Source organism: Symsagittifera roscoffensis, chromosome 7, assembly GCF_963678635.1.
Source record: "Symsagittifera roscoffensis chromosome 7, txSymRosc1.1, whole genome shotgun sequence".
Classification (NCBI taxonomy): domain Eukaryota; kingdom Metazoa; phylum Xenacoelomorpha; order Acoela; family Convolutidae; genus Symsagittifera; species Symsagittifera roscoffensis.
Window position 1 is genome coordinate 51408262 of NC_087068.1, and position 72089 is coordinate 51480350.

The following is a 72089-nucleotide window of genomic DNA, read 5'->3' on the forward strand; positions in this document are numbered from 1 at the left end:
GGATGAAAAAGCGGTAAAAGCGGCTTTTATAATTTTCGACCAATAAATTTTTCTGTCAGAGGGTAATTCCCTGTGCGACTATAGCTATCGAACGGTATATTTTGATTGTGAGGGGTAATGATGCCAAGACACTACTCTCATCGCGACGAAGGAGAATTCTATACGGTTTAACAGTGACTGCTAGTTTCATTGTTCCGTCAATTTTTGTTGTCGACTATCTCTTCGTAGCTTCTGCCCCAGAAAACGAGAATAGCTTTTTATTGCAAATCTCGGTGATAACTGCTCATGCTAATTGTTTTGTTTAAAAAAAAATTCATCTAAGCCTTCTCGAATGGAGATATGAAGATATGATGCTGCGTCTGCGGCTTAGATCTAGGTCTTATTAGAAATCATTTTCTTTCTTGAGTAATAAAAATTTTTTGCAGGTAAATGAGTAGATCTTCTCAGAATTTCATATAAAACCAGTTAAGATAATAAATTTTGATAAAAAATTGGACAAAATGTACAATCTTCCCCCTAAGCTAACTTAGGGATGAGATCACTCTCTTGGTTAAGAGTTACGTTTTTCAGCCAACCAGATTTGAGCACAGTACACGCAGGCATAACTGCTTGATTTTTTCAATTAATTTTAGGCAGAGGTGGAGATTTTTCACTTGATCTATTGAGGGAGGAGATTGTTCCCAAAGGCCGTGAAATTTCCTTAAAAAAGTTGTGACATTTTACTGTTTGGTATTTGAGTAATTTATAGTTTCTGCTAGTCTGTAGAAGAAACTTCGGAAATTTAAAAAATCCATTAGTTCAGAGAGGCAACGCAGATTTTATAAATTTGCAAGAACATTCAAAACTTTTTTTCGTTTAATCATTTTGAACACGTTTTTAAAATAAACGGATAGTGTGTAGTTCAAAATAATTGAGTAAGTAGTCAGAAAAGTTTTCGGTGAATGATAAGGAGATGGGTCTGATCCAGACAATGAACTTAATAGGCAAGTTTGACAGACAGTGAAGCAAACAAAAAAGAAGCAAGGCACCCAAATGAAAGAAAACCATCAGCCAAAAAATCACTAATTTCGAACTTCTGTTCATTATCAAAGCATAGATTTATGAATTTTGAGTATAGGATGAAATATTTAAAAAGATACACAACCTTTCATAAAAAACGATTCCTCTAAAAATATCATTTACACCACACATCGGGAAATTTTTGAATTAGTTATTCATTCAATGAACTGATGAAAAATTAAGATTTTTTAAAGAACTTTTCGTTGTTCATTTTTTTTCTCCCCCCCCCCCCCCAGACGCTATAAATGAAGTGATACAATGTGCTTCTAGTATCTAGTAGGGGTATTAATATAAACAAAACATTTTGCTTTTTTTGTGAGACTGTTTATTTGGTTGCTTATGCGTTATTAGAGCGCATAAATTTCGCGTTTCTGAAGATCAAAATTATCAATTTTCAAACAAAATGCTTCCTTTTAAAATAATTACAAATGATTTTTAACTTGGTTAATTTCAGAAAGAAACCGATTTCTTTAGTTTATTTTTAGTTTAGATCAAATTTTTTGCTTCTACTAACAGCGCGACTTCACCGAACAAATGACAATTTTGGATTTGTTGCCCCGATCCGTTAAACAGCCTGCAAAACAAAAAAGCAACAAAAACCATATCAAAGAGGTTAAAATTTGCGAAGTTTTCTCAGGTAAAAAAATTTTAGACTGCCAATATGAGTATTCTGCCAATTCTGCTTTATGAAAACTTGGGAAAGCAAAGAAATTTCAATTATCCGATATAATCACACATTAAATGGATTTTTAAAAAATGAAAACTATGAATTATTTTAAAAAAACTGGAAAAATTGTTAGACAGTGTAGAATTTTTGAAAAAATGTTTTAGTTTGTGTAATATTTTTTTTGATTAAAACACACCTGAGACAAAGACAGGCCAAAATTTAGGCAAATTTTGCAGTTACATTACCCATTTTTTTACCCATTTATTTGTCAGCTACCCTTACAACCGACCAAACCACTCAAAAAATTTCTCACAAAATTAAAAATATTCAGAACACCCTTTGCCCATTAGAAAAAAAATGATACTACGTTCTCAAGCTACATTTAACAACCTAAACACAACAAAAAAGCACAGTAAAAGTTTGGGGAAGTCATATAAAAAATCTACAGATATTATGATTATTATTTTAATTTGTTTTTCATAAAGTTCGTTAATGAATAAAGTGCAATAAAACTAATGCTATTGGAGAAATAATTTGTCTCCAGGGGTGTTTTCCGCATGAAATCAGCTACCAAAATAATCGATCGAAGGGGGCGAAGGTCAGTGTCATATTGAATATTCTTGTGTTGTGATTAAATGACAGAAAAATATTTCTAAAGTGTTTTCTCACTTTAGAGAAAAACCGGTTGGAATTTTTTTTGTCTCTTAATTCACTTTTGAAGTAAGTCGAAAAATAACTCGAATTTCCAATTAGTCAAAAAATGGCGAGCATCAGTTATCATCTTCTCCAATGAAGGATTACAACTATGAAAACCTTCAGGTACGTTGTAGCGCTCTTTTAAGTGTAATTACACATTTTTTTTTCAAATTAAAATGGTGTTAAAAAAACTTGCACTTTGCGTTCTTGAGCGCTGAACAATTTTCAGCCAAATTAATTGTTTTAAATCAGAATAACCAGGCTGAAAATCTTTCAGCCCTCAAGAACGCAAAAGTTGATTTAAAAATTGCCTATTAGTGCAAGCCTTTTGAACACCACTTTAACTTAAAAACAAGTTTATCAAACGGAGATCGGATGGAAGTACCTTTTATCTTAATTTTTATCCATTGCATCTCCTTTTTCAACCTAATCCACCACCAGCTTAAGTCTTCCTAGTTTTTCGGAAAAAAACAATGCACCCAAACAGCATTCATTAAAGAAAACTTTAAACAATTTTCATACATCGTTATTGTTGTGTAATTTTTCAAATCACAACCTGTAAGAAACAACCAATAAAAAACAACCAACAAAAAACAACCAAAGCACAAAAAATTCTGATAATTTTGAAAAACTTGAAAATTTTTCAGTTTTTACATTCTTAAATTTAAAAAACCAACATCGTGCAGATTGACAAAAAAATCAAATTTCATGAAAATCAGTTATTTGCTTACTTAGTTTGTGAAAAGTGATAAGGTTTAACAGTTCCTTTTGAAGATAAAAAAAACAACGAGACATCGTTTTTCAATAATAAATTTTGTAGCCTGTTATCACTGTTTTTTGTAGCCTGTGAAAAAAAGCCCATGGAAAAAATGCTTATCATACAATTTCATACTAAAGGTAAAATACTTGTCATAAAACTCTATAGCTTGGAAAAAATTCTTATGATGCTATTTTCAGACAATTTTGTCGATAAAAAGATAGATGAAAAAGATCAATTTTTAATTCCAGTGTTTGGAAAAAATGCTTGTTATTGAGTTTCATAGAAAGGAAAAAATGTTTATTTTGGTATTTTCATACACACTTACTTTTGCACAATGAAATTGTATGAAAGAGTATGGCAAGCGTGTTTTCATCAAAGAAAATTGTATGATAAGCATTTTTTGTCAACCCGGGATCGTGGTGAGTTTTTCTTTTTTGAGCCAATGACATTTCTCCTAACGGCTTCATAGGTGATTTATTATCATAAATTGGCAATTTCATAACCCCCAAAAATTCAAAAAAATTGGTCATTTATCAGTAGTTCTTAGATAATTCAAGAAAATACCCAAAACGGCTAGCTCAAAGGGGCGAAGTTCTATTGGAGAAACAAAACTACCCGGATCACAAAATTTCTGTCATTTTCTGCGAAAGTCGAAACAAGAAAATTTCTTATATCAAGGCAAACCTATGAGCGTTCCGACTACCCACTAAGGTATAAGATGTAGTTTTTGATAATAAAATGGTAGAAAATCTCGCTTTTTCCAAAACTCCTTCTCATGCTGTAGAAAATTTAAAAAATCGCGGCTATCAATGCAAAACTTCTCGAATTTGATCAATCCTTAATCCAATTTTGATCAATTTGCACGGTGAACTGATATTCTTCTTAGATTTAACAGTATTCAACCTTTGGGATTGAAACAACAATATCACATGATATAAATAATCTCGTCAAAAAAAATAGTGAGTTGAAGGTCAATTCCTGACTAATGAGATGACCACAACGAGCAAAAAAATACCTTGTTTTTTTTTTCAAAAAACGGCAAAGTAACAGTGATTGCGTTTTCATTTCAAAATACAGAATATAATAAAATTATCTTTTTTGATGATTGTTTTACCAATAGACTTTCGGCGTGAAAATTTGAGTCGATTAGAAAAAACTATATAACCCACCAAAACTATAAGACCCAAAAGGTATTGCTACAAACAATCGGAACTTTGTTCAGGGCAGATTTGCAGTCCCAACCAAAACCCTTACTCTCAGGATTTAAAATTAATTGCCTAACAAAGTGTGCTTCGGAAATTCAATTCACGACGCTCTTTTTTGTTTGGGACTTTTTCTAACCGTTTCGACAATTGTCGATTAATCTACACAAATTCATGCGATGATTACTGACAAGTTTTTGTTGCAGTGCAAATTTTGTTTTCTCCCTGCATACGTCCAAACTATGGTTCTCCCCGCAATTTTCCATATACCTTCAATGGCAGTTTCGGGATTTCTGTACTGGAAATTATGGATAGCTTGGGTTGTGATGGTAATGCCATATGTAGTGAAACAGGCCATTGCGGGTTCACCAAGAGACGGCCCTTCAGTGTTTTCCACAAATTGGGAATTTGGCCAAACAGCCTCAATGCAACAAATGATTGACAAAGTTTTTGTTGATAACATCAGATTTGAAGAAGATTACAAAGTGGAAGTAACCTGGGTAAAATCAACTGCGTATCTAGCTTCTGTCTTTGCATTCGACTAATCATATTTGCATAGGATGACTAATTTGACCTTAATAAATGATTTCATCCACAACCTACAGCTGAACAAAAAACACAAAAAGTAATATTGATATTTTCTGACTTCTTTCATTGTTGAAAAACATTCCTACTCATAATTTTGCTCACCCTGTCAATAGTTAAAGTGCTCAATAAAAAGATTTCTCTTACTTTTTTTTCTCAAATTGCCGAAGTTCCTCTGTCAGATCAACTAGTATGTCGGGTAAAATACAATCTGAAAATTGCTTTTTGATACAGAGGTACTTGTCTCTTTAAACTAAAAAAAAAATTTCGCAGCCTAAAAAACACATCTCAGTCTTAATAATAATGAGCGTTTTACTTGTGGTCAACTCGAAAAAAAGTAAACCGCAAATAAAAATTTGATTTAAATACATTTTATCATTGACATTATAGTACTGAAAACACTACACTAAAATGAAAAGCTAATGTCCTAATTGCGTATTTAATTTTAATTCAACCTGGGTTGACCTCCATTGCCCGAAAATGCTAATCATACAATTTCATAAACTAAGTCTATGAAAAAATACTAATTCAAACATTTTGCTAAAGCGGAGTCATCAAAGTTTCAAAGAATTTTCTTCTTGTTTTGGCAGATAATTCGGTATATCCTAGTAAAAAAAAGAAGAAACTTTTGTCAAAAAATCACTAGTCATACAATTTCCACATTTGGAAACTCTATGACTACCTTTTTTTACGGCAAAAGTAGTTACAAATTACCTCAACATTTTTTTTATTATTATTAATCGCAAAACGAAATTTGTAATCAAACATGCATTTTGTAAAAAAAAAAATTGCCTGCAATTTGCGTGTCAAAATTGAAAAGAATTTTTAAAAAATAATTTACGGTCCAAAAAACGTTCCGGGCAAAAGAAACGCTTCTTGGATGGACCTGCTCTGATCGTAACAAGACCGAATCAACTCAGTTCCATTTACTCTAGTTCATTCGCAAAAACAATTAGATATTTTTTTTAACCAAAAGGTACTCAATTGGATGCAATTAGAAAACACTGCGATTGATTGCGTCTTCGAAACGCTCTCATTCGCAATCAGACAAACGTGCCAACAAAATTTTTGAAAAGTCCTATATATTGGCGAACGATTCAAATCCTGAATATCCAGTTCTCCTTGCTGGTGATACTTCAATCACTTGATTGCTATAACGGTTTATACATTTTCATAACTCTCACTGCGGAAAAAAGCCAATCTGTGGCCATAGCAAAACGAACAAATTTTGATTATGCGATGACGCTTGTTGCTCAAAAGTATCATCAACAGCTGTGTACCGTGCAGAAAATTGCAACAACAATTTGATTATCTTGAAAAGCCAGATCTTCCAATTGAAAGGCTGCAATCTACAAATCACTATTCCTTCGCACCTACTGGATTAGATTACATTGGACCCTTACTGGTTGTTCTACAAGGTAAACAGCACCCCGCGTACGATCTTCTCTCCACCTGTCATCAGAGCTGTTCACCTGAAAATTTCTTCAAGCCTCTCAGCTGACAGCTCTTTACACTGCATCAGATGCTTTTTTGCCCGCCATGGTTTCCGAGAATTTCTATCGCAGTAATAAATAAACGAAAATAAAAAAAAACTATTTCCTTTAAAAATGCTGTTCAAAAAAGTATGGTTTCTTCTAAATTGAGGAAAATCGCACCCAATAAAACATCAGAACAAAAAATAAGACCATTTTGAAATATTATTACTGACTTTAAGCTTTAAGGATGACTTGAAACAAAAATTCGTCGTGGAATCGAATTCTTTACTCTCTGCTAAATCAGATTTTTTTTTCGTTAACCTTGATTCTGAATAGCACAAAATTCAGTTTTTTTTGAGACCGCGGAAATTTTTTTGAAGTCTTCTTTTTCAATTAAAATCATGACCGCAAGGGTTTTGAATTGGTAGCACGCTTGACTCTCCAACAAATTTTCTTAGAAGTACCTAAAATTGCGCAAAAAACTATTCAACATGACGCTATAGTTCAGTCCCAATTCGTGACGTGAGAAGAGGCACATTTTTGAATGTGACATATTTGGACCACTTCAAGAGAGATCAAAGTTGAAAAGATACAAATTTGAATTGCAAAAAATTTTTAACTATAAGTTCTCATATCGAGTGTAAGAGATTGTGTTGTGACGTGGACGTCGGCATTTGTGCTCGTCGATGTTCGTGAATTGTTCTCAAAACAGTTGAGGATGTTGAGTTTCTTTGCAGCTGGTATCCTGTCGACCTAAACAAGTGTGACTCATCAAGAAACTTCCATCATTAAAAATGAAAAGTTTCCGTTAAACTCAAAAAGACATATATTCAGCTGAAAAATTCAAAAAATTTGAAGCATTTACCACTCTTAGTTTTTACAGCAACAAAATGAATGAAAAATAAGAAAAAAATGCGTCACTTTGATATTTGTTCCGAATATTATTACCCTTTCATCCAGCGGCGGATCTAGGATTTTCTCGAAGAGGGGGGGGGCAGAATTTCAAAAAAATTTCGAAAATTTTGACCACTTTTTAGGTTGACCAAATTGATTTTCCGAGTTCTCCCAAAATGCAGTAAAAAGACGCTGCTTTAGACAATTTTTCTGCGCCGCAAGCAAATTTTTGAAAAAACAGGTGAAAAAAGCCGAAAAAACAGGTGAAAAAAGCCAGTTAGTGTAGACTGGCGCCAAAGGCGCTTTTAGAAAAATTCTAGGTTCGGTCTTCCAAAAATGAATTTCTTAAAAAGTACCAAAGTGCTCTTTTGTGTTGGCAGGCAGGGGCGGATTTAGGGGGGGGGGGGGCGGGGGTTTGACGCTTCTTCTCAGGGATTCGACCCCCTGCCGACCCAAAGTGTCCCCCCTTTGGTACTTTTTAAGAAATCCATTTTGTTGACGGACCCTAAAATTTTTCGAAAAGCGCCTTCGACGCCAATATATACTAGCTTTGAGGGGGAGCGCGCGCCTAAAAAAACGCGTTTTCTTCTGAAAGTTTTCCAAAAAAGTCCAAAAACTTTTAGTGCTTTACGAGAGCTCGGAAAATCAATTTGGTCGACCTAAAAAAAGGTCGCCAAAAGTTTCGAAAATTTTTTCAAAATCCGCCCCTCCCCCCTTCTCGAGAAAATCCTAGATCCGCCCCAGGTTGGCAGGGGGTCGAATCCCTGACCTGAGAGAGGGGCCTCAAACCCCCCGCCCCCCTAAATCTAGCCCTGCTTTCATCTCTCAGATTTTTCGAAGGAATTTTTGTAGGACTTTACATAAGAGAAATTGATGCGGAGTGATGACTTTGCAATAAAAACTCTCTCTTAACTTTCCCTCCATATTAACCAATGAATCCACTTATTTTTATCAGTATCTTTTCTGTCAACAATTTAGTTGTTTAGTAAAAAAAATTCGTAAAAAAATTAGAGTACCACAGTTCAAATAACGGTAACGTCAATAGCACAGTTTTTCAGTGTCGAGGAAAACCAGTGTGAAATTAGATTTGATATTCAGTCTAATTTACAGCGAGCATCCCGCATCAGCAGACCGAAAAAGCTTTTTGCTGAACCAATAAAACACATTCTTTAACGTTTAGCTATGAAAAAGAGCTTTTACAGTTCAGGTTAGCTCTTTCCTAAAAGGTTTGTAAGGTCAAACTGAAAAAAGAATCAAAATTATTTTTATTATTTTCTCGTTTTTTCATCAAAGGTTTATTATCAAGGTTTTTGCACACCGAGCATTCATGGACCATAATCGATTATATTGTCCTAATATGGTCAGTATCTATAAAAATACAAAATAATCTGTTATAATGCATCAAAGTTGGATTATGAATCTCATTTTTTATGCCAATATAATCCATTATCATCAATTATAATCAAATATAATGGATTTTTTGAGAGGCTATTCACGAAATTTTAGTTTTTGTTTCAAAGTAATATCCTATCCTGTTCAGTGCAGTTCCTACGTAGTACGTTTCATAAAACGTTACATTTCACATTAAAACTTATATTTTTCAGCTTTTTTCAGTTCATCGCAGTTTATAGCTTCATTTTACAGTGTTTTTTTAACCAAAACCGCTTAACCGCCAAAACCCAGAGCAAGGGTGGGGGTTGATTGATTCAAAACTAGTAAGAGTCATGGCATACATTTTGCAAATTTCTAATGGATTATAATGGATTTTTTATTTCAAAAATAATTGATTATAATGGCAATATAATCAATTTCCTGGTCTGAACTTTAAAACTTCAATAGATTTTAATGGATTATAATGGATTATCTTTGTCACGGAATTCCATTATAATCGATTAGAATCCATCGGCACTTGATGCGGGTTTGAAACGAAAAACAGTTTTTGGCTGTTTTTTGAAGTTAAACTTTTAAGCATCCCTCTCCTGGCAAAAAAATGATTATATAAATGTTTGTTAAGAAACGAGGTTTTCTAAATGTTTATTCTTCGAAAAAATTTTATGGACATTTGTGCTCTAATGACACAGTAATCACTTCACATGGTAGATAGTTAGTTTTACTCAATCAGGGCCAAAATTCTCCAAATGTTTAGAAATCAATTAATTTTAAGAATAAAGTTCTTTTCAAAGTTTCCACATAATGAAATTGTTTTAGCATAATCTACTCATGGACTCTTTTTTCTGTATTTTGTGGAAAAATACAGTAATAGCACGAAACAAAAACAATGACGTAATTCTTCAACAACTTCAGTGGTCAGAACAATAAATCGGTTCATCAAAAGACCTATAGTGGCAAAGATTATGGAAAGAATGGGCAAAAACTGTATGGATCGATTGACCGCACAGAAATTTAATTATCTTTGATAAGGATAAATTCAAAGGCATCATGCCTGTTTGAATTTATTGATCATCATATGAAGATGAAATTTCAGTGCGGGCATGCAAGCTATCCGTCTTTTATCAATTACTCCCATAATCATGGCCGTTATGGCGCTTTTTATTTGTTCATATTTTTGTGGGACTTTTTGTAGGACTTTACATAAGAGAAACTGATGCGGAGTGATGACTTTGCAATAAGAACTCTCTCTTAAATTTCCCTCCATATTAACCAATGAATCCACTTATTTTTATCAGTATCTTTTCTGTCAACTATTTAGTTGTTTAGTTGATGACAATTCGTAAAAAAAATTAGAGTACCACAGTTCAATTAACGGTAACGTCAATAGCACAGTTTTTCAGTGTCGAGGAAAACCAGTGTGAAATTAGATTTGATATTCAGTCTAATTTACAGCGAGCATCCCGCATCAGCAGACCGAAAAAGCTTTTTGCTGTGCCAATAAAACACATTCTTTAACGTTTAGCTATGAAAAAGAGCTTTTACAGTTCAGGTTAGCTCTTTCCTAAAAGGTTTGTAAGGTCAAACTGAAAAAAGAATCAAAATTATTTTTATTATTTTCTCGTTTTTTCATCAAAGGTTTATTATCAAGGTTTTTGCACACCGAGCATTCATGGACCATAATCGATTATATTGTCCTAATATGGTCAGTATCTATAAAAATACAAAATAATCTGTTATAATGCATCAAAGTTGGATTATGAATCTCATTTTTTATGCCAATATAATCCATTATCATCAATTATAATCAAATATAATGGATTTTTTGAGAGGCTATTCACGAAATTTTTATTTTTGTTTCAAAGTAATATCCTATCCTGTTCAGTGCAGTTACTACGTAGTACGTTTCATAAAACGTTACATTTCACATTAAAACTTATATTTTTCATCTTTTTTTTTCAATTCATCGCAGTTTATAGCTTCATTTTACAGTTTTTTTTGACCAAAACCGCTTTTCGCAGAGCAAGGGTGGGGGTTGATTGATTCAAAGTTAGTAAGAGTCATGGCATACATTTTGCAAATTTCTAATGGATTATAATGGATTTTTTATTTCAAAAATAATTGATTATAATGGCAATATAATCAATTTCCTGGTCTGAACTTTAAAACTTCAATAGATTTCAATGGATTATAATGGATTATCTTTGTCACGGAATTCCATTATAATCGATTAGAATCCATCGGCACTTGATGCGGGTTTGAAACGAAAAACAGTTTTTGGCTGTTTTTTGAAGTTAAACTTTTAAGCATCCCTCTCCTGGCAAAAAAATGATTATATAAAAGTTTGTTAAGAAACGAGGTTTTCTAAATGTTTATTCTTCGAAAAAATTTTATGGACATTTGTGCTCTAATGACACAGTAATCGCTTCACATGGTAGATAGTTAGTTTTACTCAATCAGGGCCAAAATTCTCCAAATGTTTAGAAATCAATTAATTTTAAGAATAAAGTTCTTTTCAAAGTTTCCACATAATGAAATTGTTTTAGTATAATCTACTCAAGGACTCTTTTCTCTTTTTTCTGTGTTTTGTGAAAAAATACAGTGATGGCACGAAACAAAAACAATGACGTAATTCTTCAACAACTTCAGTGGTCAGACAGAACAATAAATCGGTTCATCAAAAGACCTATAGTGGCAAAGATTATGGAAAGAATAGGCAAAAGCTGTATAGATCGATTGACCGCACAGAAATTTAATTATCTTTGATAAGGATAAATTCAAAGGCACCATGCCTGTTTGAATTTATTGATCATCATATGAAGATGAAATTTCAGTGCGGGCATGCAAGCTATCCGTCTTTTATCAATTACTTCCATAATCATGGCCGTTATGGCGCTTTTTATTTGTTCATTTTTTAATCCGATCCCTGCTGTGAGCCAAAATGTGCCAATCAGCCTACCTTAGTTTGAAGCCACTTCTCATCAAGTTATAGAAGAGGAAGACTCCGAGTACAATCACACACGCTATGCTCACTGCCACTCCACACACAGCGAAGGCCGCCTCTGAAAAATAAAACTCACTTCAGAAAAAAACAAGTTGAAATCTTTTTCCTAAAGCATTCTAGGGGAGAGGAAGTTTATTTAAATTCCAACTCATTTTTAACCAATCAGAATAGAATAGCGCTCAAAATAGAAGTTGAGGGCTTTGTGGAAGACAGCAAATACTAACAAGCTGCACAAACTTACAAGCTGCATACCAATTTATTTTATGTAGCCTAACTGATTAGACATAATTTGCTTGATTATATTACGCTTTCCTGTAAAAAATTATTTTATGTTTCATCCAAAAAAAGGAAAAATTAGAGCATCACTTTTCAGCAAGAAGCACAAGTTGTAGCATGTTCCCAAACCCACCCCCTTGACCGACCAGTATATTTCCGTTCAGGCTCAGAAATATTCCAATGTTATTGAAAAATGTTTCAGATAAACTCAAAAATGTTCTGTATGCTTATTTTAAGGTAGTCTGACCATGCATATGTCCTACAAGCTCGGGTCAAAGTGCTCGATTCATATTTTGACTCTATCGACCACATTTCAGTATTTTTCGACTTTCTCGACTAAAATTCGGTATGTTTTGACATTCTCGAACAAATTTTGGTAGATTTTGACTTTCTCGACCCAACAAAAATATGCTCGGTTTTGCTCGACGCAGTTCAGATATGTTTCAAATTTCTTGACCGAAACTCGATATATTTCGGTTTTCTTAACCGACAATTAAATTAAATTAATTATTCGATCCTGAAAAAAACGTTCCTAGTATTCTACCAAAAATGGGTATGGTTCGACTGTCTCGATTTTCTCCACAAAAAATCCAAAATTTATTTGAACCATCTCAATTTTGTTTCAGGCGCTGTCACTACGAGTCAAGATTTGCGATTTATGTTTCGACCGAATCGACCAAAAACTCGTACGTTTCAACCGTTTTGACCACAATCGGGTATGCTTCGACTGTTTCCGACCTGTGTTTTGACTTTCTTGACCGAAGTCGGGCATGTTTCGACTGCACTCGTCTTTCGACTTTCTCGACCATCAAATATCATGGGTAAATTGACAAAAAGTTATAGTGTATGCTCTTTACTTGATTTCTTGGGATGATGCTTGAGCTGAAGATAACTTATTTAAATTTTTTTAATTTCTATTCATTTTGTTTTTCTTTTCTTAACAAAACTGGACTGAAACTGTTGATCTGAAAATTGATAATTGAAGGAAGTTTAGTATAATTTACTTTTTGTTGCCGCAGGAACCCTGAGATCTGGAAGAATTAAAGGATTCCCTTTGAAACTTTTAGTTTTGCGGCAAGCAAATCTCCTCAACTGATTGTTGCTGATTGCAACTTTCTCACGGAGGCCTTTTCCGAGCATATATAAGCTCTGTTTCAAAGTTAAGAATTCAAAAACATTTTCAAAAAAAAAATTGAAAAAAAAAAATCAGGTTGTGCTCGAACTAAGTTTTGACTTTGCTCGACCTATGTCTCGTCTCCCTCCACCACAACTGAGTATCATTCGAATTTGAACTCGACTTTGCTTCTTGACTGTTGAATTCCATTAAAAAACTGCAGCTGCTCGACTTTCAAAATCGAAACATTTGTCGAGCACCTCGACCCGGGTGTCGTAAAAAAAAAATTTTTTTTCTTCTTTCGTACGAGCCTCTTTTTTGAACTTACCCTTAATGGTAAATTGCAGTCCAAATGATGTATGGTAGAGATGACCGCCTGGATTTATTAAATCGGCATCAAAATCAAACTTGAAAACTTGGTGACCAGTTTGAAGGATAAGTTTACTGTCACGACTCGAGTAGGAGTAGCACTCTGAAAGGGTCTCTAAGTTGTCTTCACTGGAACCCAGAAGATCAAAGGAAGCTATTGCAGTCTGTGCCGAACATCGTAAGCTGAAGTCTAAACAAGGTTAACCGGTTACTGAGCTAAAGCATATGATGTTCCAAACAAACTGATTTATTAAGAGAAAAGCAGAAAAAAGAAACGTTTCTAGACAAGGCAAACGATTTAGGAGAAAATTGCAAAAAAGTTATTTTCACATAGCCAATTGTTAGTTGGAAAAAAGTAATGAACGCAAGGAAACAAAAAAAGCTGAAGTGGTTTTTGAAGAAACTTTCACTTTTCCAAGTTTAAAAAGACATGTATATACCCTTAAAAGTGCTCCATTTTTAAATGCCATTAAGGAACAATTTATTGTTAGTCCTTTTTTTGATGTGCAAGTTTTTGGTAGATTTTTACTAGACACCCTTCCAGTTTTTACTGAGGTACCAAAAATATAAGTTTTTTGACAAAGAGTAACTCTTAAAATAACGATTATATTGTTTGCAATGTTTTTCTCCCAACTTCCAAATATCACTTCAAAGCTCTATAATTTTACCAAAAATTTTTCATATCAAACGTCACAATATAAGGGATTCAGTTCTGATCACTTATAGAAAAAAATCTAACATCGAGCAAAAATCTTAAAGTCGATGAAACAAAAAATCGATTTTATTCTCATTTTCAACCGAATTTCTTATTTTTTTAATGGGTGCTTTTATAATGGGTGCTTTTATAAATCGGAAAAGAAGCTAGAGTTGTTGACACAATAACTTTAAAAACGTTATAAGTGTAAATAGAACTTATTTTTGTGAATTTCAGCCACTATTCAACTTGTCCTTTTTAGTCTAAAAATTGAAAAATTCAGACTTTTTTCTCAACACTGACAAAAATGGTTGAATTTAATTTGCAATCCAAATAACGAACAACAGGGCTTCAAAGCGACACTAATAACAGAATATAAAACTTTCTTTGAGGTAGTCAAAAACCCATAGTTCCTCCCATCCATTTTATGGGGAAGTGGCTTCTGGTTAGAAGATTTAAGAGTATGAACAATTTTCCACTTTTTCTCCAGAAAAGTTAAAAAGAAAAACGAATCATCTAAAAAAGCAAATATTCATTTCGTGCAAGAGTAATTTAATTTTTGAGAAGACGTTATTAACTATAAACCTCAGCTCAGTAAAAAGACTCAAAAAGAAAACAAATAAATTTCACCGTAGAACTCATACATGTACTAACAAAAAATGGATACCCATCGATTCTATACAGATAATGTGGCAGGAAACGTTAAAAAATGACTTGAGTTGAATCAAAATCAATTTAGTTAAATACAAAAATGTAGCTTAAAAATAAGCTAAAATCTTTTTTGTAAATGTTTTTTGTTTCAATTTTTTATGAAATTGATTCGATTTAAATAAACTTGAATAATTCTTAACGAAATTTTCTTTAACTCTTTTTATACAGATTCTATACAGAATTTATTCAAATTTTTTAGAACATCAAACAATAAAGAAAAAGTGAAATAAATTTTTTACAAACGCTTTTTAATCAACTTCTCGTTTTGATGTTTGGTTGGAAAATACGCTATTAGGCTAACTAATATCTAATATTTCTGCACCAAAAACTTCTTTTTTTGATATTTTTCCTTTAATGATATTGGTCTTAAAAAATTGAGCCTCAAAGTTTGATAGTATAAAAACATTTTGCCTAGCTCTACTTCACTTTACCATAGGAGCCCTTAATTTCGCTTTAATTTGAAATGGAACCCCTTAAACGCTTAAACTAAAAGTTTGCTATACAAAAACTTTTTTAAGTGACTCTTGCTCTCTATAGCTCTCTCGAGGTTTAATTTAGTAGAAGAATATGCTCAAGCTTCGAAGCAAAAAAATAGTTTTTTTGAATCAGTTTTCTTGAGATTTTGATGATTTTCACTATCTTGCAAAAATTCATTTAAATCGATTCATTTCCACTTTTTATGCAATTAAATTGATTTTTTATTCTGCCACTTTAATCCATTTAATCCATTCTACATCGATTTACGTATTCAAATGGGCTATCGCAAATCGATTTCTATACAGTATATTATCTGTATAAAAATCTATTTAAAACGATTTCAATCTCAAGTTTGTCACTGCGCGTATGGCTTTGTCATTGTTCTGACCACACCAGAGCTCAAAAAAATTATGGCAAGTGGTTCTTTTTCTAATCTATTTTGACTACTTTAAAGAAAATTCATAACAATGTCAAATATGTTTTAAGGCCATTGGAGCCTTAGTTTGGGTTCTAAAATAATTTTCAAAAAATTATTTCTGGATCAAGAAAAACTGGTCTGAACGAACTCGTTTTTCAGAATAAATTAGATAAAGGGTGACAGGAATTTACTTAAAGGCTGACATCAAAATTAGATTCTTCTACCGTTACAGTTTTGACGTCCTTTTAGCAATAATTATTAAGCATTAGTGACTTTTTTCCTCTGGTTTGCTCGACTTCTCCGGTAAAAAGTATAATAAGAAATATTGGACATGAAACAAGTTGAAATTTAAAAAATAATAAGTTTTCTCTTTTTCTGATAAATGTTTCTTCTATGATTCTGAGCAAGTTGTGCATCTAGCTTAGCGACCAACTGTTCTTGTTGTCATTAAAAGTAGATAAGTAAACATATTTCATAAGAAATATTTTGAATGTTATTACAGTAAATACCTTGAATATTGTGTCGAGTTACCAGGGTTCCGTTCAGGGCGCACTGTTTTGATATGATCTGGGCCATTTGACTAACTATGCTTTCTTCTTCTGTTTTGGACCAATCAGCGCACAGAATTTTTCGATTCCGCGGTTGTTTAATCTTTTTTGTTTCCCAAGTGAGGGGGGTCAAAATAGGTTTTGAGTACTTGTAGGATGGACAAAGGTTAGAGTGTTTGGGCGAAGAAGTGGTAAAAGAGAAAGCGGCGTTGTTTCTAGCAGGGTGGAAAAGGGAACACCTGCTCAGTGAAATCGAGATTCCCTCTGATGTTTGCGCCCAGTTATTTTCCTTCTTAATAACAGATCTAAATCAAAAATGAGTATGTTGTAGAATAAAAGAAAAAAAGAAATATGAGCTAAAAACTGTAGGTGAACACTTCTTTTCCGTCCGTTTATGAAATAAAAGTGTCTGAGCAGCCTAATTTTGAAATTAGACATCAAAATCTATCAGTTTTAAACATTCTTTTATGCAGAGTTTTTGTTCGCACTTTATCGGAAATCAAAGATCCGTATATTAAAAAATGAGTACAATAGGTTTTGGTCACACGGTTGGTGATATGTCAAGCTATTTCAATAACTTTGATAATCGAATGAAAAATGTATAATATAAACCTGAATTGAGGAGGAGCAAAAACTGCGTGGGATTTAGGCGTGACAATTCTAGATATGTGACTGCAGTAATCATAGTCTGCTTTCTGTGACCTTTTCTCTTCTTCGGTCGATACTAGATGACCTGAATTGACCTCTGACCTCGAGGCACTGTTGAACACTACAGCGTCTATGATTTCACTGTGGATGAGGTCTTCTATTTCGAAGTATCTGATCTGCATTGGGTTGTAGACGAGGACAGTCGAAACACAGTCGCACCTAGGGTTAAGTTAATACCATAAATTCAACTTAAGCATCAAAATCAAGTTAAAATTTTACTGACTTTTACTTTGTTTTCATGCAGAATAGCTGACTTATAATCCATTATAATTGATTTTTTTGTGAAAAAATGTTTTGATAGAAAAAGGGATTATAATCTATTGTAATAAATTATAGAAGACTATAAGAGATTTTCGGAAAAATTATAATCAATTATAAGGTGGCAGGACAATCTGCCGTCTTCCAAACTACCCTACACCTTTCTACCCTATGCCCTTATATCCTACATACCAATCTACCCTATACCAATCTACCCTATACTAATCTATCTTATACTAATCTACCTTATACTAATCTGCCTTATATACCAATCTAACCTGTGTCGATTTGCCACATAATTAATGTAACCTTTCAAAGTGCTAGTTAGAATCGGAAAGATAACAGCACGTTAAAATTCATTTGAGTCCAATTTTTTGGAATCAATTTGAGTTTTTCACTTAAGGAAATTGTCTAAAGACTATATCGCAATTTAAGCCTCAAAGTCTGAAATTTGTCTCAATTAACAGGTCGGAACCCCGAAATTTTAATATCAAGTACAAAAATGAAAAAAAAAACTACGTCATTACATCAATTTTTGTTGGAATAAGATTTACCAAAATGAGTCAAATTTCTTGGGATCTATCCCAACAGAATCGGAGAACGCTTGTAATCGATGGCGACGCGCTAAAAACAGGAAACAAAAAAAGAAAGCATTCACTGGAAGTGTTCAAGGTGGGGGTCCTATAAATTCAAAACGACAGCAATAACCCGAGATAACGACCTTATTTTCTGTAGAAATGAACACACTCACGAAGTTTTTCCTGGTCGTTCAGATGCAAGGCTTCTCGTGCAGAAAATGAAACAGGACACAAAATTCAGCAAGTACCAGTCAATAGCATCATTATAATTATAATTGATTTTAATTTTTTCACATTTCACCAAAAATGTTATCATTATAATGGATTATAAATCGTATAAACTTGGCGCTTATACTTAATTATAATTAAGCTGAAAGTACAATAATAATAATAATACAATCGATTATTTTCTGTTTTTACTGAGTGCGGATACCTTCGCCAATTCTGTAGTTTTTTTTCCGACTGATACATGCGAGTTTTTTGACAACCCTCATAAAAATGACGGAATAATTTAATGTAATAATTAAAAATTGACAAATTAGGTTTAGAGGACTCATTGGATAAAAAATTGGCAACCAGACCCGGCATGCTATCAAATATTTTAACTCATAGAAGATTTTCAATCATCGTACCTGTAAGAAGAATGTTTCCAGGAATCCAATGTCAAAATCAGGTATCCGTTACTATCCAGGGAAGAACCAGACAAGGAATTCCAATCTATAATATCTCGGTGGCTATTTGCAGCAGCCATGCATACAGTGAGTAATGTGATGTGGTCTAGGGCTAAGAGTGGGTACCCTGAGAGTTCGACAAAGTCAGGGTAGCTGCCGAAGTCAAGGACCCCTCCAACTTCGCTAATCAACAGGTGGTGCAAGATACTGTCAACGGATATCGAGGAGCTACTATGGGAACCTTGAGTGTCCTTTGCACTTCGACACGAAATATTTAGATCTTGAAGGTCATTTGGACAATGATTATGATATCCAATTGACACGGGCATTATCTCGGCAACCATTTGTGGTCTGCAGTTCGAATCTTGCACACATCTCGAAATTGTTTCATTTCTATTTTGCATGCTAATTGAACTAGTATGTAAAATTTGGCCATTACGCGTTGACATATGACCTCGACAATGGTCTCCAAAAGTAAATGCGTCGATGAAGTAGTCCCACAAATTTCGACATCTGTTTCGATAGCTGGACTGAAAAGGAAGCAGCAATATCGTTTGACAAGAAGACCGAAATAGCGACTGACTTGACGCATGGAAATTTCCATGCTCAACATTTTCTGCTAAGTTGGGAAGCTTTGTAAGGTTAAATACGTGTAATGAAGTTGTTGAGTTTATATTCAAGGAAGATGAGTTAAGGTCAAGTTTGTTTGAGGTCACGAGGTCAAACCACGAAGTCACGTGATTCGTGGAGTCCAGAACAGCAAATGATATCATTATCATCAAACTTGGCTTTGAATAATTGTCACTGCCGTTTCGATCAGTGATTTGAGAGTTGAGGCCAATTTCAACGATTTGATTGAAAATATCAATTTCACTGATAAAAAGATGACTTCTATTGAAATTAGTGTATAATTTACTGAGGTGATCGGTAGTAGAAATAGTACCTCCGACGACCTTCCAAGGTTGACAATCTTCAATTTCGTTTACATCTACATTTGGTCGGAAAAATGTGACCTTTTTTTCGTGTAGCTTAGTTAGACTTGGTGTGTAGATGGTTGGAAACGAGGGCGGGAATTGTTGGATTTTGGGGTCAACAGTCCAACTCCAGACGTCTGGGACGCCTTTGGCGATTGAGTTCCAGGTGTAGTTCAGGTAAATGAAGTCATCATAGGATCCAGCAAAGAGCAGCAGATAGACTTTTTGGCTCCTGAAAGTTGCTTTCAGATTTCTCATTTTAAAATAATTATAATCATAGATTTTGTTTTTATATCAGAAATTATTCAAGACACAACAGTCATTTCACATGCTTCCGATATGCAAGATCATCAAAAGGTAAGTTGCGCCTGAGCAGTTGATTCAAAATTTTGTTGATCTTTTGAAGCTGCCACTAATCATTTAAAATAAATGTGATAACATTAAAACAGATTAAAACCGATGTGATACATGGTTCCAAAGAGGGGAAAAGATTTTTGAAAAACCACTTTTCATTTTCAAAAGATTGTTGCAAACTTTGCCCTGAATAATGTAATGTTTATGGGGCACACTGATGGGACGGTTCTTTAATTGGGGCGGTAATTGCTTTAATTGAGGCTAGTATTTTTTTGTAAATTTTCATGACTTGCCTTCTGAGAATAGCAGGTGCAAGATTAAAAGTGAAGATTCTAGAATTAGTCGGGTAGTTCCAGTCGTAATCTGAGAGCGTTTGAATTAGACTCGACTGGCCCGAGTCGCTTGTTCCTGCAATAAGACAGCCTTTGACCACCTGAAACAGATAATTACTGAAAAGCTTGTAAAAAGCGTGTGCAAAACTTGTAAAAGCTTGTATAAACATATGTATAAATCAAGAAATGGAAAGCACGCTTGCGGCTCTTTAAACAGTCTGGATAGCCATCAGTGTTCGCTCAAGCTGGCACTCTTCGAATGTTAAACTACAAAGTTTTATACTTTTTTCTGGCGCGCATAGCTTGAAAATAAATTTAATATGATTTTCAAAAGCCAACCATGTAAAAATAATTGTATTAAGTTTTGTCCCAATTGAACCAAGCTGGTTATGTTTCGACCGGGTCGATTAAAGTAAACACTGCGTTCATTTTTTTATTCAAGCTTCCTACATTTTTTGTTCGACCGACTTGATTCAAACTAGCTTAACTTCGGCCGACTTTTCCGAAGGAAAATTGAGTTCGACTGTTTTCAGCACAAGCGTTCTATGTTGTATGTTTGAACCAAATGGACTATGTTTCGACCAAATCTATAAAGAACAAGGATAGCCGGTTACTACGCAAGTAGGGCAGAATGTTACGACCATTGTCTTCAGAAAACTACGGTTTAGAAATCTTTTTTCCAAATTAGTGTAGTTTTTTCTGCTTCTTTTGATAAAAAAAAATTTGAATTAAGAAAAATATAGGCACATTAGTCAACCATAGTAATATAGCAAAATTGGAAAAAAATGTTTGTAGAAAAATGATTAGAAAAATAAAAAAATTGTTTAAAAAAATTTTTTTCCAGTTTTTTTGCAGAAAATTTTTGAATTTTTTAAGTTTTCGTTTTTCAAAATGAAGCTAAAAAATTTCCACAAAACTAGTTTTACTTGCTTAAAATTAAGTTTAAAGGTCCTAAATTAGGTAATATTCAGCTGTTGTAAGCCTGCTGGCTTGCTTTATTTGCTCGAAATAAGATGAAAAACCGAAAATTCAAAACGATTTTTCTCGACACTACAAAACAATTTTGGGAACTTTTTGAATTGGTTCAAATCACGACTGAAAGGGCTTTTATATGATATATCACTCATTATTTGTGGTACCTGATTTTGCGTAGAAAACAAAAAAGGAAAAAAACTAATACACACTCGAATACAAAGCTCCTCGGAACAAAAATAATTGTTGGATTTTATTAAATTCGATCGTGCTGCGTTTCGACCGAAACGACTCCAAGGGCTGTTTTTTGACCGACTCGACCAGAGTAAAATGTTTTCAATTACAATCGAGTAAATGTGCTGTATTTTTACCGACTCGTCTAGATGAAAAATACGTCCGAATGTGTTGAATTCAATCATGCTATGTTTCGATCGTCTCGACTCAAACTAGCTAGTTTTGAACCAACTAGGCTGAAGAAAAATCTTTTCGACTTTGTACGATTCAAGCGGGATATGCCTTGACTGACTCCAGCGAACAAAGAATGTGCTCAATTGATTCAGACTCAAATGTGCTGTCTTGTCCGAATCCATCCAAACGTTATAAATTTCGATCGACTAAACTGATCAAATTGGTTTTCGAACTGCGTTCGACTCAGCAATTACGTTTTTACTGACCCAACCGAAGGAAAAATTTGATCGACTGTGATCGATTCAAGCGTGCTATAATTCAATCATCTCAATCCAAACGCGATATGCTTCGACCGACTCGATCTAATGTACCTTTTGATCAACTTTTTGCTAAAAAAAAACAAAATTCAGTCAAAATTCATTACACTCTCTGTTTTCAATGCTTCAAGTTGTAAATTGACCTTTTTATAGCGTTGACCTTTTGGGATTGACCTTTTTTTCAGAATATACTTGAAAAGTTTGGAATTGTTTGTTTTTGACTATGCTTCGACTTTGTGTTCGACTAAGTTTCGTGTTGTGTTTGGCTTCGTGTTTGACTATGATGCAACTTTGTGTTTGACCATTTGTCGACAGTGTTCGACGTTTTTTCACTTTCGTACAAGACTTCGGCTATTTTTCTACTATTTTCTTGAAACTATTTCGTTCATTGTTGGCCTATGTGTTCGCTTAGCTTGCAAGGCAATTGTTGTTTTAGCAACAAATCCCTCCCTTAATTGGATAACATGAAAGGTCCAGCATAATTTTTGAAGGCTTAATTTTGAAGGGTTCAGTACGGTTCATAATATTAACCCAGGAATGTTCAAATAATAAAGCAATCCCTCGAAATAAATACAGTATCAAAACTGATCGCTGAATAAATACAAAAAAATCGAGATAATAAATTTGTTTAGTTTTTCCTAGCTGGTAAAAAATTTTATGTACGCTTGTCTTGCATTTTATGTAAGTTGTTGAACAAAACTTTGATTTCCGATTACCTCCGATGCTGGTATTTTTGTCATTTGGAGGGAAACTTCGAAACCACCGTCGGAATTTACAGTCACCATCTTCAATCTAGCTCCGAAAGTCAGAACTGAGTTGGTCCAATTCAAGTCTTGTGGTTTCCCGTTTGTATAGCAAGGGTAGTTGGGTCGATTCAAAGTAGCTGGGAAATGTTGCCAGTCGGTTCTGAGGGTGTCTCTTTGAGAACATCTGTTCAAACTTCGGTCGTGCAAAGAGTAGTGATCGGTGGCAATTGCCTAAACTCAAACAATTCTTTTTAAATCACCCTCCCCCAATCGAAAAAAGGGAAATGTTGTTATAAAGAGGTTTAAAAGTTAGATATGTTTTTTATTTGAAATAGTCCTTAAGGAGGGCGAAAATTTTTCCTTCGGTACCATAAAAGGAAAGAAATTTTAAAAAGTCATAAATACTGTATAAGAAAAAGGAAACTAACCAAAAAAAATAATCGCTTCAGTAACTAATCTTCCATTCGATCCTTGTTCAAACAAAATTTCTAAAAATGTTTAATTTCTGGCAAATTAGGCTGGGGTGGTTTTAGGGGGGGGGGGTCTCGGACGCCTTCTTCAGGAATTCGACCCCCTTTGGGATTCGACCCCCTGCCGACCCAAAGGGTCCCTCCTTTGTACTACTATTTTGAGATATCCATAATTGCTGACGGACCCTAATAATGTTCTAAAGGCGTTTTCAGCACCAATATATGTTATTTTTGAGGGGGGGAGCGCGCGCCAAAAAAGCGCGATCTTTTGGTCAGAGTTTTCCAAAAAGTGCCTAAAAATGCTTTTTTGGACTGTTTTTTCAAAGTTTTGCCTGCGGCACAGAAAGTTCGACCCATACAGGGTCTTTTTAGTGCTTGGGAAGAGCTCGGAAAATCAAAAAAAAAGGTCGAAAATTTTTTCGAAAATTTGTTGAAAATCCCCCCCCCCCCCTCGAGAAAATCCTAGATCCGCCCCTGGCTCAAATATATTTATTTCCCCATGCAGATCTCATGAAATGCTTATGTAGGTTTTGTTCAACTTTTCCGATAATTTCATATTTTTAACAAATCCTTCCCGCTATGGACTCTATAGCAAAAAGGGGGAAGTCGTGACAGTTTTCTTAAGATTTATAAGCAAAATTCACAATTTAATGATTGTGTTGCGGGTGGGTATCATTTACTCGTCATCTTAGAGAGAATGGGTAAGAAAAAATAGTTGAAAAGATTCACTTTGTTTTGTTCATTTTTTCGAACACATTTATCTTACAAGTTTTCGCCTGTGAATTATTTCCTCGTAATGATGCGACAACATTCCAGCAGACGCGGAAGTTGTGACGAGAAGTGAATCCACCATCCCATTGAAGTGCATTTTAGACCCCTCTCTGAAGTACTTTGTTGGCAGATTGTAGAGAGCCACGACCACGCCATTGTTATTTATGAAGTTTCCAGAGGTCAGAATTGAATCTCCCTTTTTGCCTAGAATAGTATACTTTATTACTAAGTTGAAAAATTAGATTATTATTTTTTTACAAGGTGTAGATTTCGGGGATTGCTTCTCTAGGTCCGTTCTCACTCTCTAACTTAACGGCACCGCAAAGTGGTCCCTTTGGTAGTGAATTCAGCGGGGCGACCGAGATTCACTACTATCCACAATCCCGAAAGGGTTAAGTTGGTGGCAACTACTCTGTACTGTATTCTGTTATTTGCCCGTTTCTATGCTGCTCTTGAGGCTGTCTTACTCACTCTCACCGATCACAAGAATTTCCAGTAGTACTTAAATTCAGATAAATATTGGTCCAAATACAGAAGGTTCTAGACGGCCCGAATATAATCTAGTAAACTAATCAAAAGGAAAGGGTCCGCGATCAATCAACACAATTGCCTAATTGCAATTCGAGTTCCAAATAACTTAGCCAACAATTGTCTCTTTTCTAGAGAATCCTAATTGTTGACTTACCCACAGTAATTCCACACAATTCACTCAGTCCGACCTGCTAAAACTAATAGAAAGAAAGAAAGAATTTATTTCTCTCTGTTAATGGTAAATTTGCATATAAAGAGAATTTAATTATGAAGCACCAGAAACAGTGAGGGGATAGTTAACGAACCCAATTTGGTTACTCAGCACTGCCCGTTTAATAGTGTCACTAAGGATCACTATTCCTTTGAGGTACTTTGACTGATCTCTTTACCTCGCAATTCCTGATTCTCTAACTATTGAGAACCCAAATAATCTCACTACTAGTTATCACTCTCTTTAGCAATTATTGTTCTCTAACTAACTGAGAACCAACCGTTTGCTCTCAGAGCACAATTTTTCTGCCTAAAGGTAGGCTACTTGCTATTCTCTATAATGCTTGTCTAATTGAGTTTTAGTTATAGTTAGAGTTATGTCGTCCCTACAAGTCCTGACATTTACTTTGATACCTTTTCGTAAAGTCATAACTGAATTCTTCCTCTGACGACACTAGTCTTAAGTTCCAAGTTCATTATAGGAATCTCTAACTAAGTTGTGCAAATATCAAGTCCAGTTTTACCTCCAAACCGAGTTATGTTTAATTAACCAAACCTACCAAGGTTATCTTTGGAGAATCGAACTATTTTAGACTTCACTGTATGTTTACTTTTCTACTCATCTTATTGACTAAACAATCTTCATAGTACGCGCTCCCCATTAGCTTTACATTATTGCTTGCAATTTGCCAAGGTAAAGCTTTCACTGGAACTCTATGGTTTTACTTTTTTTTTCTAAGTTAACCCTATCCAGCACCTTAACTTAACATAGAATCAACTTTCAAATAGCTATCCAGTCTATTAAATCTATTATAACTTACTATTAAGCTTGCCAGTCCCTTAACAACAAGGTAAATGACCCTGTCTTTTGCTCCTGTTTATCAACAGTCTGCAAGATAACTATCACGCTGATGCCAATCCTTATACTAATCCTTCCTAGTTTTATCATTACAATTCCTAAAAAGTAATCGTGGACCCGTCAGTCAATTCCCCGAGACTAAAAATAATTTAACTAGTAAGCACCATTTGTAAAGAGAATCCTTACTAGGGGATTTGTCTGCTAATAAATTTACTCTTCGTGGTGCGACGCAACCTCTCTCTTACTCAGCAGAATTAAAGCTCAATAGTTACACACAAAATACTCAGGTGGAGTCGCACTTAGAAATAAAACAAGCACCCAAGTTTTGAATGACAAAGTTTCCCGAAAATACGTTTTAGCTCACATACTCGTCGATACCAAACCGAACTGGTGGCCTTCTTATTCGAACTGGTCTACCTACATCTGTAGCCCAACATTCCAACACAGGTTCAGCTACCACCGTCTCATCTGGTTGTCTACCCTCAGCTTCGCTCGAGAATTTCGCGGCCTCTTCTTCCCTTCTGGCTTCCATCCGTCATAGGTATCCACATTGTCGCTCTGTCGTCGCAAGACTCCGTCTAGCCCAGGAGGATTAACTAGTGGCTCCACCACTACTAGATTTCTTTGCGCCATCAATCCCCTGGGTTCTTGCCTTGGGCCTGGATCATGATTAAATCCCTCCCGAGTGGTCGCCCAAAACGCCTCGTCTTCGACGTGCATCTCCGGATCGTCAAAAAAATTCGTCGACCCATATGGTGTCGGTCGCTTCCTTGCAATAGCTTCCTCTGGTTGCCTCGTGTACTCCACTGTTCGCTTCAGCATGTTGAAGTGCAGGAATTTCATTTTACTGGGAGTCGATTGCTTTGCCACCTTGTAGGTCACTTCGGAAATTCTGACCATTACAACGTATGGTCCTTCCCACGGATTGAAAGTATTCTTCGACTTAAGGTTTTCTTTAGACCACACCCAGATTTTGTCACCAGTTGCATAGGGTTCCCCGTGAATTTTCATCCAGTACTCATCCTTTTGTCGACGTTGATCCATCCCTAGGACTTCTATCGCACTGCCGTGTGCGTCTCGGAGCTGCTCGTCTAGCCATGCCGCAAAACAATCCTTTATCAAGGGTTCATCGTTGTGTTTTGCGTAAGACAGCTCAACTGGATACTGGCACTCCTGTCCATGCACCATACTAAACGGCGTAGCTCCCGTTATCCGATTCATTGTCGTATTGTACACAAAGTTCAATACGGCAAAGTCGTGTCCCACGTCCTTGGGTTGTCCACACAATACATCAAAACCCCTTCGGCCATCTTTACATTGTGCCTCCCCGTATGCTCATTTGCTCGCGGTTTGTAGGGAAGTCTGAGGTTTGTCAAAACCCAAAAATCTGCACATCTCCTGGATAAGTTTGCCTCCAAACCTCTTCCCATGATCCGTTCGCAAAACGTTCGGAGCTCCAAACTTCATGTCCCAATTTTCCACCATCTCTCGAGCCACGTCAGCTGAATCCGTTGTCACCACCGGAACTGCAATCGCATAGATCCGTCATTACCAGCACATGCTTCGCTCCGGTGCTCGTCGCCATTGTCACTGTCCCAAGACATCTACTACCACCGTAGTGAATCTGATTCCCGGATCAAATGGGGCCTGACCCGCCGCTCGCTTCTGCTTCTTTTCTGTACTCTGGTGTGCACGGCTTAGGCACCAGTTCGCCTTTCTCTCAACGTCAGTCCTCATCGTTGGCCACCAGAAACTCTTCCGTATTCGAGCCAGAGTCTTCTCAGCCGCAAGCTGTCCTCCTCCAGTCTCTATCAAATCAAACTGGCTAAGTATTTCCTTCCGTACAACCACTGGAACTAGCTTCAGAAGGTTTGGCATCGAGTCATCTCGCTGAAACCATTTTTTGTATGGTAATACATCTTTAATACTCAACTCATCCCATCTTGATCAGTAGGCCAGTACTTCGGGTCTGTACTAAATTGCCTGCTCCTATGGGATGAGGTTCGTCCCAAACGACGGCATGTCAATCGTCTCGTCGCTTGTTCCTTCCCAGTAGAATACTTGGGCGATCGCTTCGTCTTCTTTCTGCATCTTTGCAATTTCAGCGGGTGTTCGATTCCATCGAATCGTTTCGCTATCTTTGTCCGTGTTCGTCGATGTCTCGTTAACCCTCGCAACCGTTTCCGTTTTCCCCTTGGGTGTGCACCATTGCAGTGCCTTCTCTAACGAGACAACTTCGGGGTAAACTTAACTGGTGTCGTCTTCGTCGTCAGTTGCCCAGTCAGCTTGTACCTTCTCATCTTCCTCTTGAACCACCCTAACACATTGGTTCTCGTAAATACCTGGCGAACTTTCCGGTATCTCGTCAATCGAGCAACAATTATTCGAGCTCTCCTGAATCTGCCTTTCACCCATCTATGAACCCGCGATACTGTTCGGCTCTGTCTGCCCACCTGGATCTGGCGGCACCGTGGGCAGTTTTCTCGGAACCAGTTTGGGAGTCACATAACCCACCGGAACCTCGAACCCTTCCGTCGGCCCCGTGTACAATCTATCGCAACCAAAATACAAGCAACATTTGTATTTTTTCATCAATCGTAGTCCCAGGACCATCTGGTTCTTTAGCTCGGGAACCACTAATGCTTCAATGTCGTCATCAATCTCTCCTAATTTCAGATTTGTTGTGATACATCCCTCGACATTCATTCCTCGACCGTCTGCTGTCAGTAACTGGTCCTCGTATGGCCGTATCTCTGGCTTGTCTTCAAGACTCCGAGCCACCTCACTGCGGATAAGGTTCGTCGTGGCTCCAGTATTCAATGGTGTCTCTACGCACGTCCCGCGCACAAAAGCATACGTAACTGCCCCGTAGGGTCCGCTGTCTACCACATGGCTGACACCGGCACACTCGTTTAGTGTCTTCGACCCCAGCTGCACATTCGTCGTCGACTTGCACTTGTCTACTGAGGCTGTGGGTAGGCGATGAAAAAGTGTCACCTGCTCGTGTCCCACTATCATCCCACTCTGTCTCCCCTCCTCTGGGAGATGGCGCGGGCTGCTCCTTTGCGTAGTATGATGAGCTGCGGCGGCATCTCCTCTGGCTTCGTGTTGTCTTTTGGAAATGGCCGGGACAAATCCTCTTTCCAATTTTTCTACTGTCCCGGCCCTCGGTAGTTTAAATAACTCGACGTGTTTCGGGGGCATCCCTTCGCAAAGTGACCTGTCTGACAGCACTCGAAACAACTTTCCTGCGTCCCTATTGTCTTTGCGCCATAACGAGCGCTCCCGTAAGACTGTCTAATTGCACCATTTCTAACCTGATTGGGGTCAAATAACTGCCTCTGTTGCTGGGCTATTTCTTGTCGGGGTAGATTTTGTGGGTGGGGAGCGGGGTTAACAATGTTAACGAACCTACCAATCATGGCCGTCATACTTTGCATCTGTGTCACTAGATCATTCTGCACACTAACAAGCTCATTGTGCCGCGAAAACTGCAACTGCATCTGAGTCGCCAGCTCATCGTGCCGCAAATTCTGCACCTCAGTTCGTCCAGTTAATGATCAGTACTCGTCTGTGTTCTTCTACGCTCTGCTCCAGATCGTCTAGCGTTACCCATTTCTCGATCATCGTTGGTTAATCCAGACATGATTTCAGATGCGCCATGCAGCTCTCGAATATAGTTTGGCCGTCTCCCGCTTCTCGCTCTGGCAGTCTTTTTCGCCAGTTCAAGAGACTCAGCTCGTGTTATCGCCTGACTGAATCTTTCAAACTCTTCTTGTAGAAGTAACTCCTGCAGTTCTTCATCGTAGATGCCGTCTATGAACTGCTCACAGTTTATGTCGTCTCTCGCTGGCTCATTCAAGTTTCTGTTTGCCGCGTCACCTAGCGACCTGACTCGCCTCGAGAACTCTCGCAAGCCTTCCTTCTCTCCTTGAATCAGGCTCTTGAACTCAGCTCTGGCTGCCGCCCGACTCTGGAATGGCATCAGCCGTCGATCCAGTTCATCGAGCATCCTTCCTCACGTAGGCTCCGGGAAGCCATCGACTTCCTCTCTGAAATGTGCCGGCATACTTGTGGAACTCATCAAGTGCCCATCCTGGCCTGTTCATCTTTCCATTGGTTGGCATGTACAATCCAAACTTTCCTCCAGTCCTCCCAACTCTGGTAATTACACGAGGGGAAGCGATCAGGCCGTATCGTTCCAAATCCGAACATTCGCTGCTGCCTGTCAAGAGCGTTTGCCGCTGCCACCGCAGCCTCGGCTATCAACGCACGCTCTTCGTTATTCGTCTTCTGATCAAAATTTCTCGTTCAGCACAGAACGTTTTCGTAACTACAATCCAGAATATGGCCCACCCAGGAGGGCCAATGTAGATTTCGAGGATTGCTTCTCTAGGTCCGTTCTCACTCTTTAACTTAACGGCACCGCAAATTGGTCCCTTTGGTAGTAAATTCAGCGGGGCGACCGAGGTTCACTACTATCAACAATCCCGAAAGGGTTAAGTTGGTGGCAACTACTCTGTACTGTATTCTGTTATTTGCCCCTTTCTATGCTGCTCTTGAGGCTGTCTTACTCACTCTCGCCGACCACAAGAATTTCCCGTAGTACTTAAATTCAGATAAAAATTGGTCCAAACACAGAAGGTTCTAGACGGCCCGAATATAATCTAGTAAACTAATCAAAAGTAAAGGGTCCGCGATCAATCAATACAATTGCCTAATTGCAATTCGAGTTCCAAATAACTTAGACAACAATTGTCTCTTTTCTAGGGAATCCTAATTATTGAATTACCCACAGTAATTCCACACAATTCACTCAGTCCGACCTGCTAAAACTAATAGAAAGAAAGAAAGAATTTATTTCTCTCGGTTAATGGTAAATTTGCATATAAAGAGAATTTAATTATGAAGCACCAGAAACAGTGAGGGGATAGTTAACGAACCCAATTTGGTTACTCAGCACTGCCCGTTTAATAGTGTCACTAAGGATCACTATTCCTTTGAGGTACTTTGACTCATCTCTTTACCTCGCAATTCCTGATTCTCTAACTATTGAGAACCCAAATAATCTCACTACTAGTTATCACTCTCTTTACCAATTATTGTTCTCTAACTAACTGAGAACCAACCGTTTGCTCTCAGAGCACAATTTTTCTGCCTAAAGGTAGGCTACTTGCTGTTCTTTATAATGTTTGTCTATTTGAATTTTAGTTATAGTTAGAGTTATGTCGTCCCTAAAAGTCCTGACATTTACTTTGATACCTTTTCGTAAAGTCATAACTGAATTCTTCCTCTGACGACACTAGTCTTAAGTTCCAAGTTCATTATAGGAATCTCTAACTAAGTTGTGCAGATATCAAGTCCAATATAACCTCCAAACCTAGTTATGTTTAATTAACCAAACCTACCAAGGTTATCTTTGGAGATTCGAACTATTTTGGACTTCACTTTATGTTTACTTTTCTGCTCATCTTATTGACTAAACAATCTTCATAGTACGCGCTCCCCATTAGCTTTACATTATTACGTGCGATTTGCCAAGGTAAAGCATTGGCTGGAACTCTACGTTAGGCAAAAAGCGTTAGGATCACCGATCCTACACAAGGGGGGGAGAGAAAAGTTAAAACCATGGACAAATAAACGACTATTGACTATTATGACTAGGGAGTGGAGAAAAGTTTAAACATTTTTTTTTGATTTTTTACTTTTTGCTCAAAATTTAGTAAAAATTAAGCATGAAAGTTTTTGCTCTCACTTACCCTGAAAACAACGAAATGAATTATGAAATTATGAGGTTTTCCTGTATGTATTTTTAAAATATTTTTTTTTATCCCCAGAATAAATTAGAACCAAAATTCACTTATTCCCGCTCCCTGATTAGTAGTTCAACTTGCAATAATGTGCTCTGCAGTTGGTATACTTTCTACTGTAAATCAAATATTGAATGAAAAACCATCAAAGTCAAATGATAAATCACATTAAAAATTTAAGGAAGAAAAATTGTTGGCCCGAACTTTTTTTATCTATTATACTGCACAAAGATTAGTTTCTCGACAGTTTGCTCAAAAATATTCGGCAGTTTGCGCGAAAAAAAGATCTATTATACTGCACAAAGATTAGTTTCTTGACAGTTTACTCAAAAATATTCGCAGTTTGCTCAAAAAAAGATCTATTATACTGCACAAAGATTAGTTTCTCGACAGTTTGCTCAAAAATAATCGGCAGTTTGCTCAAAAAAAAGATCTATTATACTGCACAAAGATTAGTTTCTCGACAGTTTGCTCAAAAATGTTCGGCAGTTTGCTAAAAAAAGATCTATTATACTGCACAAAGATTAGTTTCTCGACAGTTTGCTCAAAAATGTTCGGCAGTTTGCTCAAAAAAAAGATCTATTATACTGCACAAAGATTAGTTTCTCGACAGTTTGCTCAAAAATGTTCGGCAGTTTGCTAAAAAAAGATCTATTATACTGCACAAAGATTAGTTTCTCGACAGTTTGCTCAAAAATGTTCGGCAGTTTGCTCAAAAAAAAGATCTATTATACTGCACAAAGGTTAATTTCTCGACAGTTTGCTCAAAAATGTTCGGCCGGTCAGTGAAAAAATATTGTTGAACAGAAAACAGTCGCTCGATATCCATCAAAATTCTCGAAACAATAGCATATGTAGCCGTGTCTGATAGACTTTGAACACCTCTGAACGTAAGCCAGCGTTTTTGGCGCCAACTGAAATGAGCTTCTATATCACATGATACAGTTTGGGGTATTTTCGGCCCTTTAGGCCCTTTTCTTAAGCAACACTTCTTCTCGGGTTTTTCGGCCTTTTTCGGATGTGCTCAAAAAAAAATTTCTTACTTATTTAACAAAAGAAAACTAATATTTGAAGGGAGAATCCCTTTTGTAAAAAAACACTAAATGTGGAAAAAAAAATTCAGCAAATCAGACTACAATGTTCTTTAAATTTAAAAAGAAAGAGATAAAAAAAGTCAATGCATAAAAAACTTATGCATAAAAAGCTACCTGAATTGTCTCAAAGCTGTCTTTCACAAAAAATATAACGAAAATAACAAACTTTTAAATTTTGGCAAAACTTTTCAGCGAAGATTATTTGAGTTCTTATTTTATCACACATTGATTAAAGCAAAAATAAACATGCTATACAAAAGAAATAGGAGTTTTCAGCGTTTTTGAAAAATTTATTGAGCAAAACGGAAAAAAATCCAACATTAGTGTGTCCAGGACTACGTTATGCACACAAAAAATCAAATTTCAAAATTCCTTGAAAAATTTTTTTTAACGCCATCAAAAAAATGCTAGTCATTCAATTTCCATATATGGAAATCGTATGATAAGCATTTTTTAATCAAAAAACAAAAACCTCGGTGTTTTTATCCCCAGACTGTTTTGTTAGAATCAAACAGCCGCGCAAATTAATGTATATTTTTTTCTAAATTGTAAGAAAACTGTATGACAAACATTTTCCCACAAATTTGATTTGTGGAATTGTATGATAAGCATTTCCTTAAGTATACCGAGCCGAAAAATAGTAAATAAAATATTTTATAAAACAGTATAAAAACAAACTTTGATGCACAGATTGAACAAGACTAAAAGTGGATAAAGTTGCAAGTCATTTTTGCAACTTTATCCAATTTTTTTCGTTTTTTCGGAAAAATTGTTTCATGCGCCTAGAAGAATAGCAAAAAAACTAATTAAGAAAATTTTTGAACATTTTTTGCACGGATAACTGTGATGGGAACCATCTATATGTCTATTGAGTTAAAAAGTTCCGCTCATTTTTCTAGTGGAACAACTTGAGGGAGGAGCAAAACATTTTGCTCAAATAATTCAAAATTTTTAATGAGTAATGCACAGTTTTGAAATCCATGAACTTAACTTAGTTGAATAAAATGTATGATTGCGAAAGCGCTTAAAACTACTAAATATGAAACAACTTTTGGAATATTTTATTTGCAGAAAAACAAAAAGACAGAGAACAAAAGTGTTCTGATTTTTTGAGACTTCAATGAATGCTAATTTACGACGGTGTTCACTTAGCAAAGCATCAAAATGAAGTTTTTTCAAAATACAACATTTCGGATTGAATAAAAGGTAATGACCTTAATATACTCATTAACGAAGTCAAGAAGACTTTTACAAACACCTCTTTGTCTAAAAACTGTAATGCTGAGGGTTATTTCAACAAATCTGTCGCTGTCACTGAAACTCTAAGCCTGATTCCATTTAATGCAGGGCAATTCGCCATCGAGAACAAAATTAGCCCAGTTCTAGTCCAAATTCGGGGCTTATAACTTTTCAGAAATCGTCAAAAATTTATTGCAGCTAAAATTATGATACAAATTGACTTCAGGGAGTCATTACTTTTGAAAGTTAAGACAAAGTTTTGTTTTAAACTAGTCTTTCGATCATCAAAGTTGGACTTATTAATATAAACTACCCCAGGCATACAAATTACTTACTCTCTTCCAAAAACGGGGAAAAAGTTTCTAAAGTTATTGAAGTTTCCATAATATTGAGCAGGAAAAAAACTCAGATTTGAAACGTACTAGTGATGACGAATGAAGTTGCAGAAGGCAAATTGCATCCAGCGAGTGAACTCTTTTGAACATCTTTGCACAAGTAGTTCCTGTCTGATTTAATTTGGTCGTTGTCTGGTCGCAATAGCAGCAAGTCATCTTTCAAGGTCAGTTGGCATCCAGGTTTGGAGTGAGAATTAAGAAAGGTCAAACCAGCTTTGGTTCTCGCACTGCAAAACAAATATTTCGAACGTAGTATGGAATTTCAAAGCAAAATTTTGTAAGCCAGAAAAATTACAAGAAAAACATGTCCAATGGCCTGTTTTGCTGCAATTGTTTTGTGGACAACTGTTATTAGGGTCACTTAGATTTTTTTAGATTGTCATAATTATTTGCTTCAGATCTCTATCACATTGTAAAGCATTTATCTTTTGATATTTAGCATGATAGATTTAGCATGATCTTACCAAGGTATCGGAGACCAAGTCACCATTGATATCTTGGCGAAATTTTGGACTGCGAAAATTGCGACAAATAGATTCTTACATTGTTTGAACAACTTGATTTTCTTGCCAACATCTTGCGTGGTTATCTTATCAAGAATTTACAGGATTTTGGTCGAATATCTATGTGAAACTTGGTCTTAGAAATCTTGGCAGGATCATGCTAAATCTTATCAAGAAACTAAAAAGGTATCTTACTTCGATAATCCAAAAATAACCATGTATTTGGCAACATTTTCCAGGATTAATATGCTGTGTATTAATATATCAGTATATCCTTTCATTTCAAATGAGAAGCCAAAGTGTTCCAACAATTTTCGTTTCTAAGATTGATTGGTGAAAAATTCAGACTAAAGGGAGATTTCAAAAAAAAATCAGGAAACACTTGAAAAAATGAACACTGGCTGAAATTTTTTATATCGAACAAGCGGAAAAGGTTTCGTAATTCTTTAAAAAGTAACTGAAGATTATTTTGCCGTTCATTGATAATGGTGATCAAAATTTTACACAAATTTGAAAAAAAAATTCGGCCGTTTTTTGGAATTTTCAAAATAATTGGGGAAATGGTTAAAAGTTAGGCCTCATGAACCATTTTTTGCAAACATTTCTTGATTTAGATATTAATTTACCTCATTTAATAATCATAAAGAAACAAATTCAAAAAGCATAAACGTGAATAAATCATAACAACAATGGCTTTCAAAATATTCTGGTCAATGTTAGGAACAAAAACCGATTTGTCAAAATATTGAATCTAAAAATTATTTGTGAATTTTATATTTCAAGATGTCTGAGAACTTACAAAAAAAACGAGTTAGAAAATGAAAAAAAATCATATTTAAAAAATCCTCTTCCCCACTTAAGAAAAACAGAGAGGTAAATTTGCATCTACTTAATTTTTATTTAGATCAGATAGCGATGCAAGAAAAGAAGATTAGTTTCGGAGCTGGATTATTTCACGGCATCTGGCTACGCCTTAGTATGAATTTGGAAACTTTTTGCACTCTAATTATGGTAAAATAATCCACTCTCAAACTTATATAGTTTTATTTCAAAAATCATAAACATTTTTTCGCTTAAACATTTTGAAAAATGGGGGGGACTTTGAATTTGGGAGTGTTTTTTACTTTTTTCTTTTTGTTTCTTTTTAGGTTTTTTTGATATTTTTTGTTTTCTGACTTATTTTTCTACATTTTTTGCCTATTTTACTATGGCTGTCGAATATTCCTAAATTCCAGTTTTTTTGCTCAGATCTTTTTATCACACCATACAGAAACAAACGAAACTTAGTTATTTGAAACAAAAAAAGTAAATTTTTTAGACTATGGTCGGAACATTCTGTGCTACTAGCGCAGTAATCGGCTATCCTTGTTCATATTCGAGGTCAGAGTATCCATATCTTTCAGTTGAGTTCAAAATTTTGTCAAAAACGGTTAAATAATAGGTCAATGATGATTTGATAACAAACAAGACTGCTCGTATCAGGACAAAGCGCTGAAATTACTGATGAGTTAGCAGCTTTTAGGAAAATAAATGATCTTTTTGTTTCTTTTTCACCTGCGATTTTGTTTGTAGTGTTTGGGGGTTTGAAAACTGCCAATTTGGCCACACTTTGGACTAATTTATGCACGCCGTTAAGATTATGTTGAAGATGCTGAAAGCGTAGCGGATTTTTTTCTACGAGTGGCGGCGTGTTCCGCACTACAATTTTGTTTGAAATTGAATTGAGGCATGCTAATCGGTTGAAATAATTTCGTACTACTCAATTTTTCTCACTTGATGAGTGAGAGATAGTAAACAAAATTTATAGTTTTTTTTATTTTTTCCAAACAACTATTCGATGGCGATTAAGGGGCAGTTGCGAGAAGTCTTGTAGACTTTTGGGATTCCTAGGTAAGTCAATTTTTTCGATCAGGAAAACTCGCGTCTGAAAAGTTTTGTAAATTTAACTTTAAGTTTATATGAAAAAAAATCATGCAATCATTACAACGTAAATCTAAATGATATTAGCTTTTTAATTTTTTAATTACCTCCAATTGCATCTGGAACTGCTAGCACATTTTGTGCATTCTTCTGTCTCCAAATTGGCCCCGTTCAAGCAATGATCAGATTGTTTCAATTCTGATGAGATTATGCATATGGTTGGATTGTCTCTGACGCGGATCAGAACTAGCTCGCCTATTAAAAAATCAGTAAATGAAGTTATTGCTTTAACCTTTGTATGGATTTATTAAACTTATGCTGCAATGAAAATTGAAGAACTTTTTAATATTAACCGACGAATATTCTTCCTCAGTTAGCGACACTCAAGAAAAAAGGAAAGGTTGATTTTTTAAAATTAAACTACATTATCTGTGACCCTCTTTATCAAAAACTTTTTGAAGCAGAAAATTTTTGAAAAATTTTTGACATTCTGGAGAATTGTTTTTGTCGAAATGTAGAATTTTAATTATTAATACTTGGCAAAAAATGTGAGATAAAAAAACGTTTTACATATTCCTTGATATGAATTCTCGGCATGAAAAAAGCTGGTAAAAATACTTTTATCGTGCTGAAAAGAAATGGTTTGTAAATATGATGTAGAAAAAAGCGAATAACTTTCTCTGAAACAGTTTAAAACCGATAGGTTTGCTACCAACGAGTAGCTGAATGCACCAATTTCGAATAGTGCCGAATTAATTCAAACCCATTCTTTTGCGGCCTTCATGGCTTGAACCTTCTCCTACAATTTTTACACACGTTTACATCGAGGTGGATCTGCCCATATATCTCTATTTTATACAGTTCCTGTACTTCTTAAAAACTTTGACAAAAAATGTGGAAGTTATGCTTTTGACACAATATTTCGTATTGATGTTCGAACAAAACGAAAAACTAAAAATCACGGAATGGATGGTAGCGCAAACTTTTTAAGCACTGTGTAGAATTCATGGAGAAAATGGTTTTAGAAGCATGACTTAACAATGTTTATATATGAAACATTTTCAAAGTTTTGTTCCTTCTGAACGAAAAAGCTCATAGTAATCGAAATCTTAAGAATTAAAAAAAATTTTGAGGGGAGACTGTTGTTTTTGGGCTGTTTTTCTAAACATTGCCTGGGGAGCAGAATTTTTCCTCAAAATATGATCTTTTTAGTGTTTTTTCAGAGAGCTCGGAAAATCAATTGGGGTGAATTAAACGAAGGTCGACAAAAAAGTGATTTTTTTTGAAAGTCTGTCACGCTCCTTGAGAAAACCCTAATAAATCCATTATACTTCTAATCATGCAAATACGTAATACGCAATGCTCAACATAAGATTCTCACCGTTTCCTAGAGTCCGGATAGATATCAAATTGAACTCATTTGGCCGAAGGATCCCCAGTTCGAAAACGTGAGTCAGGCTGAAATCAGTCTGGGCAGAATAAAGGGACAGTGACAGGTCGAATCTTTGAGAACCGTCAGATGTGTCTTCAGTCTGCAAAAACTAAGTTTCATTCTTTTTTTGTTCAGTATGTAAAACATTGATTCCTTATCAATTTAGTAAGCCAACATGTTTATAGTTCCAACAATGGGGACGAACGCTGTAATTGGGGTCAGTGGCGGTTTTAGGGGGGCGGGGTGGCGGACCCCCTGCCGACCCAAAGGGTCCCCCTTTTGTACTATTTTGAGATATCCATTTTTGGTGACGGACCCTGAATTTTTTCTAAAGGCGCCTTGGGCGCCAATGTATACTAATTTTAGGGTGGAAGCCCGCGCCGAAAAAACGCAATTTTTCGGTAAAAATTTTCCAAAAAGTGCCTAACAAATGGCCTGTTTTTCAAAATTTTAAGGACTATTTTGAATATTTGAGTTTAATTGGGAAAAATACTTTGCTTGCTTATACTAGTTTTTGTATAAAAACCATGAGAAAAAAGCGTTAGGCAGCTGGGCGCTTGCAGAGCAACCGGTTATCCTTGTTAACAATTTCCTGTTGCTTTTAATTGATTAAAGAAATTTTTGAACCAGCTAAATAACTAAATAGTTTATTTTAAAAACTGTGAACCTGATCATTCACTGACTAGAAAAAAAAAAGAAACATATGTATTTTTACAGTTCCTTTGACAAAAAATGTGGAAGTTATGCTTTTGACACAATATTTGTAATTCAAAATCCCGCAATTACTTGAAACAGTTGCTCGACCTTTTAATTTTGTTCAAATGTGTACTACGATGTGTGTAATGCACACCGTACGACAGACAAAGATTGGGATATGTTTTTTTTCACGCGAAGCTCAGGTACCATAAAAATACATAGAAACAAAAATGAGTGTTAAACCATTTAAGAACGCTCTCTGTCGCCATTCCATCTGCAAGGACGAGTTAAACTTTTCTACCATTTTACTTATGTCGACTGGTTTGAACTTTTTGATTCTTAGACAAATTTTCAGCAAACATTGGAAGCGCTGTTCATACTAAACGTCTTTTTCAACTGTGTTAGTAAAAGAAGCTCTCGATGTGAGTAAAAAAAAACGATAAAACTGCAAAAAAAACTTTTTTTTTTGTTGGAACTTTTCTGCAAAAATCACTGCTGCCAAAACTTACCTGCTACTCACAGGAACTCAAAACTTCTCAAAGTCGAAACATTAATCAGATCGCGTACCTCAAAGTTGTTTTGTGGACTCTGCTGAATCTGGATTTCGATGAAGTCGTTCTGGTCGAATGATTTCTGGTCCACATTTACTTCATTGATCTCAATTCTAATTGATTGATATGACTGACAATTATTAGGAAGCCAAGGAGAAGATGTTTCACTATCAATTGACATCCACTGGCTGTTACACAGATGCACACGTATGTTTCTGTAAGAAAATAGAAAAAAATGAAGAAAAAAAAATCTTAAGAAATTCAGTTTAAAATGAAAACATGAGACCATAGCAAACAAAAGTTTTCTGGTCATGCTTTGAGTTCGTGTATCCTTTTTAAGCTTTTCAAGCCATAGCGAGTTTTTTTTTTACTCAATTAAGCAAAAAATATATATCCATAGTTCCGGAATTTACGCTATTTACACTGTTGTATCCCTTTCCGAGAATTAAAGGCTTTTTTTCTGTACTGGGTAATGTTAATTGGTTCGCCATATTGGTCAACTTAGAGACAGATTTTTATAGCTAGTTCACTGCATAGTTTTGTTAAATTGAGTGGTCCTTACAATAGATTTTGAGATTCTATTATAAGGACCACTTTGTAATAGAATCTCAAAACCATTTTATGGAAAAAGAACATCAATATCAGAGTTTACCTTTCAAGATGTTGATTTCTTGTTAAGTTAACTGCACATCTATCACTGTTCGGAGGAATTGTTGCTGGTCCTAATTCGTCTGTGATGCATATCTCCACCAACATCGAAGCCTGACTGTATATTTGAATTGAGGTCAGTAATGCGAACAAATCAAGGCCTAAAATTTAAGGAAAAAAGTTGTATCAAATTTCAACTAGATTCTTGTTGATTGAAGCACTCAATGAAAGATCGGTTGTCACAAAAAGTGTATTTTAATTTAATTGGTTCTTAAGCTGAAATTTAAGCTGATAAATTTAAGCTTGATAGATTAGTCCGTAACTGGGGCAATTTTTTCAAAGAGTATGGCTTGCTGTATTTTACATATAATAGTAACACCGCTTACCGTCAGGCGGAAATGATAATTTGTTTGAAGGAAGTTTGAAGATTATAACTGCAAAATTCTCGTTTGTGATTTCCGACTCAACTCGGATCTGCTGCTGTTGCTCGTTGTTTCCAAAATTGAAAACCAGCACAAAGCCTGAAGGAGAAACAACGTCGTTAGGCTAGAAAACTTTTGGCGCTAAGCTAAAACTAATTTTGATACACAGAGGCGAAGCGGAACTTCGCACGACTTCCAATACCACAGAAACATAACATTGCACGCTAGCAGACAGATAATGAGACGAAAGACATTGCGTCTATCACACATTTGGAGAAAAAAAATACAAACGAATGCCTAAAGTAAATCATTATTAATTTTAATTGTAGGAAGATTGCTTGAATTATAATAAAAAATCTGCACGGTGACAAATAAGTCGACAGTAATTAAGCAGCTCAATGATAGGCGGACATTTTTCTTCTGCCTAAATTTTTTTTGAGATTGCAAAAAGATTCTGGCCGGATTCAAGCTCCAAACCTTCAATTTTATGAATTGCGCCGTAAGCTCGGGTTGACCAAAAATGCTATTTATAATTTTTAATATTAAGAAAAATGCTACTCATACAGTTTTCATGCTATTCCATAAGTACGGAAAGTTGCTTGAAACGTCTATGATTAGAGATTTTTCATAAATAGAAATTGTATCACTAGAGTAACCCAACACAATTGGCAAAAACCTTGATTATTCAAAAACAGAATCACCAACGTTTCGACCGTCTAGCAATTACAATTCATCCCAAGGCCTGAGTTGTCTTAGTTTTGTCTTAAACAAATGATATAATGAAAGTATGAAGTTTTTAAATTTTGGCCAAAAACTTCAAAAGTGCTTATTCATAATGTGAATTTTTAATTAATCATGGATTATGAAGGCATACAAAAAATGCCATGCAAAAAAATCGGCGTTTTGAGCGTTTTTGATAAAGTATTATGAAAAAGGGAAAAAATTATCTTTCGTGTACCCAGGACAAGGTTATGCACACAAAAAACTAATTTTTTTGTGCAAAAAAAATTTTAGAAAATGTTTGTTTGAAAACAAAATTTGTTTTGCGATTGAAAAAAAGAAAGATTTTTTGAGGCAACTTGGATACTACTTTCAAAATTTTTTGTTGTCGCCATCAAAAAAATGCTAGCCATAGAATTTCCGTATATGGAAATTGTATGATTAGCATTTTTTTGACCAATTTTTTTTAAATTTATAAAGATACACCAATTTTTATGCCAAAAGAAGAGAAAGTTCTTTGAAATTTCAATGACTTCATTTTAGCAAGATAAAAATTTTCCGTGTGTGGAGGTCAACCCGGAAAAACTCAATTGTCTGTTGCAATTGATGTGTGAAGTGCAACAATTTGTACTGCAACATTTGACTACGAATGAAAAATCTTTTCGAATCGCTCAAAGTTGCAAAAAGCTTTTATGAATATTTCCCCCAATAATATGAACAAATTTTTTCTAAATACCTCTTTTTCCATTCCAAGGAATTTCGCAGTAGATTTCAATAAAAGACGATTGGTATGGCTGCGGCGAAAGAAGCATCTCAGTCACGTGGATTTTCCCGCGAATTGCTTTGTCAACAACCACAGTCTTTTCCTGGTGACTCGTCGATGAGTAATTCACTGACTGATGGCAGTTGTTTGATGTTCCGATTGATGGTACAATATTTTTGAGATATTCTCCGGAGCATAAGCTGAACCCGTCTCCCTCTTTGGCTAGGATGTCTATGGTCAAAAGCCCGGGCGGGTCACTTTTTTCATTTATTATTTCTGAAGGTTTCGCGGATATTGAGAAATTGACAGGCTCTGCGATAAAATGTGGCGAGCATTTAAAAATAGACTAAAGTTTAACTGAAATTTCTTTTTAGATCATTTATTTCATTTGGTGATTAAAATAGCCCAGACCAGGTTTTTCTGGGAAAAGAATGATTACTGGAAATCTTATAAATTAATGTTTCATCTTTCTTTTATTTGTAAAAAAAAAACGTACTTTTGAAAGGTTTGTTTCAAATGCTCGCCATACTCGTGGCTTGTAAGAATGAACGACCAGGTATTTTGGATGAGAAGCCACAAGTAAATTCCAGGTAAACGAACGCCGGTTTTTTCGACATGCCCAGCGAAGATAAGAGTTGTCCGAAATCCAGACAAGCAAACGGAAATTGAGCTTCGGGGTGGTGTATGTAATTTAAAACATCGACCCGAACGCTGTTTGTTTGGTCGGCGTGACTTTGATTGGCAGAGAATTGGCATTGAAAGTTAGGCAACAAATCGAGCTTTAGAGAGGATTCGAACTCAATAATCAGTTCTGCGGCAGACAAAACTATTTCGTTGATTACCAGCAGAGGGCGTCGTGAATCTGATAATTTCAAACAGATATTTCATGATCATTCAAAGTTACTCATGAGAATACAAGTAATTTTTTTGAAAATTCTCAATTCCTTCAACTTTGCACATGAAAGTTTAAGTGGATCTATGTTTTTGAAAACTTATCAAAAAACTGATTCTTCCTGAAAACCCGCACCAAATTTTCTCCGTTTATAATCAATTATCTGGCGATTTTGTGTTCACAAACAAATTTAACCCTATAACAATCAATTATATGACAATTTTATGTTCGAAGACAAAAATGAAAGATTATATAGTCATTATATTGTTTCAGGCATATAATGGCATCAAAATCTATTTTTCGCCATTTACTCGCTAACAAAACATGAATAATTGTAAGCATGATTTTTTGCCTTAAGACAACAAAATCAAATCACTTCTTTTGTAAAATCTTATTACTAAGTGGGTTGCAAATTTTTAGCGAGTTTTTTAGCTGCTTAATTTTCAATTTGATAATCTTGATTTTTAGTATATCAGCTCAATGTGCATTCATGGTGCATTCCTTTTTCAATTTATTGCCTTTCTATTGTTTTGGAAATTTCAATCATCAGGACTTTCTAAAAAAATTCTAGCATAAACTGAGTTTTCTACGGTCAATTTTTAGGTAATTCATGGTCGCAATGCTTCAATTATTTTGTTCTTGTGTTTAGATCTAGTTGCTTGTTAATGCCTCATTTGATTACCTTACATTGTTTTTTGACTAAAATCATCAGGATTTTATAAAACAAATATTAAGCAGATATGATTTTTTTTGACGATTTTTCTCTTGTAGCAGAATTAGAGGGGGCACGAGTTAGCGGATATTCCCTCCCCCACAGAGCTTTAGAAAAATTTCTGGGCCGGCTAGCCGAAATGGATATCTTGAAATAAAACCATAGAAGGACCGTCTGCCGACCAAAAGGGTCCCTCTGTAGTACTATTTTAAGACATCTATTGGATGACCGACCTTAAAATCTTTTTAAAGGCGCCCTGGGTGCCAATTTTTACTATATTTAGGTGGGAGTGCGCGCCAAAAAACGTTATTTCACAGAAAAAATTTAAAAAGTTTGAGCAAAAACTGAGTTTTTACAAATGGTTTTCAGTTAAATCATGGTCGCAACAGTCCATATTGGTTGCTCTTGTTTTAGGATAATAAAAAGCTTTAAAAATTTTTGCTTATAGTGAGTCATGTTTTTACGTTTTTAAAAAGACTTCCTGGGGATTTTTATGGAGACAGAAAATTGATTTTTTCAATTATATGGTAAGAAAGTAGATTTTCTTGCGATTATAAGGGGAAAAAGATTATCTTGAAACTTTGGAGATAAAAATAGATTCTGGTAAAATTATAAAGCGATCTAATAATTGTGGAAGTAATCCATTTTCGCACTATTATAATAGAAAATTTTGCATAAATTGCAAAATTTTAGACAAAATTTTAGACAAAATTTTCTCAAAATATTTCTTTTTTGTCCGTGAAACTTCGGTGCGGGGACTCTGTTGCTTAAAAAAAAGTTTCATTTTATTGCCATTTCATATGACAAAAATGGATTTTTTTTTCAGTCCGAACATGCATTGAGGGAATTTAATTGGTCGCACCATGTTTGACCGATCTGAGAGTGATTTCATGGTCTAATAGTGGACAGTGGTTCTCTTTGCCCTCAGTGGCCAAAAAGGTCCATAAAAAGGCAGCAGGATTCAATGGCTCCTCCGACAAACATCTTGAAACACTCATATTGGCTAAAAAAATGAAAATAGTAAAATCTAAAAAGATAAAACACACGTCAGTTCGAGATAATTCCTAAAAATAATTGATTAATCATATCATTAGTTAACTGAAATATTTTTGATGGCTCTGTTTTTCATCATTAGTTGTTTTTTTTCCTAAAAATTTTCCTAAACATAAATCAGTAGATAATTGTTTTTGATACCTGCGTTTGCTGCGTACAAAGAAGTGTCAATGAAAAAAGGAAGTCCCGCTTTTCGAAGCAGAAGTTTGCCTGCATAGAAAGAAGAAGACAGCACTAGCGAGTCAAGAACCAACACTGATTCGTCCTGATTGCCCTTATAAGTGTCATAGTTCCAGCACAGATCATTTTGACCATTTTCATCACCTGGGCTATTCTGGCCCAAAGGAACTAGTATCACCGAGATTAAAAGGGTTGCAGATGTTGATCCAATGTTAAGGTAGTTTTTCATTGATACCTGCATGATAAGTATTTATAATAAACCTTAGGTTATCTTGGATTCTTCAACCGAATAGTTTTTTTTAATTATTACCGTTTGATAACGGTATGTAAGACCACTTTCTGCAGCTTTGTGTGCTGGCTGATTCCATTCCACTAGGAGGGCGAAGACTCTTCTAAATATTCACACATGATGTTATTTTACAACATATTCGTAAAATTTCAATTTTTAAAATGAATATAATTAAAAAAAAAGCTTAATTCATTTTTGCTAATGTATGTTTTGTGCAATCAAAGTTTCCACATCATTTTTGAAATTGGTAACATTTTGAGCATTCTAAAAAACAATTTGACAATCACATCAAGATCAGCAAAATTAAACGATTTTGAGCTTTGAAATCCTTAAGCATAAATCTTATAATCCTAGAAAAGAATAGAAAAGTTTGAGCTCGCAGTGAACTTTTTTCGGGTTGAAAACCAGACCTGACCTGCTCGCTGTTCCGCTACTTGTTTCAACCACAACACATGTAGAAAGATTGGACCACGAAGCAGAAGAAAACTCTGCCTCGGATGCTTTCAACTCAACAGAAGATTCCTCTTCATGGGACCCCAATACAACTTCATTGATCAGCACAGATCCCAATGGCGACTTCTACACAACAGAAGAATAATAACATCAAAGATATTTTAAACACAATTGGGCAGAATCGTTTTTGTGGGCGAGCAATTAGACGTTTATATTGTTTTCGCGAGAAGAAACTTCTGAAAATTTTACTTGTTTGGACTCTTTCTTACTTCAGCTTTTGTTTCAACATCGTTGTTTCAAACTAATCAGAGTATTCCCCGATTGGAAAGCTACATCATAATGCAAAAAAAGACCAATTGAACAAACTCTCCCATAAATCAATTGTTATCTTTTTTTTCAAATTTGTCTCGTCAGGTAGACGGATGAAAAGTAAGCTTGGAAGCATTAATAATGGCTACGATCGACAACAGGTATCTTTTGAATTTCAAAGCAAATCGAAAGCAAACTTTTTCAGTTTTTTCATTTTTTTTTGTTTTTTAAATATTTGCATGTCAGCATGTTAAATTATTTTAGGCTCTGCCTTTTTGCTTCATTTGCTTCCAATTTGGAGTAAAAATTGTAAATCTAAACCAGTTTTTTCTCTATACTGAGAAGCAATTTTGAAATATTCATTTATCGATCGAATCATTGAAAAGATTTTCAAATTATACATCACTTAAAAAAAATTGACGCTCATTTGTGGTACTTGTTTTTGCGAGGAAAAACAAGTTAAAAAAACAAGGATAGCCTGCGACTGTGCAAGTAGCACAGAATGATCCGACCATAGTCTTAAGAAAAAACGAAAATATTTTCAAGTGAGTGTCGTTTTTTTTGCGCGTTGTGATAAAAAATCTGAACAAAAAAAGATGAACTCAGGCATAATCGACCTTCATAGTAAAAAAGACAATGGGAGAACAGTTTTTGCAGTTCTATGAGAGAAAAATGAAAAAAAATTTTTTTGAAAAATTCAAAAAAAAAAAATTTTCAAGTTGTTTTGCAGAAAGTTTTTGGTTTTTTTGAAGTTTTTAACAAAGAGTGTTTTAAAATTTGCAATCATCCACTCCCATAAATGAAGAACGAGTGGTTGACACTTGCCAAATTCTATATTTTTCAGTAAAATGCGGAAAATTTTGGTCAATATGCGTTCGTTATATGCGGTTTTACAAAATATTGTAGTAGCGAACATAGTGCTAATGAAAATAATTTTTTTCTTGAATTCGTTTTTGTTTTCTGATTAAGCACTATATCATGTAATCCTGTTTTAGCTTCGTGGAAAAAAAATGACAACAGCCTCCGACTATTCTGACTGCCCCTTAATCCATATCAAAAAGTTTTTGGGGAAAAACATATTGGAAAACTATAAATTTTTAGAAAATCGAAGATCAAGTGTAAAAAATTGAGTCGTACGACCTATTAGCTAGCCTCATTTCAATTTGGAACAATTTTGTCGCCGCACGCATAAATAATTTGCGTTACGCTTTCAGCATTATAAATAATGGTTCAAAGCGCGCATAAATTAGTCCAGAACATAGCCAAATTGGCAATTTTCAGACTCCAAGAACTTTACAAAAAATAATTTGAGGTAAAATATCTTTCAAAATTCGGTTTCAGGGAGTCATTATTTACAATGGGGAACAAAATGATTTATTTCGATCGCCGAAATTTGACGATCATAAATATTCCATTTCCAAGCATAAATATTTCGTTTTCTTCGAAACTCGGAACACCAAAAAACAGATTACCACATTAGAGGAAATTGTGTTTTAGTAAAAATGGTTCATTAAGATTGAAAAACACAGATTTTTGACTTCAAAAAACCGACCTTTCGCTGACACGGCTGCTCTGTTTGCTGCTTCTTCTGAGGAGAAGACCACTCGGCCACCAGCATCTGGGATCCCAAAGACATGCCAAACAACTCCAGGGAGATCAAAGAAAAAGTAATATTTCCGCTGGTGTTGAACTTGTCCAGGTCGAAAATCATCAATCCTCTCTTCGACCAATCGGAAGACTCAACCATGAATTTCTGCAGCTGGGACTTTAGTAACTTTTAACCAGTATCAATTTGAATTAACTTTTTTTGAAGATGATGAAAACTTGTTTTGATGGTTCCTAGACGATGACTGAATATTTTTCAGCGAAGCCGGGCGCTGCAATGGACGCATCACGTTAAAAAAGCATTTTCGGTTTGTGAATCTTTTTTGTAAGGGTTTTCGGGTAAAAAAAAATGACAGACTTTATTACTAGTCAAATTTACTAGCAATTCTACTACTAATTGTTTAACGACTATGTTCATGTGTTTTTTGAAATACATTTTAAGAGCTCTATAACTCTATTTTAAGAGCTCTATTTTAAGAGCTCTATAACATTTTAATGTGCTTAAATGATTTTTACTTCATCAAAAAGTGATTTTTTTTCCGACGAATAAAATTTCTTATAATCGGTTACAAACGTATTTAGGGGGCACCTAGCATACTGGTGCGGCTCACTTCGAGAGCGTCAGATAGAACCACGTGATTTCTAGACGCACAAAAAATGAGTCAGAAAAAAAGAGCTTCGCTCTTTGCTCAACAAAAAAAAACGTCTGGGATATGGGAAAAAGACAAATATATAAATGCTTAGATAGACTGAAAAGCCTTTCATAGATCCTCTGCGAATTCAAATTCAATTTCTGACAATAAAATGCTGAAAAATTTCACCAAAACTACCAAAAATTTAAGTCCCAGTGCCTGGTTTCTCTTCTGCACCCAGAGTTGTCCTCTCAGCTCCCAAAAAGAATCATAATTTCCACAGATCTCATACTGCACTTGTGCTTTATACGAGTGAGGAAGCTGTTTGATTTCACGAATGGCAACCAGACCAAGATTGATGCAGTTGTTTGGCTTGCCGGGGGAGGGGGGAGTTATGGTCCAGGTGTTATGACAGAGTGATATACTTTGGTTGAATGAAGGGGTCAGTTGACGAGGTAGTACTATCTCGTACGAGCTGAAAATGGAAATAAAGCTTAAGATCCTGTATACTAGAAAAGGTATTCTAAATTGTAGATCTTGTATACTAGAAAAGGTATTCTAAATGAGATTTTTCTCATTTATTTTTCTTAAACCCTGAGAATGGTTGGAAAATTTTCTGAAAATTGCTTCTGTGTAATAATTGGACTTATTAGACTGCACCGATGTTTGTTCCCTTTTTCAAAACTGATACAAGATAAATTTCAATAAGTCAGTTTAGAGTTTTCCATTACAAAAATTATCAAAAACCTAATTTTTTCGCATGGAGTAACAGCTAACTGTTTCTATGATTCGATACCCCCCTTTGATACTTTTTAAGAAATCATAATAGATAATTACTTCTATTATAATTAAAGCGAAATTGTTGGCAATATCGATGAACTTGAGCAAACAAATTGGTCAAAAACAACATTTTAGGTTAATTCGCTTTTTGTAAACCGTTATTACCTGTGAAAATCAGTAATAAGATGAAATTCGACGTCAAAATGAGCAGTTTTAGGTTAATTAACTTCTTTCAAATTCGTTCCCCGAAAAATATATTGCCAACACTTTGAAATAAACTATAAAAACAAACTCACCGTGGAATAGAGGAGACGTCCTGGAGCAGAAGCGTACAGAGTGATTTGGGGGAGTAAACTTGAGTGGCTACTTCGGGGACGACGAAGAAGGCACATCTGCTGTAGTAGAGACACCACTCGTGTTCCATGTAGACCGAGAAGCATGACTCAGAGTGGGAGGAGGAGGAGGCACTGAACATTACATTGACAGGGATGCTCAGGATAGACAAAACTTATTTTTTATTTTCAACCAAATTAAAATAAAGGAAGAAAAGCAGAATAAAAGCTACATACAGTTTAATATCCTCCTCCCTCATTTTTCATAACTAACATACAAAAATTTTTAACTGAGGATTTAAGGAAAAAGAAATAAAAAATGGGTTGGCAATAACATCACGTGAGAGCAGTAGCGGATTTAGGGGTATTCCAGCCCCTGGAACACCCAAAGGGTCTCCCATAGAACACCCAATTTTGGCCAGGGTTGGTGAAGTTCGTTTTTTTATTAATAAAAAACGTTTTAAACGTTAAAAAAATTTCAATCGTTTTAAAACACTGTTTAAAATTTAAATTCGAGAAAAATTAATGTTTCAGAAAATTTTGTAGCTCGGATAAACTCAGTGTTTCTCATTGAGAACACGTAGGCAGAAAGCCAATTTGGAAACTTTCTGTGATTGAGTCGATCTCTTAAAAGAAAATTTTCAAAACTGAATCCAATCAACAACACATCGCTGTTTTGCGGGAAAACTCCATAGACCGACTTCGATGCTTGTATTCTGTAAAAAAGCGGAATAAAAAACTAAAATAAAAAACAGCAATAAAAAACAAACGTTTAAAACACTGTTTTAAACACTGTTTAAAAGATATGGTGTATTAAACATAACAAAACCCTGATTTTAGCTAACCTTAAATTCTATTTAGTCGACAATTTTTGTAAAAGATTTTGAAACTCCGCCCACGATAAAATTCTAGATGAGACCCTGCTTGAGAAAGCGCCAAAAGCTAAGAACTAGTTTTGAAAAAAAGTGCAGATTTTCTTCAGGGGCGGGTTGTATTTTATTTTTTTTGTTTTAGTACATTCGCTAATCTCCGTTCCAGAACAAAAAAAAACCAATTTAAGTATAACTTTAAAAATTGAAAATTTTTATGCGGTAGGTGACTTTTTTAAAAATTAGTCAAAAATCCCGCTACAAATTTGTGATAAAAATAGCTTTTTGGTGGCAGACTTCGGCTCTTTTTCCTCTCCCCCCCCGCCACTTCACATAAGCATCAGTTTTTTGGTGTAACGAGGGGTTTTACAAGGTAAAGTATGAAGATCAAATGCATTTTTCATGGCCTAATTAGTCTGCATGACAAGTTTTGTAACAATCGGACAACGTGAACAGTATGTTTACTAATAAAAACTTGCAGGTGGGGCGAAAGGAAAAAGAGCCCAATTTTCATGTTCGTCTTCAAAAACGGGGCTTCCCCCACCCCTCTTAAATTCATTTCTATTTTTAAGTCTGATTTTATATGTAAATGTCGAGCATACCTGTTTGAAACATTAGTGCAATTCCGAGGCAACTGCTTCGTGTAACTGTGAGTGTATGCATAAGTGACTGGTTGGAAGAAACAGTGTATGAAGTTCACATCTTCCAGGTGGGGACTCCACACAACTTCCACGAAGTCTCTCGAATACTCGTTCAACCTTAGGGTAAAAACTTTGGGGGGATAGATGGTAACAAAAATATGGGCAACCGTCAAGCAATAAAACCAACAAAAGCTCGCCATTTTGCAGCAAAAGGGAAATGACAATTTTTTAAATTTAGAAATCAAATATTTTGTACTTAACTTTTGTTTCGAGTTCTTTTGTAAAACTTGGGTCCCACTTTCTTATAAAAAGTGTTGTAATGAAAAAATTAGTTTGCTTCTGAATTGGACTTAAATTTTTTCCAACTTAAATGATACAACTGTGTTTTAAAAGTATGTCGGCTCGACAATAAACTGAACATCTTAACTCAACGTAGAAAATAATTGAAAAAAAAAATCAATATAGGGTTTTTGGCTAGGAACGGAATAAATTAAGAATGAATTCGAATTTCTGGGTTAAATTAGATTACTGGGCAACGCGGGAGAATAGATTGAATATGCGGGTACAAAATCTAATTATAAAGTCTGAATCACAGGACCGTGCAATCCTTCATATTCACATACACCCTGGGTGGGTGTAAAAAACAGGCAGCGAGTAGATGGGGAAAATAATAGAAACTAAGGAAAGCTCATTAGAAAAAGCGCGGGACGATCATTCAAAAGTGCTGGATCAGTTCACAAACAAAATCCCCTGTGTGCTGCCAAAAACACAGGAACCTAACGATGTGAACGATGTGTGAAACAAGTGTGATTAAATTGAATATTGACTGAATTTGATTACTTAATTCTAACGAAACACCTTTAAGCTTCCGGTCTCCCGTCTAGAAATAGTAAATGGCGGTTAAAATAGCGGAAAAAAATCAATAAGCAGTAAAAATAACAAATAGCAATTGGAGAAAAAAGATATTTGGCTGATTTTCAAAAATTTGGCTGATTTTCAAAGGTTTTCAAAAAACAATCTGCCAAATTGTCAAATTAAGGTGCGTGTGGTATTAACAAAAAAAGCCTCGCCAAGCCAAGAAGGGTTTTTAGGAAGAGCGCCAACAGAAATCATGCGTTAAAAAATCAGGACAAATGACTGCTAAACTTGAACTGAATAGTATATTTACTTTGTCCACCTAAAACCCTTTTTGTTTTAACATATTGAAAAATCAGAATGTTTATGTGTAAACTGCATTCGTTGGTCAATTGATGGGATTTAATTTTTGTTGGAAGTGGGTTTAGGGTCCTATGTTATCTTCACTCGTCTTTTCCTTGGAGACTGATTAAGAACTTGGAACTTACTCTGTATCATTGTCAATGTCTGCCGCTGAAGGCATATCTCTCTTGTGGACTAAGTGGTCATTCTTCTAATCTCGGGATGTTCTTAAGAGCTTTCATTTAGATATTCTCCGTGTTAGATCTCCAGTTAAATTATTTGCCAGTTGCAAGAAATGAATGAGTTTTATACAGACAAAATTTAATACCCCTCATTTCTATCTAACACCATTGATGGCGTTTCAAAAATTGTTCTTATTTTTTACGAGGGAGGAGGTAGTCGGTGGTGGGGGGAGGGGGTTAATGTATATTGTTTACAAAACAAAAATTATAACAGTTTTCAAAAAAAGATTTGAACAAAGAGTTCTGAACGCTTAAGGTTCCAAGGAAATTTTTATAAGTTTTCAGAACGAGCGGCGAAGGTTTGAACCTCCAAGAGGTGGCGTACCTCCTCCGGCTGCTAAATCTGCTACTGAGTTTCTAGCAACTTCAATTTCAAAATCGAAATAACAAAGTTTTTTTTTTCAATTTTAAAAATCGATATATATATATATATATATATATATATATATATATATATATATATATATATATATATATATATCGATTGTTAAAATTGAAAAAAAAACTTTGTACTTTGCTGTATAGTGTTCGGAACTTCTGTGCTACTTGCACAGCGACCGGTTATTCTTGTTTCAATTTTCAAATATTATTCTATAAATTTGCAAATAGAAAAAAGTAAGTTGATTACTATCATTAACGCCCATTGTTTAGTGCCAGCATAGATATCATGTGTTACTTGAAATTGCCTATTAGGACAAAAAAAAGGTTTTACAAAACCATACAACGCAATTTAATTTTGTCAACCGACTGTAAATGACTTGAGCTATCGTCTCTGAGAGTATTTTAAAAAAATTGGAACACTTACCAAATTATTTAGCATCTGAATATGCCAGTTTTCCTTTTTTGCAGTAAGTTTTTCAAACGGTGTGAAATTATAAGAAACAAAAGAGTTGATGAAGTTTGTCACACTAATTTGATGCAGTTTTCTCGTTTAAAATATTTTACATCGCATGATTAACTTTTCTTACTCTGCTCATTCGAAAAGTGTTCAGTCTCATAGAAAATCGGAATAAATTGTGAAGACTGGTATTTTCAGACCTGAAATAAACTGGTAGTGTTTTGAATTAAAAATTAATACTTGCAGAGGGTGTGATTTAGGATCTAAGAAGTTTGGTTAACTTCTAAGTCTAACTAATTAAGTCTAATTAAGTAGTAATTCTAGCTTATGTGTCCAATATAACCTTGAAAATTAACAGTTTAGAGAGTAAAAACCAGGAACAAAAAAAACAGGAAGAGTTAACAACAGTTGGGATCAAGTTGGAAAAAATTATGCGCTAGTTGAAAAGCTAGAATTATTTACAAAATGAGCATAAAAGTTTAACTTTTCATTTCAATTTGTTTAACTTTAAAATCTGAAAATTTGTTTAACAAACGTTAAAGAAAAAAACTTTAACAAATAGCTCCAATTTTTCGAACTAAGCATGTAAGCTCTACTTAGTGCCACTATTCAAAGTTTTTTGAATGCAATCGAAGTTGTATTCAAATAGTCACGCTATGTGCAATGTATACTGATTAGTACATAGATTAATTCAGAACGCGTATTTCTGAAAACAAATGATTAACAGTGTGAGAAACCAATTTTTTTTTAAAGAGATAAAAAGAAAAAGTTGAAAATATAAATAAAAGATTCAAGTTATAAAGAAACATAGGTTGCTGTGCAAGCAAAAAAATGATCTGACCAATATAATCTGAGAAAAAGTCAAAAATAAAGGAAAATATTAAGTCAAATTTTTTTTGCATTTTGTTCTTTAGTTTTGTTATTTTTTCCTGTTATTTTTTTCCTGTAAAATGGTTGCATGACTGGCAAAAAAGGCCAGAACACACCGTATGGCATAGTTCTGTCTAGTATTTTGAAGTAATTGCCATAAAAGTTTAGCAAAAACTGTCATTTTCAATTATGACCCCCTGACTATTCACAGCGGGTCCTTCTTTGGTACACTCTTACTATTTTGGTCAATCACCTCTAAAATTTCCCTCAAGATGCTTTTGGTACAAAATCTATTGTTTTTGAGAAGGAGCATGCGCCAAAAAAAACGATGCTATGGGAGAGCTTTGCTTCGCGGGAAAGTTTGGAATGCCAAAGAGGTCGACGTAGGAAAAAAAAAAATCTGACCCGTCTTCAAATCCGTCTAAAATCAAATCCTAGATCGGCGGTCGTATCACACACAAACAAATAACAAATTTGTGAGGTCAACTTGTTTCTCCGCCTTGACAGAAAAATATTTTGAAATTACATGGTCAATTTATTTGATTTGGTCGCTACTGGTTAACGCTTATAAAATCAAAGCATCTCCTGTTTGTTCAAAACAATCTCAAATGTCATAAGTAAAGAAACATAGATGTATAAATATTGCTGAATAGCCAAGGATATGAGACCAGTTTATGATTTGTTTTCATTGTCGACTAGTACACATTGTAATCATTTACTTCTATTTTTCTCTTCTGACAGACCGTTGCTGGATCATGATGTTGGAGTTTCACAAACTTGCCCTAATGGTCGGGTTTGCTTGCTGGGCGGTGACGAATGCAGCGGGAATACAGGAAGGAAAGTGCAGGTATGTCCGGCCGGTTCAGATTAACCTGCAGCTCCTCGAAGGACCCTGGTACGCAGTCCGCAGGGCCATCGCGGAACCCTTCAGGGAGCAGAATTCAGACTGCGAGTTCCAAAAACTCTACTTTGCTAAGAACCAATACGGTAAGTATATGTTTACGATCAGCAGCAAAAATTGTAACATGAGACAGAATTAATTAAAGAAGTAATTTCATTAAATTTTTGCATGCAAATATGAATTTTTAGCAGACTTTGAGACAAAATTTCTGTCTAGCTTTTTAGGTTAAATTCTTTAATGCTAAGTTCTTTTAAAAAGGCCCGTTTGCTCTTTTTAATTAGTTTTGCCTCTTTCTTTTTAGCAATTTTCTTTATGTTTGAAGTCGTTCCATATGCACGAGAAAGCAAGCGTAGTTTTATTAGGCAACAAAGATGTAAATTGGAAGCAACATTGCTTTTGGTAGAAAGAAACTAGTAAGTAACCCATGGCATCTCGACATGGGTGGATCTATTTTTATGGCTGAGGTTAGAATGGGGTGTGACAGGGGGGGTGGGTGTTGAGTTTGGTATCATTTTTGGACTTTTTAAATTTGGATCAAATTGATTTCTTGAGCTCTCCGAAAACGAAAACATCAAGGCAGCTCGAAAATTTTACCTTCTTCTGCCAGCGCCAATTGTTGGACAGGAGGTAATTGTTCCGACTTTCGATACGAAAGTAACGGAATATTTGTGCTCGGGGTGGGTTTTTTTTTTCTTCAGACAAATTTCGACTTTTTAACTAGCCATTTTTGACGGATTTTTTTTATATCATTCAAAAGGTATTGTTGTCCTGAGCTCAAATTTGAAAAGATATTTCACCTGTGATTATTTTTCGTAAAGTTATGGGGGTTTAAAGATTGCCATTTTGACAATTTGGGACAATTAACGCGCGATATATATCGCGCTATTAACGCGTAAGCGGAGAGTTAACCGTCTTAAAATCGTTCCAAATTGGTTGAAAGAAGCTTATTTGCCATAATTGATTTGTTAAAAGGAGCTAAATCTATCTTTTTGTACTTTAAATGGCGTGTGGGGGGATGATTTTCATAAAAAATTTCAAATTAAAAATTTTATTTTTTATTTTATTACATTTAATTTTTTAATGTTATTACTGCTCCATAAAACCTTAAAAGGCAGTCGGAACATTCAGGGCTTCGCCCTGATACGAGCAGTCTTGTTTCGGTTTAAGAACTGCTAAAAATGCCGTTTTGGCGCGCTTTTAAGGCTTTTGCCAAAATTAGCTCGAAGTGCGCTGCGCCTAGAGTAGTTTTTTTGCTGCCAAGGTTCTTCTGGAAAAAGTATAGTATCAGTCCAGCGAAAAAAGATGCCACAAAAAAAGCTTATGACTTATTCCGCCCTCACCTTTAATTAATTAAAGATAACCTCCCTTGATCGACTAGGGTTCCTCTATCAACATAATCCTCTCTATAACGATTTATAAGCGTGAAGGATGCTAAAATGAGATCCATTTCTTGAACGCTTTTAAAAACTCAATTTTCAAACACCTCCGTGTTTGTTCAACCAGATGTAAGCCATTTTATCCACGCGGGAAGAGATCGAAATACTAGCTGTTAGAAGTAAAGATTTACAAAATATTTTTCTGCGCTGGGTTTTTCTGCCTTTCACCCTCTAGCAACAAGTACGCGTCATGCTGGGCATCGAACCATCGACCTTTCGATCGAGCGAGAAGCTGAGACTTAACCACCTCGCTACCACTTCAACTAAAAGTTACGAACAGTTTGCACATATTGCTCCATAAACCAGCGAAGTGAACAATCACCCCAAAACGTGAAGGAAAAAAAGAAATCAATAAAATTAAATGCAAAATGGAATGAAAATAAATACGTTCAGCCAACTGAATAATTGCCTTCCCAAATAGATTTAAGGAGGGCGAGTGGGGGAGAGATTGTTAGGGGGAAGGGGATTGTTAGAGGTATTTTCAACTGGGTCGATTTTGTTTGCAGGCACCCATTTGAGGTTCAATCGAACAAATTGTGAAAACTCTCAATGCGAATGGACGCTAATCTACGCGTACAAAATGCCACGAGCTAGAGGATCTACGGCCGCTTTTGACATAGATTTCGTCGGCCACGGACCCACCTCCAAAACCCCCACTTTCTTCATTCTTCACCTGGACGACTGGTTTGCAGTCATGTATTACTGTCTGAAGTTTGGCAACCTCAAAATGGAAATGGCCTGGATCCTGTCACGTGAACGTTTTCCGAACCCGTATGATGTCGACAAGGTTGAACGAAAAATATTTCCATTCGGAATCGATGTCGAAATGGTCAATATCAGCCAGGATAAATGTCCGAAACACGTGATTGATTACAAAGACGAATTCAGACGAAGGTTGATCACCTTAACTGCTGACGTGAACAGAGTGGGATCGAGCAGTGAACAAGAATTTGCAGATTTGAAATATGCAAAGTTCTTGAAGTGCATGAAAAAAGCAGTGGTCTATCAGGAAATTCAGAAGTGTATACAGTTGAGCTATAAAGAAGACTAAAGGACGCTTCTTAGAGCAAAATTGACAAACTAGAAAAAATTCATCAAACACGACTAACTTAGTATCAAATCACTCCAATTCCATGAGCTAGTTGAAAAATTGCGCTGTACTTTTAAGATCATTTAAGCAGCCCCATAAATAAATTTTAAGTTAATAACAATTGTTTTGCCAAATATGCATAAAAACTTATAAATTCGTTTTTTCATGCCACATAAATTGTCGGATTTTTTTGAACTTCCGATTGGCAATGAATTCTTGTTTCGCGAAAGAAAACCGAGTTTTCTCTCGTCAGTTATATGTGCGCTTATTTACTGTAGTTTGCCAGTCAGTCTTTTAGAAGGCTCCGAAGTTTAATAATTTTTTGGAGGTTTCGGAATTATAATCACTTTTTGGGCAGGAAACACAACACAATTTTCATCAGCCTGGTCATTTTCAATAATCAAAATACCATTCAAGCACCAGCGGATTTGGGGGGGGGACCTTCTCACTCAGGGATTCAACCCCCTGCCGACCCATAGGGTCACCCTTTTGTATATATTTGAGAGATTCATTTTTTGGCAGATTGACCCTAAATTTTTTAATTTTGAGGGGGGAGCGCGCGCCGAGAAAAACGCGAATTTTTGGTCAACGTTGTCCAAAATGCCTAAAAGCGCCTTTTTTGCCTGTTTTTATTTCAAAAAATAGCCTGCGGCGCAGAAAATGTGATCAAAATGGGGAATTTATATGTATTGGGAGAGCTCCGAAAATCAAATCGGTCGACATAAAAACAAAAAAATCGACAAAATTTTTCGAAACTCTTTGAAAATCCGCTCGTCCTCGAAAAAATCTCATTTTTGATCCATTGCACCTCCTGCGCTCTTTGTAATTTTATTCACGAGATATATTCATTGAGTCCGATAATTCAAAAAATTATCGACATGTCTTGTTTTGGCTTTCCAGACTTATATTGACAGGTTTTTAGTCGTTAGTGTGTGACAACGCAAGCTAAAACTAAATGCCAAGAGCGTTAAAAAATGCTTTTTCTAAAATCCTGCCCAAAATGTTCTTACTAAAGTTTGATGACTGCTGAAACTAAATTATTAAATGATGGACCAAACATAAGCTGGACTCGTGGCAAAGTCGTGACAAAGTCTTGATCTCTAGCAACACTTCGCCAACAAAACCCTGTAAGCTAGCAGACTGAAATGACAAAGAAGCTAAAAACTTACAACTCTACAAAAATTTGACTTATTAAATCAAAAGATTTTCGATTTGAAAGAAAGACAAGAATCGAGAAACCCAATTCCCAATAAAAAGACAGCGTTCAGAAAAGTTAAGAAACAACTAGCCTTTAATACTAGGTTAGACGCCGGTTAAGCCAAAAATAAGGTGAGGCTAGAACTTTACACGATCTCAATCACTTTGCTTCTTTGAGAGCTAGCACTAAAAAAACATATCAAAACATTTTTTTGAGCGGCAACTAAGCCAGGAAAGCTTGAGTAGACGCCAATTGAGTCAAAAATCAGGCTGAAACAAAAATTTTCACCTAAAAAATTAGGAAAATCAAAAATTATACGCATCCACTCTAGGTGAACAGAAATATAAAAACTTAATAGTTTTCCTTTCAAACAAAGCAATATTCAAGGGTTGGGTTGATATACTTCAGAATACAGTTCGAAACCATTTCAGACCAACGACAGAAAGATAAGCAGGAAATTATTATTCTGAGGTGAAATGGTAATAATGTGATACCAAACATAAAGTTATAAGACAGCAGACAGGACATAAACATATAAGAAAAAAGTAGAAATTTTATAACTAATTATACCTTCGAAAGTTTTCAAAATTTTGTCTCGAAATGGTTTCCTTTGAGGAAAAAATGTTCAACATCACAACTACCGGCGTTGAGTAATTATTCATAAACATTTTTTGAGCGACTACTAGGCCGACAACACTTAGGTAAAAGCCCGTTGGGCCAAAAACAAAAAATGGTGTACGATGAGCTAAAAATTTTGGTAGTTTATATAATTACGCTTTTCTACCTCCAAAAAAAAAACCAGCGCAAAAATCAGAAGTTTTTTCTTTTCTTTCAAAATACGCGCAATTAATTCACCATAATTTATGTTGCCGATAAAACAAACCGAGTCAATTTAGGCCAAAAAAATAAAAAACCAATTTTATGCAACGTCAGAGTTGGTAATTCAACACAATATCCGAGATGAATAAAAAAAGCTTTCAGTTGATTGTAAAATTGCTTAGACAAACGATAAGACAATAAAATTTTTGAAACTGAGTATTTTGAGTTTCAGAGAAAACATGTTCTGAAAGGACAGGATCCTACGCTCTTAGCCGTCCAAGGTAGAGGAGTTACCTACAGACCAAATGGGCCGCAGAAGCTAAAAAATTGGAAATACTATCAATCAAGCTATCAAATAACTCAAAAGATTCTGTTAGGCCAGTTGTTAACTTTTTCCGGTTTTAAGCGTAATCAATCACAGTGGATAAACTTGAATTTCTCTAGGAATTAAATAAGTTGATTTTTGATGACACTGAAAATCGCTTGAATTTCATGAAAAATCACGCTGAGTCAAGCAAACAGTAGTAGGTAATTTCTCAACAGTGAAAAATTTTACTTGGCAAAAAAACATGTCCAGGGCATAATTTGTTTAGCCAAGCCATGTGTGATGAAAAAGATGCAGAGCTTTAACCTATAGGAAAACTAAGCCGCCAGAGAAGAGGCCCGAAAAATCAAAAAAACCATTCTGAAACTAATTTAAAAAAGTTCAACAAAAATTGAAAAAAAACCACGTATAGTTCCTTATACGATATTTCGTAAGAAAACACAACTTCATAACCAAATAAATAATTGGACATCTTAGTGGAGTGCTTAAAGTGAAAACCATGAAACCGAAAAATCATCATCTTAAAAAAACTGACTACACACAAAATATTTAAAATCTTTTATACAGCTTTTATCAGTAAACACTGGTATCAGAAGCCGGCAGTTAAAACCGATTTTTCTAAAAATTGAGCATACCAGCTGTAGAAATGACAGCAGCGCAAAAGTTTCGTATGACTTTCTTAAGCCTGTTGTTGCCTCAAAAAAGTCTATGTTGCATTTTGATAAAGCTTGCTGGTCGCAAAAGTACTACTAATGTAAATGTGTTCATTTCGCTGGACCATTTTTAGGAGTAGAAAAAAAATAATCGCGGAGAGTGAGCTTTTTCTGCATGACTTTACACGTTTCACTGAACGCTGGAAGGATGAAATCTCAATCTCCAAGAAGTGTTGATAAAAAAAGATAGACAAAAAAATTTGCAGGAAATCTAAGATCGTCGAAAAAAGTGAAATTATAATTTGTTTTCTTTACTGGTTCTCTATGTCTTTTAGGACTTCTCATTCTTTGAAGCTTGCCCACAATGCTATCCCTTTATCAAAAAAAGTACAAATCAAATGCCTCAGAAGCGAAGTTTCAACCAAAATCAGAAGATGGTAAACGAAGCTGTAAACTAGACAAAAAAGGTTTAGAGAAGAAAATAAGGCTTAAAAAAATCGTTTTGTTTGAAAAACCATTCCCTGATAACAGCTACACTGTTCCACAAATTGAGCTAGCACTGGTTGCGCACAAAAATTGTGCTTCAAGTGAAAAAAAATCATAAAAAGATGCGGCTTAAATAAATCGGAAACAATTTGGTTCAACAAAGATAATGATAAGTTTGAGCATGTTCGTACAAACATTACGAGGCCAAACTAAGTATTCCGTGAATTTTGAGCGGATTCCGCATCAAGAGCGCTTTCTTTGATTTTCATTTTTTCTTTCGTTTTGTTTGATCGTTCAGACAAAATTATGCTATGTTTAAAGACTTGTTTCTGGTTTTGCAGAGACCTACACAGAAACGTGCGCCTATACAGTGTACAGTTTTGCCTCGTAAAAAAACGATTTGTCACGAAACAAATTGTTCCAGTTTTGATTCTATCAGATACAATCAAGTGAAAAAACTTAACAATTTTCAGTTTTTTGATTTTAACCTACACTTTCGGAAGACCGGACAATTATTTTAGGACTACTTAAGGCTTTTTACCCAGCAATGATATATTACTTTTTTGAAAATTTCTATTCATGGAAATTACAAAGTTTTGAAACAAGTATATTTAGAGCTCTTTTTAATCGATAAAATTTCTTGTGAAATTTTGCATACATTTCAACTAAAAAGAGGTATTTGTCAAAAAATATACGTGGAATTTTTTTTTCGCAGCCAATGACTAAATCACTATGCCATTGAAAAATAATTTTGAAGGTTTCATCATTGCTCTTTTCCTGTCTTCTTTTGCACGAGTTTTTTTGCTTAACACAACTCCAGGAAGTAAGAGTTGTTTTTGCATAAGTGGCTTCTTCGAGTGAACAAAAAAAATTTGAGCAAAAAATCGGAACAAAAAAGATAGAGCCTTCTGGGTAAGAAGTAGAGAAGCAGATGATAATAAGAAGGAAAGAAAAAAACAGAAACTTCGAAAATTTGAAGGCAGAAAGAAACAAAATTAAGACACAGAAAAAATTCACTGACCAGAGTTTTAAGAGAACCTCTGGTTAGACTGCAGCTGTGGATTAACGGGAGAGGTTCACTTGAAATAAACTTGACTTAACAATTGCATGGAAAAGTTTGGCCAATCGAAACTCTTGAATTTAACTAAGCTAATGTCAACTGTACTCATTGTTTCACCATGCTTGTACCTTGCTCTACGTTCTATGTTTTCATCTTTTTTGTAGAATAGAGCGTAAAATTTTGAAGTTTTCATGACGCGGATAGGTTTGAAAATTAGTTGCTTAACGGTGTATGGTAATGAACGAAAAGTGACCTTGCCGATTCGAGCCAAGGAAAATTTTTAGGCAAAACAGGAAAAAATGCAAAAGGGAAACTCCATCGAATCACCGATCATAAGTTCACAAATTACTCCTACCACACCTACTAAATTTCTAAATTAGATCTGAAATAAAGTTTTTCTGATATAAATTTCAGATATGAAAATTTGTGTTCTTTGGTTATTTCAGATCTGCCAAAAATTTTTTAAGAGTTGTTCTGTTTTTCATTTAATTCTGATCTGAAAACATCAATGATTTTGAACCAACTTTTGTTATTTGAGCTAGCTCTGTACTTAATAACTTCTGCGGGTTACTAGCAGGCTAGTAGCAAAATCTCTCATCGGAGACGGCTGAAATGTTTGTTTAGGTTACATGAGATAAACATCAAAAATACAAGATCGAAAACTTTTTAAAACAGATGAAAAAAATCCGAAAAAATTGTAAATATTCGGACCTTTTTTTTCTAAAATTAAATTATTTTAAAAATTTGAATATTATGAGAAAAAAACTGCAAATTCAGTGGTTTGCTCGAAATGTCTATAATACAATGTAAGAAAAGGTTTCTCAGATCTAATTTCAGATCTGAAAATTTTTTTTTCAGATCCAAATTTCTGATCTGAAATTTTAAAAATCTCATCTACTATTTGAAATAACCAATTTTAGATTTGAAGATCAATTTATATTAAAAATAAAGAATTTTGGATTTTATACAGAAAAATCACTAGGACTCACAAAATCAAAATCTAAGTCTACAGAGGTTGAATGAAGGGCATTTCGCTTTTTTCTGACGAGATGTTGAGGATGGGCAGCTGTTTGTTGCTTCCAATAAAATTTTCTCCGGTGCCGTTCAAATCCCATTTGCGTTTCTCTGTACTAAAATTTCTGTTTGTTTGTTGTCTTCCTCATTTTTTGATTGTTGTCTTTCTCTGTCTGTCTTTGTTTCATCCAAGCATTTCAGATCCTCCTCCTGTTAACTGTATATTTCATCGTCACTTTTTTGCGACTGAAATTCTGCCTCTGATTATTTTTATTATCTGACCGTTTGCGAAATATGAGAAATGTAACCACAAAAAACGAGCCACTATAAAACATTTTGGAAGAAAATGTTTCTCATAAAAATTGCCTCAAGAAACTCACCATTGTGTCACAAAATTAAACAGCATGACAATTTGCACTGATGCTTGAAGTTGATGATGCATTAGACTTCCTTGATGAGTCAAGTTGATTATCCGTGTCGGTAAAGCCCCTGTCAGTCCGTGTTTTGTATCTGATTTTTGAGAAAACTCGGATGCCATGTAGTTTTTCGGGTCGAAGCAGCAAATATCAACGAGAGTCATGCCTATAACAACTGAGAAATCTGGGTGGGAAAAACTATAAAAACTTACCGGTACAGGTCTCAGTGCTCGAGTCTGTACCGGTAACCATGAAATTCAAATTGACTCTGTGCAAAGTAATTCTTCATTCATCGAGACACTCAGACCCCTCCTCGCGAAAGAGGGACAAGGTCGGTTCCTTCTTTTTAATCCTTGACCAGCTTCCAACATTTTTGAAACTGGAGCTCCCAAATCAGCAAACTTCTGCTTCGAAGAAACGTCACAAAAGGTTTTTGTTTTCTGTTATTTTAAACGCTTGTTCAAAAACGTGTTTTTGTTAAGGACTGGTACGTGTCCCAGTTAAAGAGTCTCAAGACAAATAGCGACATGCACTCGCATACCAAAACACGCTAAATAAGCAAGAGTGTTGCCACGAGGATGAATAAAAAAAATTAAACGCTGAAGATAAAAAATGATAACTGAGTTTGGATATGAAAAAATGACAGACTAAAGAAAAAGATAGCTGGTTATTGTGCAAGTAGCACAGTTTGATCCCACCACAGTCCTAAAAAGTACAAAGACGTTTTTTTAACAAATTGTGTTGCTTTTTTCTGCATGTTTTGATAAAAAAAATTGAAGAAAAAATAGAAGCATGTTGTAAAAAAATGGACATATTTGAGAGTCATCGTAAAAAAAGTCAATTGGAAAACAATTTTTGAAGAAAATTGAAAGAAAACGAAAAAAAAATTATTTTTGAAAAAACTTCAATAATTTGAAAATTCAAAAAGTTTTTGCAAAAAAAAAAATGAAAAAAAAAATTATGATTCCCAAAATAGCGCTAAAAACTCCAGCAACTACCTTTACTTGAATGAAACTATGTTTTCACGGCTGAAATTAAGCATGAATAAGCTATTCTAAGTGTAAACGTGGGGGAATTCACAATATCTCTAGGCCGGTCTTGCTTGCTTTTTCACACCGCCGCAATATGTTCCCCTTTTGTACTGAGGTCAGCGGGGCAACCGATTCCCAGTACTGTTTACACTCCCAAAAGGGTTGATTTGGTGGTTGGCTGCTCTGTACTGTACTATGCTGCTCGTCCCGTGATTCGTGCTCTTCCGACTGTATCTTACCCGTCAATCAATAATCGATCACAACAACAATTCCAATAATAAGAATGAAGTAAGAAATGATTATAACCAAATACGGAGTAGCCTATAGTTGGCTGAAATATAAATTAATCATTCAATCAAAGAAAGGGGTTCGCGATTACTATTATTCAAACCAACTGCCTCCTGCAGTTCAATTAACACCTCACTACTAACTAACGTTCTCCTCGAGAACTTGTTTCAATATCAATCCTTCAACAACGATTCCGCTATCCTCTAGATAGTCTAACTAACATTCACTAACTAATCTACATTCACATTAACAAGTTTTCCAACTCGTTCTCTAACTAACTGAGAACCAACTATTCGATTCGCTCGCAATAATTCTTCTCTGACGAGAACCAACTACCCTTAATAGTAGTTACCAACTGTTCTGACTCTTAAAAGCTCTCCGGTGCCCTCCAATTCCTTATCTTTCTTTATACTTAGTTTTACTTAAGTCACGCCATTCCCTATCAGTCCTGACATCCGCCTAAATCACCCGTCTGCACATGTTTAAGACTATATTCCTCCCCTGTCACTTCTGCCACGTGCCAACTTCGGTTTCTTTTATCAATCTTTTCACACTTGTTAGATACCCGGTAACCGGTAGCTGTCACAATTTGACCAAGCAAACAGATGTCATTTGATTCTAATCAGCCAATTCTGAACTCTGTCAACTTCAGCTTTCGAGTTCAACTCAACCTCCAAACCATGCTATGTTTACTCAGTCTTTTTTCCCAAGGTCTTTATTTTAATTATCCCGTTAACGTTCCGACCTCCCAAGAGTAGGGGGAGACCCTTTTTGTGGGTAGCTAACTAAGTTCAAGCATCTAAATTTTCTATCTTTAGTCTATTCGAATCCCGACCTTCTAGCTATCAGGGGAACGTAGTTCGTCTGTTAGGGGTCAAATTAAACCAAAAAGTCACCTCCGGAGAGCCGAGTAAATTTCTTGTCCATTCATACTATTTAGGAAACTTAACTCTTATGCTATGCTTCTATTAGTACCAAATTCCTCTGGGACTACTTTTCTTTATTCTAGTTTCTATTCTATTAATAACGCATTTGCCAAGCTAAGTTGAACCCAATGTTTACCAAGTCCACTTTGAATCAAACCCTCTACTCCAAGTTGCAATTTAAAAACTATGTCTCTATCAGCTATTGCTCCAGTTCCCAATATATAACTTTTCCTCCCAATTTTTAGCAAGATGACCCATTCTCATTTCCAGGGGTTGGGCTGTGAAATACGCCACTTTCTGGTGTTAATCTCGGGGTTTTCTATGGAAGTTTGGGGTCAAAACGCCCAAAAGTCAACTTAAGGTCACCCAGGGGTCAACCGGGGTCAAACTTCCATATTAGGGTTCAGAATCCCATGGGGGCTCTAACTACCAAGTTTCATCCATATCCCATTAATACTTCACAAAGTATCCCATTTCTAAGGTCCATTATCTTTTTTCCCGGGAAAAGGCTACTAACACCGAAAGGAGTCACCGGAGGGGTTTCAATCACTAGGGGTTTTTTCGAGGACGAGTTGTAGTATCTGGTGCCGCCATAAAATTGATATGCCCTCGCTCATTATTTTGCGTAAATTGCCTACTTCCGGTCTAAGGGGATGTTTTTCCAAGTGCTAATAGCTTCCGGTCCAACCGCCGGATTTGGCTCAAATTATAATACAAGATGTATCTTGCCACTACCTATCATCACTCCAAATTTCAGCTCCCTGCGTTCATCGGTGGCCGAGAAACTACTTCCGGAAATTACGGGTGGGTTTGTTTACTTTGGGCATAAAACTGGAAGTGGGGGTCTTAGGGGTCTGGTGTTCTAAACTTAAGCTTTCTCAACTAGGCCTACAACATGCTAGAAATTGAGTCTATTCCAACCGCTATTTACCGAGTTCTTATAGGGCCATTTACACTTCCGGGGACCGTTATCACTTGCCCCCAAGGGTCTGACGGGTCCCGTTTTTTGTATGCCCGGGTCAAATCATCTCTATTATCGCTCCTCTGAATTTAATAACATTAGCTTTCTATATTCCAATTTGAGGGGGGTTCGATTCTGTCAAATTTTATTTTCTGGAGTAGGAGGGACGATATCTTCGAAGATTGAACTATTTCGAACTTTACATTTGTTTGCTCTATTACTAAACTTAATGACGAATCAATCTTACGCTCAGGTTACTAGAGCAAGTAATACAATAGAATCACCAATTCTACAGTAAGCATATATGGTCACCTTATTAGCGTGAAATTAGACCAAAAATCAAAAAAAATCAAACCAGTTTTTCTCGACACCATGAAAAAACTCGACTGAAAGGGCTTGAATATGATATATCACTCAACTCAGTCCGTTCATTATTTGTGGTAATGGATTTTGCGCGGAAAACAAAAAGCTACCAAGACTAAATTACACCCGAATACACAGTTCCTCCTCAATTTCAATGGTCGGAACAAAACGAGATTGACAAGAACGTTGGAAAAAACCATCAATTGAAGTCAAAGATTGATTTTGGGAGCAGAGCAATGCTTTAAAAGTTATATCTGCAGCTGTCAATTCTCCAGTATAAAACAAAACTAATACTACCCCTTTCTCAAATACATGCGTACAAAGATGAAAAAGTCTAAAGCAGTTATCTTCTCGATACCAGCTCACCCTTCTCTAGGCCGTCTCTTTTTCACTACTGCATACCTATTTAAGTGCTTTTTTCCTACATGAAATTATCCAGCAGCAATCCTCTTTATACTAGCGGTTTTCTATTTAAATATTCAAATAAACATTAGCAAATAATTGTACCTTTTACTATTTTTCAGACCATTTGAAAAAAAGCAGATGAATTTCATATTCGGGGGTGTTTTAGTTATTTTTTTTTCTTTTTTCCACACAAAAATCAGGTAGTTCAAACAATCATCGGATTGCGTCGAATGATGTACTAAATTGAAGCCCTGATTCGGACCAAATAAAAATGTTCGAAAAATTTTCTCGGTGAAGAGAAAAGTTTGCTTAAAATTTCGATCTTATTTCAATTTGAGCGAATAAAGCTAGCCAGCAGGCTTATAACAGTTTGTTTATGTTTAATTTAAGCCCTGAAGTTTTAAAAAAGTACGATTAATTTTTGCAGTTCTTAGCGCCATTTTGAGAACCAAAAGCTTCAAAAAAGTTCAAAAAAATTCTGCAAAAAATATGAAAAAAATAAAGGGTTTTTATATTTCGAATTTCTGTATTTCTAGTTTTTTTGCAGAATTTTAAAAAAATTTTAATCAATTTGCCTGCATTAGTGTGGTTGTCAAGAAAGCTTAACTTATTGTCTGTAATTTTGTTTCGTAGTTTTTCCAAGACCATGACCGGAATATTTTGTTTTACTTGCACTAATCGGCTATCCTTGTCATTACATAATTTTGCTAAATTAGTTAGTTGAACACTCTCAACTGAGTAATCACGCACAAATAAAATGTCAGAAACAAAAATATTTCGTTCAAAAGGGCAGATGTGAGCTATATTGAGACAAAGAAATGACAAGTTTAAATTTCATTGCAAATATAGAGACTGAAGAAACTTTTGAAATATAACTCCAGATAGGAAATTGATACATTGCGTATTTAGCGCGTTGTGCTTATTGTGTAAAAAATACAACCGCTTGCACAGTCGTTTACGGTAACAAAAAACAAATGCGACTGAGCCATTTTGGAAATGGGACGCTTTTCTCTTGCGCGATGATCGAATGCGCCAAAGTTCTCAACTATTTAATTCCCATCAAACATCAAACAGCATTTCTTATCGCCAATTTTTTTCAAACTTTTGACCAAGGAACTCTGATTGGTTTACAAAATTTCCCACGTTCTGTCCCTTTGCTCATAAGCGACTTACTCATTTTGAGGTTAAAGATTTCACTCGGATTGGTCATTCAATTTCAGTAAATTAGTTTTAGCCCATATAATATAGCATTGATACTTATAATGTGATAAGCTCAAATTTGGAGAAATCGGATAATTGAAACTCAAAATCAAATTTGAAATATTATTTTTGCGCATAAGAAACTTTTATCTGACTTGAGAATCCGCAAAACAAAACGTTGAGTTTTGCTTGCCAAGCTGCACTTATTTTCAGCATTTTTCTTATTTTGAGTGTTTGAACGCTAGTTGCTAGCTTTCAATCACGTGTTGAAGCACTACAACCAATTTAATGATAGTGACAAAATGAACGTCGAAACTTACGATCCAAACTCACGAAAACTGTGTTATGAAACGAATATATATGCAGTTTTTTGAATATGCACGGAATGTTTGTTACCTTGAAAATTGTTTCAACTTTATTTGAGCAGCAAAACTTTAATCTACTCACAGCATACTTCTCGATACCAGCTCACCCTTCTCTAGGCCGTCTCTTTTTCACTACTGCATACCTATTTAAGTGCTTTTTTCCTACATGAAATTATCCAGCAGCAATCCTCTTTATACTAGCGGTTTTCTATTTAATTATTCAAATAAACATTAGCAAATAATTGTAACTTGTACTATTTTTCAGACCATTTGAAAAAATGAATTTCATATTCGGGGGTGTTTTAGGTGTTTTTTTTCTTTTTCCCCACAAAAATCAGGTAGTTCAAACAATCATCGGATTGCGTCGAATGATGTACTAAATTGAAGCCCTGATTCGGACCAAATAAAAATGTTCGAAAAATTTTCTCGGTGAAGAGAAAAGTTTGTTTAAAATTTTGATCTTATTTCAATTTGAGCGAATAAAGCTAGCCAGCAGGCTTATAACTGTTTATTTATGTTTAATTTAAGCCCTGAAGTTTTAAAAAAGTACGATTAATTTTTGCAGTTCTTAGCGCCATTTTGAGAAGCAAAAGCTTCAAAAAAGTTCAAAAAAATTCTGCAAAAAATATGAGAAAATTAAAGGGTTTTTTTATTCGAATTTCTGTATTTCTAGTTTTTTTTTGCAGAATTTTTAAAAAAGTTTAATCAATTTGCCTGCATTAGTGTGGTTGTCAAGAAAGCTTAACTTATTGTCTGTAATTTTGTTTCGTATTTTTTTCAAGACCATGAGCGGAATATTTTGTTTTACTTGCACTAACCGGCTATCCTTGTCATTACATAATGTTGCTAAATTAGTTAGTTGAACACTCTCAACTGAGTAATCACGCACAAATAAAATGTCAGAAACAAAAATATTTCGTTCAAAAGGGCAGATGTGAGCTATATTGAGACAAAGAAATGACAAGTTTAAATTTCATTGCAAATATAGAGACTGAAGAAACTTTTGAAATATAACTCCAGATAGGAAATTGATACATTGCGTATTTAGCGCGTTGTGCTTATTGTGTAAAAAATACAACCGCTTGCACAGTCGTTTACGGTAACAAAAAACAAATGCGACTGAGCCATTTTGGAAATGGGAAGCTTTTCTCTTGCGCGATGATCGAATGCGCCAAAGTTCTCAACTATTTAATTCCCATCAAACATCAAACAGCATTTCTTATCGCCAATTTTTTTCAAATTTTTGACCAAAGAACTCTGATTGGTTTACAAAGTTTCCCACGTTCTGTCCCTTTGCTCATAAGCGACTTACTCAATTTGAGGTTAAAGATTTCACTCGGATTGGTCATTCAATTTCAGTAAATTAGTTTTAGCCCATATAATATAGCATTGATACTTATAATGTGATAAGCTCAAATTTGGAGAAATCTGATAATTGAAACTCAAAATCAAATTTGAAATTTTATTTTTGCGCATAAGAAACTTTTATCTGACTTTAGAATCCGCAAAACAAAACGTTGAGTTTTGCTTGCCAAGCTGCACTTATTTTCAGCATTTTTCTTATTTTGAGTGTTTGAACGCTAGTTGCTAGCTTTCAATCACGTGTTGAAGCACTACAACCAATTTAATGATAGTGACAAAATGAACGTCGAAACTTACGATCCAAACTCACGAAAACTGTGTTATGAAACGAATATATATGCAGTTTTTTGAATATGCACGGAATGTTTGTTACCTTGAAAATTGTTTCAACTATATTTGAGCAGCAAAACTTTAATCTACTCTCAGCATACTTTATATACGCATTCCTTGCTTGCTCAATATTTGAAGCATCGGACACTTTGGACCAACAGCACGACAGTTCTTCACTGGACCAACGCACCAAAACAGCGCCACCGGATCTTCATTGCCAAACGTCCTAACCTCGTTCTGGACACCACTTCCAACTTGGATTGGAGATACGTGCCCAGCAAAGGCAACCAGCCGACGACACCACCCATGGATAAAAAGCCTCGGCCATGCTTTGATCCTCCCGATAGATCACAGGACCAGCCTTCCTACTCTGCGCTAGCACTGACCGGTCTACTAAACCGATCTCGCAGCAGCGAGCTGCTGTATTTTTGACAGAGGGCACACCGATTCAGCCATCACCAAAAATTGATTTTAGGCGCTACAGCAATTGGACGAAAGCCCTCAAAGTGACAGCCTATGGTCTTCTCCTCGTGGATAATCTCAAGAGAATGACTTCTAGCTGACTCTCACTGCAGCACCTAGCAAATGGATTTGCTTCCATCATCAAGCAAACTCAACAACAAGACTTCCCGAGAAAATTCAGGGCCTGACAAAAAAGCAATCAATTCCTGCCCGCAGCCGACATCAGCCACTCTGAACCTTTATCGCCCAATACAGCCCTTTTTGCAACAGATACACGACAGCAATGCCCATTGTGGAATCCAGCACAGTCGCAGCTTTCTACAACATGACGCTTTGATCCGTCGACCACGCAAGCATCTGAACAAGATCATCCGAAAAGGCATAACCTGCCAACGCTTATGACAAGATCCCTTCATCCCTCAAATGGCCGACCTACTACTAGCACGATTGCCTTCGCCTGACAGCTCCTACTCTTTGAACTGGGCCGGAATCGACTCTTTTAGATTCTTTACCGTACGCAACAATGGAGAATTTAGCCAGCGATATGTTCTCTTCTTCACCTGCTTAATGACACGCGACTCTCCATAGCCCGACACGGAAAAACAAATCTGATTTTTTCGGACAACATAAAATGTTTCGTTTGAGTCAACAACGAAATTCAACAAATGACCAGTTCAAACAGCAATGCTAGCTGACTGGAAACACATGGAAAATCAATACACCTGCGGCACCTCAATCTGGTGGTTCAAAGACGCATTCAACAGAGTTATTGGAACAATGATACTGAACGACGAAGCTTTGTCTACCTTCACCTGCAAAGTAGAAGCAACAAAGATCTGGAGACCACTAGGAACCGTCTCCTCAGACCCTACAGACACTTAAGCGTCGATGTCGAACTACATTTTACAAGGACGATTTTAAGCAAACTTTCTCCCTGGCCTCTTTTTACCTAGCACCCTCACTCAAAAGAAAACTTGGAAAACAACCTCATGTTCTGATCCAGAATTTCTGGAAGCGCTGTTTTAAAGATTACTTGCTAACACTTTTTACACGAACTAAGTGGACACAACCATCTCAGAACATCCAAACTGGAGATTTAGAGTGGTTACTAGAAGATCTGACACCTCGCGGTCTTTGGCCTCTGACACGGGTACGCCGCCTTTTTCCTGGATCTGACGGAGCTATTCGCTAATGAAATGATAGCCAATAAACTTTCAAAAAAATTGGAAGAGGGTTGACCACGAAATGTTTGACTGACTACAATGGCAACTAATCCATGATACAACCTAGAATCTTCGACAATTATCAGGGCACTGCTACGAGTACAATATTTGTTGCTATCTGCAAATGGGCCCGGCTATGTGGATGCCATTAGCGCACGATTTGAAAACTGTATAAAGTCAAGTTTAAAAAG

The 72089-nt window shown here is 35.5% G+C and overlaps 3 protein-coding genes across 3 annotated transcripts; 1 reads left to right on the forward strand and 2 right to left on the reverse strand.

Moving 5' to 3' along the window:
* Window positions 1-6971: 6971 nt before the first annotated feature.
* LOC134851516 (uncharacterized) lies at window positions 6972-42547 on the reverse strand. Its single transcript, XM_063867640.1, has 17 exons — window positions 42220-42547; window positions 41664-42002; window positions 40172-40306; window positions 39790-39946; window positions 39154-39352; window positions 37840-37990; window positions 36566-36713; window positions 34063-34262; window positions 23893-24101; window positions 22627-22887; window positions 20175-20314; window positions 18515-19759; window positions 16951-17205; window positions 16300-16643; window positions 13450-13680; window positions 11687-11789; window positions 6972-7197 (listed from the first exon to the last, which is right to left on the reverse strand). Exons 1-17 carry the CDS (start codon window positions 42305-42307, stop codon window positions 7074-7076), a joined length of 4329 nt encoding a protein of 1442 aa, XP_063723710.1. The 5' UTR covers window positions 42308-42547; the 3' UTR covers window positions 6972-7073.
* Window positions 42548-44142: 1595 nt separating this feature from the next.
* LOC134852069 (uncharacterized) lies at window positions 44143-47329 on the reverse strand. The gene is made up of 5 exons (XM_063868349.1): window positions 47131-47329; window positions 45232-45395; window positions 44838-44919; window positions 44489-44762; window positions 44143-44297 (listed from the first exon to the last, which is right to left on the reverse strand). The coding sequence occupies exons 1-5, from the start codon at window positions 47323-47325 to the stop codon at window positions 44143-44145; spliced, it is 870 nt and encodes a 289-aa protein (XP_063724419.1). The 5' UTR covers window positions 47326-47329.
* Window positions 47330-54255: 6926 nt separating this feature from the next.
* On the forward strand, window positions 54256-57133 carry LOC134851684 (uncharacterized). Its single transcript, XM_063867874.1, has 2 exons — window positions 54256-54571; window positions 56428-57133. Exons 1-2 carry the CDS (start codon window positions 54259-54261, stop codon window positions 56970-56972), a joined length of 858 nt encoding a protein of 285 aa, XP_063723944.1. The 5' UTR covers window positions 54256-54258; the 3' UTR covers window positions 56973-57133.
* The last annotated feature ends 14956 nt before the right edge of the window (window positions 57134-72089 follow it).

Excerpts from the sequence above, each read along its gene's own strand:
- LOC134851516 (XM_063867640.1), bottom strand. The coding sequence starts at position 42,307 with ATGTCGAAAAAACCGGCGTTCGTTTACCTGGAATTTACTTGTGGCTTC. Across the intron at positions 39,353-39,789 it reads AGAAATCAACATCTTGAAAG|AAACATACGTGTGCATCTGT; the intron begins GTAAACTCTGAT and ends ATTTTCTTACAG. Across the intron at positions 13,681-16,299 it reads AACTCGACACAATATTCAAG|ACTTCAGCTTACGATGTTCG; the intron begins GTATTTACTGTA and ends AACCTTGTTTAG.
- LOC134852069 (XM_063868349.1), bottom strand. The coding sequence starts at position 47,325 with ATGGTTGAGTCTTCCGATTGGTCGAAGAGAGGATTGATGATTTTCGAC. Across the intron at positions 44,920-45,231 it reads AGTAGCGGAACAGCGAGCAG|AAGAGTCTTCGCCCTCCTAG; the intron begins GTCAGGTCTGGT and ends GTGAATATTTAG. Across the intron at positions 44,763-44,837 it reads TTACATACCGTTATCAAACG|GTATCAATGAAAAACTACCT; the intron begins GTAATAATTAAA and ends CTTATCATGCAG.
- LOC134851684 (XM_063867874.1), top strand. The coding sequence starts at position 54,259 with ATGATTTGTTTTCATTGTCGACTAGTACACATTGTAATCATTTACTTC. Across the intron at positions 54,572-56,427 it reads CTTTGCTAAGAACCAATACG|GCACCCATTTGAGGTTCAAT; the intron begins GTAAGTATATGT and ends TTTTGTTTGCAG.